The 72,089-nt window shown below is 32.4% G+C and overlaps 1 protein-coding gene and 2 long non-coding RNA genes across 4 annotated transcripts in view; 2 read left to right on the top strand and 1 right to left on the bottom strand.

Annotated features, from left to right (window-relative positions):
- The window catches only part of LOC140049604 (uncharacterized), a 1,214-nt gene extending 644 nt beyond the window's left edge, over window positions 1–570 (top strand). The window contains exons 2-3 of the long non-coding RNA XR_011845318.1: window positions 144–310; window positions 438–570. This is a non-coding gene — a long non-coding RNA (uncharacterized lncRNA). The remainder of the gene's footprint in view (window positions 1–143; window positions 311–437) is intronic.
- Window positions 571–11,433: 10,863 nt separating this feature from the next.
- LOC140050544 (uncharacterized) lies at window positions 11,434–12,499 on the bottom strand. 2 transcript variants are annotated; one of them, XR_011845404.1, is made up of 3 exons: window positions 12,406–12,499; window positions 11,926–12,049; window positions 11,434–11,767 (listed from the first exon to the last, which is right to left on the bottom strand). It is a non-coding gene; the product is annotated as an uncharacterized lncRNA (long non-coding RNA). The 2 variants fall into 2 exon arrangements; XR_011845403.1 differs by having other exon boundaries at window positions 11,452–11,735.
- A 15,489-nt stretch (window positions 12,500–27,988) lies between these two features.
- LOC140049695 (receptor-type tyrosine-protein phosphatase T-like) lies at window positions 27,989–46,193 on the top strand. The gene is made up of 28 exons (XM_072094645.1): window positions 27,989–28,205; window positions 29,336–29,470; window positions 31,066–31,212; window positions 31,731–31,853; window positions 32,003–32,149; window positions 32,327–32,635; window positions 33,636–33,703; window positions 34,025–34,253; window positions 34,564–34,833; window positions 35,357–35,565; window positions 35,835–35,925; window positions 36,137–36,218; window positions 36,528–36,604; window positions 36,750–36,970; window positions 37,176–37,263; window positions 37,463–37,539; window positions 37,940–37,976; window positions 38,112–38,209; window positions 38,737–38,859; window positions 39,038–39,201; window positions 39,905–40,040; window positions 40,525–40,674; window positions 41,724–41,823; window positions 42,307–42,380; window positions 42,659–42,919; window positions 43,282–43,433; window positions 43,711–43,846; window positions 44,534–46,193. Exons 1-28 carry the CDS (start codon window positions 27,989–27,991, stop codon window positions 44,606–44,608), a joined length of 3,996 nt encoding a protein of 1,331 aa, XP_071950746.1. The 3' UTR covers window positions 44,609–46,193.
- The last annotated feature ends 25,896 nt before the right edge of the window (window positions 46,194–72,089 follow it).

The raw sequence follows: 72,089 nt of genomic DNA, 5'->3' as shown, positions 1-72,089 counted from the left end.
TATGAGTACAGTACCTAGCTTAGGCCTACTTATTATTATTAATTAATATTTATAGGCCTAATATTTAGTTGATTTAGTGTTGTAAGGCTAGGATAGGCCTAGTAGTAGTAATATTAATACATAAATACTGTTGTTTTTTTTAGGTCAATTAGATGAATATTGATAAATGGGATCCTTCAGGCTATTACCAGCGTTACAAACTCCACCAATGACCAAGCTAGTAGTTTAAGCGGCCAGTATTATTATTGCCATGGAATTAAGAGCAATTGCTCCTCAAAAACGTGGACTGGCAATTATGAGGCTGATACAGGTTTGTATAGACTTTTTTCAAATGGGTATGTCAGTTGGTGACATACATTGGCCAGAAAAAAATGATTTGAGCAATATGCCTTACTATAGCAATTTTTTAATACTTGTTTCATTTTTTTTTTAAATAGAAAATGGAAGAGATTAAGGAGGAGTTGGACTGTAACTAGTATTTATTAAGTGGTTATAGAAGGAAAGCTGAACTGAATGTCTTTTTTTAGCAATAGAGAACACATGGAAATATATGTATATGTTTTGTTATACTCCAATACTAAAAAAATAGTAAAATTGGCTGCCAGCTAATGGAATGTTTTTCATTTTATAAGTGAAAACATAAGTTTTGTTGGGTTTTTTCTATGTAAGTGATTAACTTTGTTAAAACTACAAAATGGCCTATTCAAATTTGACTTTAATCATCTTCATTTTTCATGATTCTATGGGACAATACATCTTTAAGTTTAGTGTCATTTTTTGGAAAAGATATATTGTCTTCCTGAAAATATAATTTAAAACATTTTCGTTGTGTGTAATACAGTATAACACTTTAGGGTTAGTTATTCACTTTTAACAATAATAATATTTCTTCAATTTTCATTTTTTTTGGGATGATACATTTTAAATTTATTATTTTGATATTATTTTGCAAAAGTATTCAGGAGTAGTAAAAAAGAAAATCTGGTTGATATTTAACGATACCTTTAAAAACAATGATTCACTATTTCAATAAGTGTATTTATGTGAAAAAAAAGTCATAAGATAATAAATACAGTGTAAATATGAGTTTGAGATATTTATTACATTTAATAAAATGAGAATAAAACTGTATGTTTTTTCATGAATAATATAATATTTAATAATAATTAGAAAATAAATGTGAAAACTTTACATTAATATATAGGCATATAGTTTATATTTTTAAAGTGACAAACCCATGAAGATTCCCAGTTCGTGTTTATATGAAATGTTTTATATGGTTATAATAACCTCTGTTGAAAGATATTTGTAACACCACTAATAAATACAGTCAGCAGATCACATGTACGTGTAATCAACATGCAATAAATGCTTTAATTCTTGTAACTGTATTGATATTGGATACATCTTCTTCTGTCCTTGTTATATATACATACAATCATGCACATTTCAGGCTTTGGAAAAGGATAACATTTTCCCACCAAAACCAAACACTGTGATTGGTGTAACCAGGGAAGAGTTAAATTACATTTTAATTTAACTCTTCTCTGGTTAAACTTACATAGGAAATACTTCAGAGTCATCTTCTCTGATTATTTTAAATGTAGCATTGTATTATTGGCCAACCCACTATCTCCTAGGCCTAGCAATCGCGACGAATCAGCACATCGTGACGCGTTTAGTGGGAACCGACAAGAAAAACTAATAGACGCATGACAATTCAACTTTCAAAGCGATCCGTCAAATGACGCGTGACGCATGACGCTTCGCGGCTTCGCGTTCGGTGTGCACCGGCCTTAAACCGGCCTCTCGTCGTCGCTCGGATCGCGCGCGCCGCGTGATCATGTGACTTCTTATCTGCAAGCGCTATGCGTTAAACAGTGAGAAGCTTCAACGAGTATACTTTAAACGTCATGCGTTAATAAAATATTTTCACGGAGTAAATATAACAAAACAGGAAAAAAAGCTGAGATATTCGTAGCTCTGAAATTCATATTCATAGGTTTACCAATGTTTTTAAATCACGAAAATGAATAAGGCCTATCATAGCATAGGCCTATGTATTATTTCCCATGTAAAACTTTATTTTAAAATACAATGATCGTTATAAACACCATGGTGTTAAAATTTAACGGCACTGATAACACACCAAGTGTTAATAATATGCTATTTTAACACCTACCGTTGATAATTAAACATCACAACGTGTTAAAATACAGCGCCAGTTTTTACAGTGTACGTTTTCTGTCGGTTACCATTATTGAAAATGCTTGACATTCTTTAAACTAAACTACTTTATTTCACAGTGTTTTAGATGATTAATAACATTTTAAAGTATAGTTTTTATTGTTTGGTAGGGCCCTTTGGGGAGGCGGAGGTCATTTGAGGGAGGTGCTTATTCGAGGGATATATGTTCAATTTTTTAGTTTTAATAATATAATAATTTTATAATATAACATTTATAATCAAATGAAATCCTCTAATAGATATGAAAAGTGCTAAAAAAGAATAACAAATGCTTGGTAAATTGTAGATAACAGTGCGGTGAATTCTACTACAAATAGTATAATTGTGTTATTATAAATATGTGGATGGACGTTTATTAGATAGTTGGGTTGGGGGGGGGGGGGGTGTGGTTTATTATTCAAAGTGATGTTTTATTGGAGAGGCGTTTATTCAAATGAATACCATCCTAATAATTATTAATACATTATTTAATTTAATCATCTTTTGAAACTAACTGCCGTGACAGAGTGGGCCCAAGAAAGAAGACATTACGGCTTGCAACATGGGCAGACATCTTGGTCCTAATGGGACACAGGAAGATAGCCTACTGTTATTCCTGCAAGCTTACTCAATAAAACTCAGCTATCGGGATTTGACTCCAAAAATGTCTTATCATCAAATCTCCCTATGTAATTTTATAATACTATTCCCCACAGTATATTCTGATTCTTTATGGCGTATATTTAATTTGATCTTTATTAATTTGCAGTATAATTCCTATTATTTAACTACTGTCTTCCAAAGGGACACTGTATTGATTGATGGAAAGTGCCTGTTTCCAGTCACCTTTAGGGTCAAATCTATTATTTTAACTGCTCCCTTGTGTTTAAAAGAGAGAAAATATTTGAAACCAGGTCTTTGCAAGGTGAACTTATCTTAAACCCGGAAATTACTTTGACCGGGAAGAATTGAAATTGAGAGGAAAATCTAATGTTGAAATCATAAATGTTGCTAAAAACTCTTTATAATATCTTCTTAAGATATAAATATGGAACAATAGCGTCGGCGTGAACACTAATGTTATCAAATCGACGTTTCGCGGTACATCTCGGATAGATAAGGTAGGTATCCAAGGCGGAGATTTGTACCGAAGTTTTTGCATTGTGCTCGCCTATGTCAGAATTAACCATAATTTATATATAGAAACATACGTCGTAGTGTATCGTTACATGTACTGTACTATTTCAATCGACTACGACGGTGATAGTTTCAATAAAGTATTACATCGCAATGTTTTACTGTGTTTAGTGGTATATTATTTGTAAAACATGAAAACAATTAATATTTCGTTACAAAATAAAAAATATATTTAAAAATTGTTCCTCTTTGCACCCATCCTCTTCCCCATCCCTCAACCATAATGTTAAATACAAAACACAAATTAAGTTTGTTTAAATCTGACTTAAACAATTGGTCTCATTTTGTGACAAGTTTCTCTTTCGGAAGTAATTCCCAGGGTGCTAATTTTAGTTGAGTACATAAATCACAGTGTCTATTTATTCGTTCCTGTAAACGACATGTATTATTGTCCTGCATTATTGTACATTTGAAATCGCCATTTTTTTAACGTTGAAATTATTATGTATTCGAGAACCATCTGTGGGCACGACCTAGATGGTACGCGAGTGAAGCGAGCGTACCATCTAGCTATAATAAGTCACTGTCAAATAATCATTCGATAATGGTCAAAACTTTATTTTGGCTCTGTCAACATAAAGGGAGGTATTTATAATGACTTTCTTTTGACTGTCAATCGAGGCCAATGTTATAATAATACGCCGTCAGATATTAAATCATTGAAACAGTCCTGGTAAATTTTTTGTTGGTTATCAGATGCCGTGGGGGGGGGGGGGGGGGGTCCAATCAATTATCGTCAGAAGGTGAACAATCAGTCTAGGTAGCAGCAGCAGATTATTAGGAACGCCTGCTCCATTAATTATTCCAGAAAAAGGTTTGTACATTATCTATTTGTTTATTAGCCTTCTCCTAACACAATTAGATTTTCTTTAAAAAAAGGTTTTATAAGTGGTTTCAACATTTATGATAGTAATGTCACAGTTCTGTGTCTGGACGCAAGTTCATAGACCTACTAGTTATATTATTCATATTAACTGTTAATATGAATAATATAACTAGATAACTGATACTTACTCTTCATTTACCGTAAAGTTCAGTTTTAATGAAATATATAACATAAATTGGCTTCGTAACAATTAGTGTTGAAAAGGTTAGTTTTTTGGTGATAGGTGAAAATGACATGTAACTTCGTAATCAATTTATTTTTTTTTGTATAAAGGCCCAATTACACTATGACGATAACGACGGACGATAAATATATAGCATGCATTTTTTTTACATAAACCAAAAGAAATTAGAAAGGTTTTCGTTCTAGACCTATAGGATAATCATTTATGCTGTCTTTGATAAAAATAATGTTTTTCAAATTCCAATCAAATGACGTCATGATAAATAAAAACAATAAAATCGCTGTATTGTCACGATATTATTGGTCTTACTAATCATGACGTCATTTGATTGGACGTGTGAAAATATAATTTCATCAAAGGAATTGTTTATATTTCTTTTGGTTTATTTATTAAAAATGCACATTTGTCTATTTATCGTCGATCGTTATCGTCCTAGTGTATGGGCCTTATGCTGTAAATGTTCAATTAATTGATCATTCCGATTTTATTAGTTGGACTCTTGCACAGTTGCTGTCTAATCGTTGTTGTGTAATATCATTTCGAACCATATTAAAATAATAAAGAGATTCATATTCCTTAACATGTGGCTGTGCATGGAAGTCCGGTCTACAAAAACTCGGGCCCGGGATCATTATTGGGCCTGAAAGTGTTGGTGAATTCATAATTATACTTAATATTATATATATATATATATATATATATATATATATATATATATATATATATATATAATTATATTATTATACAATTGAAAGCAAAACCCGTTGAATCTCAAATCATTAGGAAGAGAAATTTGGCTTATCAATCAAATAAATACTTTCGTTCAAAATGAAACTCCAACCTCTCTAATCAAAAGATTGAACCCGAAAACGGACCGTTTTTTTGAATTGGGTATGTTGAAACATTTCAATATTCATTTAAAAAAGTACATTAATTGTGGTATTGATCAGTGGCTATAGAGGCGTAAAAACCCTCGGTCAATACCATGTAAAATGCACTGTGGAAGGGTCATTATTAAGACTGCAAAATTGGGCTTATCAACAAATAAATAGTTTCGTTCAAAATGTAAAATCAAGGCTAAAAAATTGGGCTTATCAACAACAAAATATTTTATTATTAGACGCGATAACATCAAGGATAATCAGTATAATAATTATTAATATAGCCACTGTTACTAGTTTTATTCTACATGCTAAAGTAAATAAAAATCCACTAGAAAACAAACAAGTCTGAGTGTTATGCTTATTAGCCATGTTATGTTTGTTACTGTAGGCCTATGATTGTTTGCAATGTCCACACATTATTTCCGTGGGCATATCCATAGTGTATCACTCACAAAAAAGACGTGTGAGGTTCTTTCTTTAAATTTTGAAGAATGATTTGTGTTACAGGTTGACACATGAGTCAAATGCTCAAGATATCGGCTAACGCCATGGGACCCTTGGCTTATCAATGAATAATAAATACAGTACTACTTTCGTTCAATTGAAATCGGAATCTGACTGTTTCATTAAATTGGGTGTGATTAGGCCTAAACATATAATAAATTATTAAAAAGGTACAATAAAAACAAATGCATCAGAGGCGTAAAGAACCCACGGTCAATATCATGTAAAATTTATATGGTATAAGCACTGTGGAAGGGTCATTATTATTAAACTGGAAATTCGGCTTATCAACAAATAAATACTTTCGTTTAAAATGTAAAATAAGACTGCAAAATTGGGCTTATCAACAAATAAAAACTTTCGTTCAAAATGTAAAATAAGACTGCACAATTGGGCTTATCAACAAATAAAATACTTTTTTTCCAAAATGTAAAATTAAGACTGGAAAATTGGGCTTATAAACAAATAAATACTTTTTTTTCAAAATGTAAGAAAACATTTTTTAAATATAATCCTTAAGCTCTGTCTATACTATCAAACTAAATATGATGTGCCCATATTATATAGACATGACGATGTCCACTACAATATTCGGGCATATCACTACCATATTTGGGCACATCACACTTTTTTTGTTAAAGTAGTTGGGACAGTGTAGACACAGAACTATGTGATCGAAACATAAGTCGGAATTGGACTGACGCGATTGATTTAATTGGGTATTTTTATTAATGTAATGATTCATTAAAAACTATAATACCGATAAGCGTTTGGTATTGATCAATGGTGCAAAAAAACCTGAGAAATAATGGTATAACGCGATTTGGTGATAGCTTAGCAATAATACAACCCATATACTATTATTATAAATACCTATTACAAATCCATTCATATAACTTTTCATCGCGAACCGAAAATGTATAAATGTTATTCTACAGACAGTAATTATATATTCAAAAGCCATATTATTATTATCAATACCTAAATGCGATAGTAATAACCACATAAACATACATTATTCCCAATACAAGTTTGTGCGTTTAATTCTAGAAATAAACGACTGTGCTGACAGGCCAATGACATAAATCAAAAGTAAAGTCCCATTTGTTCACTTGCGTTTTGATTGGCCGACCTATTATATTAAATTAATGAAGACTGTTCTTACAGCTGTCCAGTCAAAACGTTACGCGGCGTTTTTTGTAAGAAATATTTCTTGTTTAATTCTGCTATTTTATTATCAAACAATATGCATGTACTCAAATGAACTTTAAAAATGCGCGTTAAATTATGAACACATGAGATGGAAAGATTAGAACCACGAGAATAAAAAATGTATTTTTGTGTAATGTAATTGTTTAATTTTGCTGATTTATTACTCGGACTGTGTCATACCTAACAGTAACACACACGTCACACCTACACGTCACAGACTACTAGAATAGACATGGGCTTTAGAGACTAATAATTAGGCCTAATAGTATTAATAGAAACTATAATTTTAACACGTAATTAATTCTTTAGTAATACATTATATTAAAAACACTATCATAATCTAAAGGCTGATTATTTCGACAATCCACACAAAACCCCGCTATTCTTTTATGAAATCGCACGCCGCAACCACAGCGGAGATAGGCCTAGAATCGTATCGCAGTTGTGTCACTTCTTGTTGCTATACGCTTGGGTGCACACGGAAGAAGAAAATTTAACTGATGAATTATTCATGTTTGTTTTGTGACGTTTCATTAAGGGGTCCCCAACTTATGTACGAAAAAAAAATCGCGACCCGGTGTTTGTTTTAGATAGATTGCCTAGCCTAAGTGTTTCATGATAACCTAACTGTGTACACCGCTTTACTGTCGAATGGTGCTTGTAGTATAGTATTTGTTGATAAGCTAAACAATGATCAATTCAAAAAAACAAACAGAGCATATCATCACAGTACACGGAAGTTATATTGCAAAATAATCAAACATTCGTTTGTTAGGGCCTACGTTCCGAGTTTGAAGTTACAGATATGTTCGAAATTAGGTATTTTTTGTTAATATTAGGATTTCTACTAACTTTACATTCAGTTAAATGTGAAGGTAAGTAAACACCGTTTTGTATGTATTGGTAAAATTGCTATGCGGAAGGGGAGTTCGGACTTTCTATCGGCTTTTTATTTTCAATTCTTGTCCTAACCACTAATGACCTTTCAATCAACTCTACAAATTGTGCCAACTCTAGCATTAGTAGTATTCGAGATATAGGAAAACTTTAATTCCCCTTATTTGCATATTTTATTTAACTTGTACTACTACTTTGCATACTTTCGAGGTGTGTGATAAAGGTGTGATTTTGGGAATTACAAAGTGGTCCTATGCTGGCTATTAGGAACCTATATATATAACTTTATTCACAACCTCAGATGAAAAGTATACATAAATAATAATTATATTTTTGAATATTATTAAATACAAAGTAAATATAAATTTATTTTGAAGTTTGTTGAAGGGGTTAAGCTGTAGGCAAAAGTTTTAGACGCAAAGCCTATAAATTTGTAATAAATAAAGAAGGAAATAAATAAATAAAATCAGTAAAATGTACCATAATAATTGTAACGATAATAATAACAATACTAACAATAGAAATAATGCAGTGATAATAACAAATCAAATGCTGTGAGAAAAATAATTAACCAGGAACTTATAATTAAAGATAACTGGTAACACATCATGACTTTTATGTTTGGACATACCTAGACCTACAAGTTAACATTTTAATGTCATTGGGTAGTGCGTTCCACACGCCAGTGCCTCTGTATGTAATACTTTGTTGACCTAATAGGGTCCATTTAAAAGCAGTGCTTAAATTGTCCTTAGCCCTTGTCTCATAGTTATGTTAAGAACTGTTTGTAACAAATAAAAAATCAAAAGTTATTCTAAGCAACTTCTTATGATGAAACTTAAAAATAAGTTTCACAACACTTTTTTGGTACAGCTCAGATAATTGTATTGTTTGTGTGCGGGTAGCGATTTTTTTTTTTCGTACATAAGTTGGGGACCCCCTCATGAAACGTCACAAAATAAACATGAATAATTCATCAGTTAAATTTTCTTGTTCCGTGTGCACCCAAGCGTATAGCAACAAGAAGTGATTACAGTAGTTTACACAAGGGCGGTACGATTCTAGGCCTATCTCCGCTGTGGTTGCCGCGTGCGATTTCATAATAGAATAGCGGCGTTTTGTGTGGATTGTCGAAATAATCAGCCTTTAGTTTATGGTGTGTTTAATATAATTTATTACTAAAGAATTACGTGTTAAAATTATAGTTTCTATTGATACTATTAGGCCTAATTACTATTCTCTAAACCCATGTCTATTCTAGTAGTAGCTGTGTTGGTGTGTGTGACGTGTGTGTTAGAGTCAGCAAAATTAAACAATAAACATTACACAAAAATACATTTTTTATTCTCGTGGGTCTAATCTTCCCATCTCATGCGTTCATATACGCGCATTTTTAAAGTTCCTTTGATTACATGCATATTGTTTGATAATAAAATAGCAGAATTAAAAAAATACAGTACACAAATTATACACATTCTTTATTCTTGTGGGTCTAAGCTTTCTTTGGGCTATGTCCAATGAATTACTACTTAGTTTAATGTCTTGCCTAGCTGTCGATTAGCCTCGACTCGACACATTTTGCATAGTGGTGTGTGTGTGTGTGTGAAGAAGAGTGCGCGAAGGCAATCACGTGAATTGACTTAGAATCCTAGGCCTACTGTAAAAGTATCGTATCGCAGTTGTGTAATCACTTCTTGTTGCTATACGCTTGGGTGCACACGGAACAAGAAAATGTAACTGATGAATTATTCATGTTTATTTTGTGACGTTTTATGAGGGGGTCCCCAACTTATGTACGAAAAAAAAAATCGCGTCCGGGCAATGGACTATATAGCATGAAAATATAAATCGGAAGTTGAATAAAAATACCAGAAATGTAAAGTTCAAGTTATATTAACTATATGTAATCATCTGATAACATTTTACCACACCGTTTATTTTTCATAACTTGTTCAGTTCAATTATTGTCAGAATAATAGTTTATTCTTATTTGCCCAATTTTTTTTTTCAAGGACTTTTGAGTAAACAATCTAGCGCGTACGGCCGTACGTGCTAGATGATAAGATTTTTTAACCACATTGTTTACCTGTTTGGTTAGATGTAATGAAAATAAAATTGATCTGAAGGGAAATATAAAAATATGTAAAAAAAAAAAACCCACAAAAGAATTATGTTTACAGTTCAATTATTGTCAGAATAATAGTTTATTCTTATTCGCCAATGACAGAGAACTTATAATTAGTGACGCAATAAAATGTGACAACTATTCAAACTTAACGATACTACGACAGTTAAGTGAAAGAAAAGAATCATCATCAAATATGTTTAAAGATGTATTGTCCCCTTGAAAAAAAATTTTTTTTCAATATTTTTGTTGAATAGGCCATTTTAATTGCACATAAAAGTTATTCACTTTGACCTCAATTTGGATTGAAAAAAATAATTTTTTACAAGGGAAAATCGCAATTTAATGCAAAAATTAACCAACCGGAAGCTATTTGTCTGGAAGACAAATGTGTTCCGGTTTAATTTAACCCTTGACCTGAGTTAGCTCATAAATATTCATATTGTATGGATACACCATGTGGATGATGATGCTTTCCAAATCAACAGCCAACAACGATAGCAATGCATGATGCGTGCGAGAGAGTCGAGTAGTGATGCGAGACGAATCTTGAAAAAACACGAAAACTATAGCTAGCAGAATGCTAAGTTAGAATTACAGTTGGTAACTTTGATGTTGAATCTTATTCATTTAGGTGAGTTTTTGTTTCGCTAACAGGAGAGGCCTAGCTAGGCCTAGGCCCGAATTTGCTGCTACTGTACTACTAGTCTACTACTACTAGCACTGACAGTCTCGAGTAGCCTAACTGCTGCCTACTTCTGTCTCTAGAAGTAGAGTGTAGTAGGCCTAGGCAGTATACTGCTAGCTAGGGCTACAGTAGACCACCACCAGAAGGGATGTATTTTTGCTTCTATCATAATGAATTGGTTTAATTTTTAAAGATTTCAACTATCTATTCGGCAGTGAAAAAAAAAAAAAAAAAAAGAAAATCTAAATAAATATTGTTTTGGATGTTTTACTGATGCAATATTTTAAAAATATTTTCTGTATCAAATGCAATAGGTTCAAATTAACATTCCGCAAATAAACATTTTATGCAGATATTTTGACACAAATTTCTTTTTTTTTAGGTTGATTGATTGAACAATAAGAGCAAGTAGTGAGAAACATAAAATGTATCGTACAGTGGCAACATTCACAATTTATTGAAACGTTTCTTACTATTAAAATGACACTATGTAATGAATGTGAGCGATCTTAGAAGACTATAGCTGTCATAATTACTGCCACAATCAACACATTGATAATTATTAGACAAATTGACACAAAAAACAATACAGGAATTCAATAAGATATACTGTATATATATATTTTATTAACTCCTTTTGCACTGTAATATTTACAGTAAAATTATGAAGTGTAAGTAAATTTGAAGAATTTATCCTGTGTACTGTTGTAGTTTTTTTTTATTTATTGAATGTTATGTTTACAAAATAATATACTGTACATATAATACAAAAAAAATTATACAATATTTTACAAGCTGGACAAGAACATATTGGCCGAATGCAGCAGGAGAGTCGGAAATATTTTTCCTGCAATATCCAATCATATTCCAATACCGAGTCTATCATTGTTGTCTTTGGGTGACCTCTGTTCCAGTCTTCATCAGCTCAACGTCTTTAAAAAAAGTAAAAGCAAAGTATGAAAATCTGGAAAAAATAGATCATGCATATTTAGTGCAAAATTGGGCTAGTGAAATTGCTTACTTTGACATAGTCAAATAAGTATACTACCTTTCTATGGTAATTAAAACACATTACTTATAATGTTATAACTTATAAAAAGAGAAAACAAATATTTGACTTACTACAGTACAGAGAACATTTGTTTGTGTTGTAAAATGGCTAAGCTGGCTTTTCCCCTCTGTCTACTTGTACAGTGCTGCTAGCTGGAAGGTTCTCAATTTCAAGCTTGTATTGCAACCATTTTCCCTGAAAAATGTTTGTTTTATTTTTATCATAAAAATTAGTTAAACAAGCTTCAACTGTAAATATATATGGTACAGCAAGCTGGCTGTATTTTCGGAATGTAGCTAAGATTGATGGCATATAGCCTAGGCCAGTCTATGAAGAGTACAATGTATAGGGCCTAGCTGGGCATCTTCTGCAGGGACCCGATTGTCACAGTCTGCTTGCTACTAGCCTAGTAATATGCAGCAGCATGTATTAATTATTCTAGGCCTAGCCCTGAACTGAAAAAATCCCAGGCTAAGTTAATTAATTTACCTTCCTGTTATTATTGCGTTATATATATATTATATTTAAAATAACCGTCTAGGCCTACTTACCGACAAATTAACAGCTCAGCTTTACATATTTATACGATCAGGCCAGGGAAACCCACAGTCGAGTCGCGTCGATCTCTGGTGGTGTTGTTGTACATACAACGTGCATCTTCCATTGTTAGATCAGAATTCAGATCTCTGCTGTGTGGATGCTCATTAACATATCATGCATATGTATGAGTTAGCTCTACCGGCTTAATTTCTGAGCCGATGAGTTCGAAAAAATGATAAACTTATTTTGATTTTTTTATAAGCGAAATCAATATTTTTTTCGGATTTTTTTTCGGTGGAAGTGAATAACTTTATGTTAACTACAAAACGGTCTATTCAAAATTTGATTTTTTTCATCTTTATTTTTCATTTTTTGGGGGACAATACATCTTTTAAACTATATATTAATTGTTTAAATTCTTCAGCATGGTAGTATTTAGATTCATTATACATAAGATCGGGATTGTGATCTTCATCATCATCAGTTGTATTACATAAAAAAAGTAACATTATTAAAAAGAAAAAAAAAGATAGAAAAAAATAATAAGGTTAATTAAGAATATTACTACAGTATACTGTAAATAACAAGTGTTTAAATACAGTAGAGTAATAACTATCTAGGCCTATCTAGTGTATCCGTCATGTTTGGGTCAATTAGGAAATTCAAAGACATAAATAATAATAATACACAGTACGTCGGTACATTATAGTATATTATTTAAAAAAGGCCATAACAACAATACAAACATACCGGTACTATTTAAGCCATGTGCTTTAGTCGGGTGATAGTAAAGTAATTACAGACAGTCACAAATCCGCTATAGACTGGAACATCCCAATGTGTCTTAAGATTAGGTTACTTTAGAATTCATTAACCGGTTTGTTTACATACAATGGTAGTATGGTAGCTAACGCCCGTATTCTTAAACCGGACTTTAGTCGTAGTTCGAAGTTCGACTTGAAAAAGTCGTAGTTCGAGCTATTACTTCAAATTCGATTCAAAAACGAAGTAGTCGAAGTTTGCAGTTCGACTTAATGAAGTCGAGCTTTTAGTCGAGTTGCACACGTCTGGGTAACAAAGGCTATACATTGGCCAATGACAAGAGAGTATTTGAGGAGCAGACGAAATTTTGCGCATTGATATCACTTTCCATTTCTTACAACACTTTTTACGCATCAAGACTATATACATGAAAAATAATTTTAATCGTTAATTATTAGAACAATATCAGTATTAATTTAACAGTGAAGTATATTTGATTAACAACAAATAAAATCTTAAAAATATATTTAGGAACCATGGCGGTACGGTAACTTTTATATTTTCTAGGCTACAAAGTATGATCGCCACGAACCACGCACTTCATAGCGTGACAAGAAAGCGCTAGGCCCCCTAAACATTCCATCGCGTGGTGAATTGCCGCATCTCCCATTGTCGCTATGGCGTGACGTAGCTCAAGTAGGACTTGCGCGAAGAAAATAATGTAATTTGTATACAGTTGTAAATAAAGATGATTTCCATTATTATAATTTATACCAATGTATATTTAATTAAGCTAATATAAATATAGATATTTCATTCTTCAATATCTGGCCAATATAACAACTCAATGACTGTTACGTTTTTTTATAAACATCGTTTAAAAACCATTTAGTCGACCATTTAGTCTGCCCCCTCTAGGACTAAAAAAATCGATCAAAATCCGTCTCGATTTAGTCGAGGTTGGCCTGATTTACGCCCGTATTCTTAAACCGGACTTTAGTCGTAGTTCAAAGTTCGACTTGGAAAAGTCGTAGTTCGAGCTATTACTTCAAATTCGATTAAAAAACGAAGTAGTCGAAGTTTGCAGTTCGACTTAATGAAGTCGAGCTTTTAGTCGAGTTGCACACGTCTGGGTAACAAAGGCTATACATTGGCCAATGACAAGAGAGTATTTGAGGAGCAGACGAAATTTTGCGCATTGATATCACTTTCCATTTCTTACAACACTTTTTACGCATCAGGACTATATACATGAAAAATAATTTTAATCGTTAATTATTAGAACAATATCAGTAATAATTTAACAGTGAAGTATATTTGATTAACAACAAATAAAATCTTAAAAATATATTTAGGAACCATGGCGGTACGGTAACTTTTATTTTTTCTAGGCCCCCAACAAAGTATGATCGCCACGAACCACGCACTTCATAGCGTGACAAGAAAGCGCTAGGCCCCCTAAACATTCCATCGCGTGGTGAATTGCCGCATCTCCCATTGTCGCTATGGCGTGACGTAGCTCAAGTTGGACTTGCGCGAAGAAAATAATGTAATTTGTATACAGTTGTAAATAAAGATGATTTTCATTATTATAATTTATACCAATGTATATTTAATTAAGCTAATATAAATATAGATATTTCATTCTTCAATATCTGGCCAATATAACAACTCAATGACTGTTACGTTTTTTATAAACTTCGTTTAAAAACCATTTAGTCGACCATTTAGTCTGCCCTCTCCAGGACTAAAAAAATCGATCAAAATCCGTCTCGATTTAGTCGAGGTTGGCCTGATTTAGTCGGTGATTTAGTTGAAGTTCGGTTTATGAATTAAAATGACGTCATTTTTTTAGTTTTAGCTCGAACTACGACTAAAGTCCGGTTTAAGAATACGGGCGTTAGTCGGTGATTTAGTTGAAGTTCGGTTTATGAATTAAAATGACGTCATTTTTTTAGTTTTAGCTTGAACTACGACTAAAGTCCGGTTTAAGAATACGGGCGTACGTATCAATACGCGATTTACAGGGGACATCCTGTCATCTGTATGCTGCAATCTATTCCATTTGCATACAGTATGCAAATGGCATAGATTGTTACTTAATTGTGTTGTTTAATACAGCTAGTGTAGTAGGTGAGAACAACAATTACGTTTGACAGGAGACACCCTTTTATATGCAAATGAACTTCCGTACTGTACAGAATGAGAATACATCCTTCTACATCCTTTTTAAGATCAATTAATTTGTTGAACTACGCAAAGCCGGCAGTACTGTTAGTCGAGTCAAACTGTTTCATTACCCCAAAAAATTGCAAGAAAATGTTTTTTGATGAATTACAATAAAAAATGGTCTAAAAAAAAATATATCAAAAGTTTACCAAAATCGGACTACCGCAAAGGTTCAAAATTTGACGTTAAAAAAGATGGCCGCCAATTTTTGAAAATCGGTAACCGCTTGTAGTAGACAGCTGTATTTGGTGTCAAATTGTTCAAAATATATATGTTTATATTTACACTTTTGAACATTTTGTTGAAACATGACCGGAAATTCTATTTTGTGACCTTTGACATATACGGCATGACGTTTATATATCTACGTAACTGCAAATCACAGAGTCTTGATATTGGTGTCAAAATGTTCAGAACATACATATTTCTATTTACCCTTTTTAAACATTTTGTTGAAACATGACCGAAAATTCTATTTTGTGACCTTTGACCCATACAATACAAGATCAAAGGATGTATTAAAATTGGATAAACCCAAAACAGAATATAAAAAAAAAAGTTTTTCATATCATGGTGCTAGTTTATGGAATACTCTAAAAAAAACCAATGCAAAATGCCACAAATTCAAATACTTTAAAAAAATTATTGGTGTGATTTATTATTTATTTTGTACTCTTAGCATAAATGTAATTAAGGTTTCTGTTCATATATTTTTGTTTTCTAATTTTTTTTTCATCTTATGTGGGTTCATCCCACTTTTATTTCCATACAACTGTTCTCTTTACATATATTTTTCACTATACACTATACATATCATTATATTTACAATGTTTGTTTAATCATCTGTTTACATTATACTGTACTTATTTAAAGAGTTTTATTCATTTGTTTACATATTATCACATTGATTACATAACTTCCTCTTTTTATACATATTATCTGTAACACATTTTCATTAAAAAGCTTATTTTTTTCTTACATAGTTGTTTTTGTTTTTTTCATCTACCACATTTTCATTTAACAATGCATATTCTCTGTTATACTCATTACTTACTAAATGTTTACTGTTAACATAATATTGTTCTCATCCTTTAACATTAATATTAATATTTTTGTTCTTTAATGTTTAAAAAACTTTTATTTCCAGCAGATTATCCTTTTTTTGCATCTATAACTTCTTACATTTTCATTTAACTTTTTTACTTTCTTCTCTTATGTGGATTCATTCCACTTTTTTTTTACTTATTTTCTTTAAAAAACTATTTCCATATATTATTTTGTTTATACAACACATTTTCATTAACAAAGCTTATTTTTTCTTACATAGTTGTTTTTTTTTTTCATCTACATGCATATTTATTTCATACAAATATAATACGTTTATGTTTAATAAATCCATCCCATGGGTTTGTCCCATTTTATTTTTCTTTGGATTTATCTATGCAAACATATTTTCATTTAAACAATGCATATTCTCTGTTATACTAATTACTTACTAACTTTTTACTGTTAACATTATATTTTCCTCATCCTGTAACATTGATTTTTTTGATCTTTAAATGTTTACAAAATTTATTTCCAACAGATTATTCTTTTTTGCATCTACAGTATAACCCATCAAAGTTTTATTTAACTTTTTTTTTTCTTATGTGGGTTCATTCAATTTTTTACTTTTTACTTATTATTTATTCTATTATTTTTTTATACATACATTATCATTTAACAACATTTATGTTTAATGATCCATTAAAAAAATTAGAAATTTTTTTTTTCTTTTTAACAATTTTATCATTTCAAAATTCCACATGCAGTAAGAATGTGCATATTACATATATATACCTATATGAAAGCTTTGATGAATACACTTCACCACTTATACCTAAACATTCTTATCCTTCATCATTTTTTTATCATCAATCTATAAAAAGCTTTTCACATTTTGTCTTTTTGTTTTCAAATCATCAAGGTATACATATTTACAATATAGTAGCAAGAAAAAAAAACAAAAAAAACAAAAACAAAAAAAACATAATAGATTCATCATATCTAATTTATATATTCTCTTCCTTAATCTAATTTAGTTCTCTAATTTGTTATTTTTAAAATGCTTTTCCGTGTTAAAATGAAGTATTTATTATTATTATTATTATATTATATGATTTTTAAGAACAAATATAGTAACCGTGTTTACAGTGACCTTAACATTTTCATTGATAATAATAACATCTCTCGTGTAACTAGTTGTAAATTTCTTGGTGTAATAATGGACGAATGCTTAACCTGGAATCAACATACAATCCATATTGCAAACTTAGTTTCAAAATATTCTGGTATTCTTTTTAACCTAAAACCAATTTTACATGTCAATGTTCTATCGTCCTTATACAAGACTCTAGTCCTTCCTCATATTCAATACTGTAGCTTGATTTGGGCTGACCACAATAACTGTCGCCTTGAAACTGTTTATCGCAAACAAAAGCGCATAATGCGTTTATGCACAAATTCTCAATTCCTTGAGCATTGTGCTGACCTCACAAGCTTGAACCGTCAAACTCGCTATTCAGTAGATAAACCCAATCCACGACTGCAACACAATCACTTGTTGACTGACTCTTTAATACAGCAAATTCAGCCATAAACAGGGTGAACTGAAATTAAGCATACTTAAGTCCAGCTCCAAATAGTAATAATAAACATAACATAAATATAAAACTATCTGCAAAACAGATCAAACGTAGCGCCCTCTTACGGAGGTGTACATGCCTAAAGAACATAGTAAATAAAGATATCAAATAATCAACCGCGCCCTCATACGGACGTGACTACTTCTATAGGTTCGGCATACAAAATAGAACAGGCCCAAAATCATGAAACGCCAAAAAAGACAAAATATGTATTGTTCATTTCGGCCGCCAGAATCGTCAATTATTATTGTTAATAACGTATGGCACGCCTTAATTGTCAAAAAGGGTGTATACATGTGCCTATCGTCTGAATAGACGTGTGTAAATGGTGTCAGATGAAATCGATCGCGTTTGAAATCGGTTGCGATAAAATAAACATCCGGTATTTGGTATGGAGCGCCGCTAGATACGCTTTTTATCCTATTAGTTACGTTTGATATCGGTCGCGTTTTATTTTGGTCGCGCTAATTTGTATATGGCGCATTAGATACATTTTTAATGAAAACGTTCATTATGTTTTTAGTTAATTTTGAATATTGAAATTTCTAATAATACTGTTTGACATTTTTTTAAACCTCGATCGTTATTTTTTAAGTACAGTAAATATAAATATTTATCTCATTATTTATAAATAATTTGTGTTTCCATTTTATCTTACAGGTTTTAATGAATTGTAATGTGTTCTTTTAGCATGACGTTGTTTAAGGTTTTGAAAATAAATAATAATTTAATAGTTAAACAAGTAGACGTGCCTATTGCGTATTTTTTAATCACAGTTAATTACAAAACTCGTTTTATACCTGCAAGTGGATACCAGCTCAATGAGGCTTATGCAATAAAGGAATTTGATGCATGATGATGATTTTTGCATCCGATATCCGCCACTCTGACGTGAGCATGGTTTAGGATAATAATAAAATATATAGATAATATTCCGTTATAAATCAATCTACCAGCCCTACAGTAGGTCTATGATGTACAATGATAGATGTGAGAATAATGTATGGATAATAAAGGTGGGCACGATTCTCAAAGAGGTACTGATATTTAAACATTTATATTTACGAACGTCGTGTGGATGTTATGTGAGACTACTTACTTAATTATTTACATTAAATGATTATTGTAAATAAAGAAATAAAAGATATTTTTCAAATTAAAATCTATAGTATCGACGTACAGTATACGTAAATTATATACATCGTTTCACAAAAACACGTGCAGGAGGCATATAGACGTTTTAAAAGTATGGTTATTAGTAATAGACGTCATCTTTACCTGGCCATGGACTACGATCGTACGTGTTTTGTCCATGATTTGACACGCTAACAAGTGCGTGCTTTTTAAAAAGGGGAAACCCCGTCAGCAAAATAACGCATTGTTAGAGGAAACAGCTGCACGATCATAGAAAGCGCATCTCCCCCAATACGGCTTATTCGGGGGTTTATTTCAGTAACTCGCCTTTTAACCATCCGCATATAATGATCATTTTTACTAACAACTATTTTAAACATAACATTAGAAATAAAAGTATACACGTGATTTGTCTCAACAATTATTATTATACACTTAATATTATCCTACATAACGGATGTAAATAAAATAAAAAAATAAAATTAGGTGATCGAATAGTAGGTTATGTTGTTAACGACATGATATAATCTGCCACACAGTATGCATAAGTATAAACATGGATACGCTGGCTTTACGGGCTATACATTGTAACAATTATTGTTTTTATATAAATTGTTCTCTTTTACGTAATTGTTTGCATAATAAAGGACAGACGTACATTCCCTATATAATATAATAATTACAATACATATAAATAGAGGTAAATTATTATATGCCTGATATAATTATATCTAATTGGTTGGGGTTGGGCTCAGTCAAGAAGAAGCCGGCGAATGATAGTAAAATAGCGCAACTCTATACAAATCAAAAAGTATGATCGTTTTTGTTGATTGCTGCTTGCTGTTTGAATACGCACGTCTATTCAGGCGATAGGCACATGTGTATACACCATTTTTTATAATTGAGGCGTGCCATACATTAACAATATTGACGATTGTGGCGGCCGAAATGAACAATACATATTTTGTCCTTTTTGGCGTTTCATGATTTTAGGCGTTTCATAACCGGCGGCCGAAATGACTGGCGGCCGATATGCACTGTGACCTACACGGAGACTCGTGTTTATCGCCATGCTGTTCGAGCGATCGTATACGATTCATAAATCAATCTACGCAGGCATAGGCCTACGACCACAATGTAGTATAGCATTAAGGCCGGCGCACACCGAACGCGAAGCCGCGAAGCGTCATGCGTCACGCGTCATTCGACGGATCGCTTTGAAAGTTGAATTGTCATGCGTCTATTAGTTTTTTTTGTCGGTTCCCACTAAACGCGTCACGATGTGCTGATTCGTCGCGATTGCTAAGCCTAGGAGATAGTGGGTTGGCCAATACAATGCTACATTTAAAATAATCAGAGAAGATGACTCTGAAGTATTTGCTATGCAAGTTTAACCAGAGAAGAGTTAAAATGTAATTTAACTCTTCCCTGGTTACACCAATCACAGTGTTTGGTTTTGGTGGGAAAATGTTATCCTTCTCCAAAGCCTGAAATGTACATGAATGTATGTATATATCACAAGGACAGAAGAAGATGTATCCAATATCAATACAGTTACAAGAATTAAAGCATTTATTGCATGTTGATTACATGTACATGTGATCTGCTGACTGTATTTATTAGTGGTGTTACAAATATCTAACAGAGGTTATTATAACCATATAAAACATTTATATACATATATATATATATATATATAAACACGAACTGGAAATCTTCATGGGTTTGTCACTTTCAAATATAAACTATAGGCATATATATTAATGTAAAGTTTTCACATTCATTTTCTAATTATTTATTAAATATTATATTATTCATGACAAAACATACAGTTTTTTTTCTCATTTGATTAAATGTAATAAATATCCCAAACTCATATTTACACTGTATATTATCTGTATGACTTTTTTTTTTCACATAAATACACTTATTGAAATAGTGAATCATTGTTTTTAAAGGTATCATTAAATATCAACCAGATTTTCTTTTTTACTACTCCTGAATACTTTCGCAAAATAATATCAAAATAATAAATTTAAAATGTATCATCCCAAAAAAAATTTAAATTGAAGAAATATTATTATTGTTAAAAGTGAATAACTAACCCTAAAGTGTTATACTGTATTACACACAACGAAAATGTTTTAAATTATGTTTTCAGGAAGACAATATATCTTGTCCAAAAAATGACACTAAACTTAAAGATGTATTGTCCCATAGAATCATGAAAAATGAAGATGATTAAAATAAATTTGAATAGGCCATTTTGTAGTTTTAACAAAGTTAATCACTTACATAGAAAAAAAAACCAAAAAACTTATGTTTTCACTTATAAAATAAAAAAAATTCCATTAGCTGGCAGCAAATTTGACTATTTTTTTTATTATTGGAGTAAAACAAAACATATACATAATATATTTCCATGTGTTCTCTATTGCTAAAAAAAGACATTCAGTTCAGCTTTCCTTCTACTGTATAACCACTTAATAAATACTAGTTACAGTCCAACTCCTCCTTAATCTCTTCCATTTTCTATTTAAAAAAAATGAAACAAGTATTAAAAAATTGCTATAGTAAGGCATATTGCTCAAATCATTTTTTTCTGGCCAATGTATGTCACCAACTGACATACCCATTTGAAAAAAGTCTATACAAACCTGTATCAGCCTCATAATTGCCAGTCCACGTTTTTGAGGAGCAATTGCTCTTAATTCCATGGCAATAATAATACTGGCCGCTTAAACTACTAGCTTGGTCATTGGTGGAGTTTGTAACGCTGGCAATAGCCTGAAGGATCCCATTTATCAATGTTCATCTAATTGACCTAATTAAAAGAAACAAAAACAACAGTAGGCCTATCCTAGCCTTACAACACTAAATCAACTGGCCTATAAATATTAATTAATAATAAGTAGGCTAGGCATAGACCTAGCCTAGCACATAGTAGACTAGTAGGGATTAGTAAGTATTATGTAGGCCTGTAAGTACTACTTGGCATGGCCTAGCCTACTAGGGTATATGTAGCCTAGGCTAGGTAGGCCTAGCTAGGCCCTAGTATAGCCTAAACCTAGGCATAGGTAGGCTAGAAATAGAAGGCTTGCCAACTCACTTTACAAATTGATCTCTGACGCGTTTTAGGCCTAGTTTTTCTGGCATTTTTCTACACAGATGTTTGTCTGAAATTATTATCTTCATGCATTAATCCTTATGTTTCTGTCTGTGTATGACTTACTTCCCTTATCGTAAAGACAAGAAGGGTAATGACAAAGTATTTCCATAAGACGTCGCTCGTCAGCCACCATTTTTTTGCCGTCGGTGTCTTCGCTGGATATTCCTGACTTCTGATTGGTTGACGAACGAGAACCGCGCTCGCGACGCCTCAAAAAGTTGACCAAGGTTCAACTTTTGAAAATTCACGTGCGAAGCCTTCGCTGCTGTCGTTTTCAACGCGGTGAAGTTGAAATTCGACTATCGTACACTGTTCGCTTGTATGTTCACACTGGAAGCGTCCGTCGCCTGCCGCGTGCGTCACTTTTTAACGCGAAATTCACTGCTTCGCGTTCGGTGTGCACCGGCCTTTAATAATCTAGGCCACTACTGTGGTTCATATAATTCTAATTATTGTAATATAATACTCCAACAACTTACAAACAATGTGCGGCCTACTAGTTTAGAACGTTACATACGATCTCGGCACAAATAAGACATTAGAATCCGAACTCTAGAACACATGTCTTCAAAGCGCAACTTATAACATGGATGCTATTTACATACGCCCTCTTAGTCCGGTCCCTAAGGGGAAATGATGTTACCATAGTGGATACAAGTGTGCCCTTTGGCATGTTGATAGAACATAATATGGAGATACCAAAACAAAGTTACTGGAAATCTGATTTGACCTCTGTGACCTTTGACCTCAATTTTTATATTTCTATCTTAAACAGCCATATCTCGGCAACGGGTTTGACAATTGAAATGATATTTGTGTCAAATAGATCAGAGGGTACATATTTATATTTGCTCTAATAGAACTTTTTTCAAAAAAACGACCGGAAATGTGATTTCTGAATGTTTTGACCTTTTACTTCGGTTTACTATATCTCAATAACTACTGGTCAAAATTTCTTGAAATTTGTTTCAAACTGTTAAGAGCATATTTATATATACTCTAATTAAACATGTTCTTCCAAATTCACAGGAAATGTCATTTACTGACCTTTGACCTTAAATGTTTGAATATGTCTGTATCTCTGTAACCAAATGTCATAAAAAGTTAAATTTGGTGTCAAATTGTTCAGAATGTAAACGTTTATTAGCTCTAATAGAAGATGTTATCATATTTTTACTATAAATGCCAGTTATCGCAGTTTGAGGTATGACCAGGATACACTGCGTAAGCGTGCATGTGTCATACTTATTATAATATACCTAAAATATAGATTTAATGAACCAGAGCTACATTCAATATCCTATTTAGTTTACCTTTTACAATTTTCTTTAAACTTAAATTTTCATTTAATTTCAATATATAATTCCATCGCATAGGCCTACACAGTAAGAGCAACACTTAATATCAACATAAAATTAGATAAACTTAAAGTTGATTAACATTTAAAAAGAAAAAGAAAATCAAGATCTTAAAGAAAGAAAAGAAGAATTAACCAATGCGTTTTGATACTCATAAAACATATGACCTAATTACCGATTCATTGCTTGCAGTATGCTGAAAAAAATCATCTATTCTTGTAAAGAAAGTGAAAGAGGCTTTAAGGCAAATGCAAGAAAACAAAGCTCCAACACATCCAGCTCATAACACTATACAGAACAGAATCTTTGAAACCAGAAGAAATAAAGAAAAGCAATGATATACTTTAATCCACAAAAACATGACAAAACTGACATCAACCATTACCGACCAAACGAACATTATCACATGTACAAAACTAATTTACAAAAGTAATCAACAAATAAAATCAGAGACCGACTAGAAGTAAATAAATCAAGATATAGTAGGACCATCTTATACAGTTTGTCAATCAACTAAAATAACATGAAATGAATATCACCAAATCTTTGATTTAGAAATTATCAGAAATCATTTGACTCAATAAAACAGGCATTACAATTTTAGAGGAAATTTTTATACCTCAACAAATAGTGATTACGATCGCCCAAAGAGAAGTTAAGGAAGATTAGTAAAGAAAGGAGACACTTAAGATCTTCACTGAATTAGAAGAGTGTTCAATCAAAGAGATAATCTAAAAAATAGAGTAAATATCACTTATAAAAAGACAAAATAAACAGTTAATTTAACCAAAACCACATTGATTTCTAGCCTAGTTTTTGCTTTGAATTACAGTTTTTTGGGTATGCACTATATCATTTTTTTTAAATTCAATTTTTGGTGAAATATTAAATAACTATTACGTTATATTAAAATTGCATATTCAACAAAAATATTTGCAAAAATTACTTTGTCAGGGAGACAATAATTTTAATCTTTAATAGCATGTGATATTATTAGCAAATATTTCAAATGTAGTTTTGAAACTTTCCCATTACAAACAATTGCAATAATTCTGATAACATTACAATACACCCATCCTCTGGGACTTATTTTCAAATGTAGCTAAAAACTTTCCAGTACAATTCCGGCCATTTTGATTTGTATAGATGCATGCAGTAGCATTGGAAAAGCGAGAGATGGGGAAGTTGTTGGGGTGATGGAAAGACACATATTTTTTACATGTTTGTCTACACTATCAAACTAGTTTAACAAAAAAGGTGTGATGTCCCCAAATATGGTAGTGATATGATGTCATCGTGTTTATATATAGGCGCATCACAATTTTTTGTCACATAAAGTTTTATAGTGTAGACAAATATGTGTCTCTCCATCCACCCCAACCCCCTCCCCTGCCTCTCTCGTTCTCTTTTTTTTATAGATTATTAGTTGCTAAATATATGCAAAACGATGGGTCATAGCTCAAATTGACATTTCCAATTGAATTCTGACAAAACATTATGTTAGAGCAAATATAAATGTGTATATTCTGAACAATTTGACACAAAACTGAGCTTTTTAGGACAAACAGTTACCGAGATATCGACATACTCAAACATTAGAGGTCAAGGGTCAAAAAAGCTTAATTTATGGTAATTTTTTGAAAAAGTTTCTATTAGACTAAATATTAGATTTATTTTTATAACATTTTGAGCCTATTCTCAAATCTCTGGGATTGCGCGTTATTGAGATATTTGGCAATTAAGATCAAAGGTCAAACTAAAAAATAAAGCCTTTGCGGCCATTTTTGTACAATTTTTATTGTAACGAATATGAATACATACCTTCTAAACATTTTGACAAAAAAAATTAATGTAAAATGTCCATGCGTTGTCAAGATATGGCGATTTTTAGTTATATAATAGAAAAATATAAAAATTGAGGTCAGAGGTCACAGAGGTCAAATCAGATTTCCAGGAACTTTGTTTTGGCATCTCCACACTATTCTCTACCAAACTGCTATATTGAAAAATTTGTATCCAGTCTGGTAACATCCCACCCCTTTTTTCCCCTTTAGGGACTGGACTATCTCTCGGAAAGGCACGATGCAGCTAAAATAGGAGCAACACAAGCATTCACCACCATTATTTGCTAGTCTTAACTTAACTGTGTATGATATTCATAAGTTATCAAAAGGTGTTTTCATGTACAATTACATGCTTCAATTATGTTTGTATCATGTATTAATTATTTTGCTAAGGTGGCCAAATACTGTACGAGCTTTGCTCTTTTTTGGTCATCCTTAAATTTTTTATGCATAATAATTCATTTACACTATGTTTTATATTGGTAAATAAAAACTGAAACTGCAACTGAAACTGCAAATAAAATTGATTGCTTCTTAATTTTTTTTACATACATCGTAGTATTTACGAAGACTTTGTTATTATTCTGTATAGGTTCCTGTTTTGTTTCTTTGAGACTATATTTCTTTTTCCTTATCCCCTTATTTTTCAACACATGTCCTGTTTTGGCTTGCATCAGTACTTGGTAGGGCTGTGTCTGAAACAAAGTACGTGGCTTTTCTGTACGGTGGGCGTTTTCGATTGTAATAAATGTTCGATAGCTTCAGATCGTTCTTTATGATTTCATTGATTTTCTCAATTTTAATTAGAATTTCATCTGTGTTTTCCTTAATTCCACCGAATCTCAAATTAAAAGAATTTGTACTTAAGTTTAAAGATTTAATTAAATGATTTTGAAGTAATGGGACTTTGTTCCAGTTGGCGTCCATTGATTTTTTAACCGCTTTAATCTCCATACAAAATGATACGATTTTCTTCTCCATCTCTACGATTGAATCTCTGATAAATGTGATCGATTTTTCTAGTTCCGTTTGTTTATGTTCGATCTTTTCAATTCGTTCGATCAAGGCCTCCTAATTTAAAATGATTGAGTTTATCTTACCCTTTGGAATGTTCGAAATTCCCGCCTCAGCATACCCACTTCTGTTGCTTTGGTTCCGTCTGGGTCCCGCATTCAGAGTCAAGAAGAGTGAATGATTCTGGAGCTAGTAGAACTTGATATTTTTCTCTGATATAATTATTTGTTTCGCTATTTCTTCTTTCTCGGCTCATCTTGACGTGAAGGTGTATTCACCGTCTTTACATATTCAATTGTTAATTGATTTTTAACGATGGCTGTATTTTAAGCATAATTGTTGACGTATCAGATAGTCGATGTGTGTGTCTATCTACGAGCCTATTGCTCATATAGTGCACAGAGACCTATTTACAGTATAATCGGATTAAGTAGGCTTTCTTCTTGTTTTACATTAACTTTTTATTAAGAAAAACAATATATTTTACGTTTTTAATTTTCGTCACAGATCTTATACTTGATATAGCAGGCTTTTCAGAAAGACCACAAGTTATGTCTGAAGATTCAACCGTTCGTGGTTATACCCTGAGAGGGGATAGTACAACTGACATTTCAATAGGAATACTAAACGACAAACGGGGACTAAAAAATGTAACCTGGGCCACAACATCAATAGACAACACGTATGTTTTTCCTAATGATACTAGACTCCTAAAACATTCGTCTGATGTATGGACTCGCCTTAGTGTTATTATCCACTCAACTAAAATACCAAACCAAGTTGGTGTATTTTCAATTGAGGCAAAACTAAGAGATGTATGCACAAGAACGGCAATTGTTATAATTAATAAAGAAGGTAAAGAATACATTACATTGTTAAAGTAACTGACTAATAATTATTAAAATGATAATGAAAATGAATGATATCGGAGATCCCGCCGCCGTCAAGAGTGTTAAAGAGTCGATATCAAATCGAATTTGAACAACACCATAAACACCAGTGGTCTAATGGTAAGGACATCTGCATATCAAGCAGGAGGTTCCAGGTTCAAATTTTGGTTGGGTTTTTCTCATTCTCACATATTTCCTCATCGTTATCGTTTCAAATGAATTAATTAAGTTTCAGCATATCACCACCGGGCGGTTTAGAATTTGTTCTGTGCCGGAGTATTAACACAGTATTGTCAATGAACATTGGGTACAATTATTTAACGTAAACAGTAATGTACGAAAAATACAAAAATGTAACTTGCCTTACGTTTTGCTTATTATTGTAGTACAGTTTATAATCAAATGCATTTTGTAAATGGACGAAATTAATTAACAAATATATAATTACTAAAAGCGTTTTTAAAATTGTTAATATCATTTTTAGCTAATATCAATATTTTGAGGAAAACAATGACAGTTAGCGTTGGTGATTCTGTCACCATACAGGCTGAATCATTAGCAAAAGTTGATGGTCTCAAATGGAGACGTAATTATGGTAACGTCATATGGAACAACACGCTATCAATCAACATTGAGAATATACGAGCACAAGATGGCGGCGTATACGAATGTTTTCAAGATAATGTTCCTGATGGTAATAACGGGATAATGAGACTGATTGTACGAGGTAAGAGTTAATTTAATTCGATTTAATTTATTTTCACAAGGAACTTCATAAAAACAATAAACAGTACAATAATTAGACAAAAAATGCACTTGCACTAAAGCTAATTCCACCTGGAAAATTTAAAAATCAACATTCTTATTTTTCCTTGCGTTTGTCATAAAAGTAAACTAAACTCACTGTGGGATGCTTGTATGGTCTACTACTGGAGACACGTCGACACTTGTGACGTGTGTTGTATAATTGCGTATTATTCAGCCAATATGTTATTCAATGGAGTTAGTTGAGAAACTGATTCGTATATTAAATTTTGGATACTAAACTTTTATACCTGAGAACATCCAGGATGATTTGATTGTTGCTTGGATTTGATAACACCCGATTGAATATGATTTTTTGTTTTTAAAGAAATTAAATATTAGAAAGAATAGTATTTTATGAAATTTTACTATTGATGGATTCTGCGACGTAACACCCAGTACTGTACCACTTTTGTTTTTTACCGTTGATTCAAATTAGATACTAATTCAACTTCAGTACGTATTTCCATTGAAAATGCAACAGATTTCAGCTTTATCTATTTTGGAATGTATGTTATGTACGCTGTTATTCAACTAAACAGATTTAATGTTATGTTTATAATTTTTATGTTGAATCAACGGTAAAATGTATTTACATTGAATCAACATTGATCTGTATACGTTGATTAAATGTTGAAAGTTTTACATTGAATTAATGTTAAAATTTTTACCTTGAATTTAGTTGATTATTCTACAATTACAATTACGTTGATGTAAACTTTCTTATTCAACTAAATTATTACGTTGTGTCAACTAATTCAATTTCAACTAATTTCAACATTGGATCAATGTTGATGATTTTAACGTTGAATTAACGTTGACATTTATGTTGATGCAAATCTTCCTTTTTCAATGTCCGACGTTATTTGAACAATACTTATTTTTACGTTGTTTCAACGTTGATCATTTCTATGTTGAATCAAAGTTGACATATTCGTTGATGCAAATTTTCATTTTCAACACTTTTCCGACGTCAGGTAACGTTGAATTAACGTTAATTCAACCAGTTTTATCCGACTGGGACTTAGCTATAACATAAAATAACACTTTCAGATTGCCCTTCCCCAAAGTGGAGTCCACCAGCTTGTGAAATGGATTGTCCAGTTTGTTACAATGGTGGAGTTTGTGATGACAAAACGGGGTTGTGTATTTGTACACCTGGATTTCGAGGAATACAATGTGAAACAGGTATTTGACGTTTCGATGCCTAGATAATTGAAAACAAATACCGGTAATACATTCTAGAAAATAAATTTAGTTTGCATATATACTTTCTATGTCTACAGTACCTAAGATTGACAAATCACGTCGCTTGTTATTGGTCAATACGTTCCCCAAGCATGTATTCCAGTTTTTTGACTAAAGTTAAAAATAGATTTATATAATTATGAATTCTACCTAACTGAAGTAATTTATACTACACGGGAGTCCTCATTCAAAGACAAAAAGTATATCAGCAGAAATAAACATACCAAATACAGTGAATAGGTTCATGTAACAACATATCCTGAGTGAATTATTAAAACATATTTGTATTGTTATGAATAGCTTTAACTCTGTAATTACACCATTTTAAACTAAATTGTACGAACATAGTAATCAAGAGAGCCAGAATAAGAAACAGTTAATCGCGAGACCTATAATATAGTCCTAACACTTAACTTCTTATAATGTTAAAATAGACTTAAAGATGTATTGTCCCTTTGACTAATTCCAAAAAAATAAAAAATAAAAGATTTCATAATAGTTATTAACTATCACCAAACATTTTTCGAAAAAAAAAAATTTTTAACTGAAATACAGACGTTTTTTTTGTTAAAAAAATAACTTTGACTTCCAGTCAAAGTTTTTAATCAAAACATATCCCATAATGAAACGCGCTTGTTTGGCTACTCTGTATGCATAATCATAAAACTTCCTCATGATCTGTGTGAAAATACCTTCTTAACCGTGACGAGTTGTAAACAATCCTAATTTAGCATATGCATAATGCATAACTCATGGTTTGAAATCTTTGTTTACTTTCGCTCGTGACGATTTTCCAGATGAAATGTAATCAAACTAATTTACCTGTTAATTACGTAAACTTGTTGTTTTTTGCTCAAATTTTCGACTTAAAGTGAATAACTTTAATATTACTTTGATATGGCCACTTTAAATTTAGAATATTTTGACCTTCATTTTTTTGTGTTTCAAGGGACAATACATCTTTAACCTTACACCTTCCTATCAAATTATCATACACACTGAGTGTTGTAATTAACATTATGATATTCTGCATAATCTTCTCATAACCAATGTTGACTAAATAATATCGACTGCACGTCAGGAACGGAAGGGCACTAACAGTGATAATGCGAGGCCTACTACAGCATCATTAAAGCATTACTACTATTACAAGAGCTTGCTATACAAATAAAACATTTTGTTTAGTTTCGTAACTTGCCTTCTGGCTCCATTTTTATTCCGATTAACTTGACTTTCTATAATAGAACTTATAGGCATATCAGAGAATTCAATTTTACTCATTTTCCGATTTTTATATTTTAACTTCATAAATTAATATTTCATAATTTATTTAAATAATTTTATTATGTAGGCAAATACATTTATTAATACTTCCTTAAATATAATAGGAACCCATTTGTGCTACGTATTTATGATTCATAACGTGATTTACACTATTTAAAATAAGGAAATGTTTGATAAATCAATCAATCAATCAATAAAAAAAATCATCAAAATTACAGGAAAAACTTTAAAAAAATCATTTTTGGTCATAGCATGTAACTATAACTATTGGGGTCGTGATTGTGAGACTGTGTGCTCTTCGGAAAATTCAGATGCTTGCAGAGGTAAATTGGTCTGTCCTCCTGATCCTGTTGGCTGCAGTTGTACTGCTGGATACCAAGGATTGGATTGCAAAGATAGTAAATAATGTTTAAATGTCTTACGTATTCAATATATAGCAAAAATAATATTATCATTTAAGGTCAACAATGATGAAATACATGCTTGCTGTGCATTGTCAAAATATTAATAGAAAACAAAATATCAAAATAGTGATTAAAAACAATATTATGTTTCTCTATATAGCACCGAATAAACCGTCTCTTTATTTTGTTTATTATAACCGTTATAATAATTATTTAGACGATTTCGGCTGGTCGTTGACAAACAACGTAAGGTAGTCAAACGTTGACGATAGGCCTACTATGTCAGCTGTAAATCAAATGTTCGCTATTTTTCATCGTTGTCGTTATCTTCATCGTTATCTTCTTCATCATCATCATCATCATCATCATCATCAACAACATCATCATCATCATCATCACACACATAAAACAATACAACACAGGTCTCTGTTCTCTGTGAAAATCATAAGATACTAAGTTATTTACAAATTTTCTCATTCGTATACATAACATACGTGTTTCTACATGTTAAGATTGTCCTGATGGATTGTATGGTTCCGGATGCCAAATGAAATGCAATTGTCAAAACAATTGTCACAAAGCAACAGGTTGTACATCTACTTGCTCTGATGGACACGAAGGCCCACAGTGCCAAGGTATGTTTATTTTTGTAAAATGATCGTTTGAAAGATCAGATTGAAAAATTTCTTAATTAAGTTATGTTAGTTTGTGAACAATCGAGTGTGTACTCATGGTTAACACATTTTGATGTATGATTTTTTTTTTATATATTTTTAAACCTTAGTATCAACAGGCCCATGTCCGGTGGGCAACTTTGGAGAATTGTGTAACTATCCATGTCATTGTAACAACTCTGATAATTGTAATCGGGATGATGGAAATTGTGATGATGGTTGTGATGAAGCATGGGCTGGACCCAACTGCAGTGTTGGTACGTTGTTTAGATATTTACTTAATTATAATATAAACCAATTTCTTACCGTTTCTAAACAATTGAAGTAGATCTGTTATGTTTATAGTTCAACGTTTATTGTGTGTGGTGTTACGTAGGTAATAACATTATAGAGTATTATAGGCAATTTAACCTCTTTGATATATTATTATTAAGCTTTGCCTTACATGAGAGAACCGCCAAGAGTCATTAAACAGATGGCAACATCTATTTCTTTTGACGTAAACTGGATCTATGGTGAAGATTATGGAACAGGAACCATCACAGAACATCAACTTTGGTATAGGTTGAGTACAGATACCAAATGGTCATTTGTGAAAAGCAGACATACTAATATTGTGAATGTAACCGGACTTGAACTTAAAGACAATATTGTATTTTACGCTCGACATTCAAGGAACGTTTATGATACAGACTCTACTGGTCCACCGAGTCCACAAGGGGAAACACAAACAATTTGCTCAGGTAAATATACAACGTATCTATTGTTACTTTATTATAGTTTTTGTGCCCTTATTATCACCATAAATAAATGATCAACATTATAATAAAAAAACAAGAGGATTAGGTGATTATAGTTTGTTTCATTTGCCTTTTTAGTCGCGTGGAAGCAACTCTATAGTTCAGTCGGTCTGTCGGTCTGTCGGTCTGTCTGTCGGTCCGGTATCACTATGCGTTTTATCGCTTTCTGACCTTATCTTGATATCAGTTTAATCTAGCTACGTCAATTTTTCACAGTATATTCCTTATGGCCAGGAATCGATGTGGTTATGTTTTCACGGTGCGCAATAAAAAATTACGCGGTCTACGCACGATTTAACGAAATCACGTTTGTAAACATATCTTCACAACCATGAATCACAATTAAATAAAATTTGGTACTCATACATTTCAGGGCATAACTCATCATATGGCAATACAATTACGTGCGTAGCGCATGTAACGCATGCGTACGCGCGCTTACAATTTTCAAAATTTATTTTCGATGAAATAAGAGTACGTTTCATGTGATTTTAAGCGTTTACAAAATTGCCATGAGTGCGCAGATTTTTGCGCGCGCACTGCACGTTAAATGTTATTGCGCATTTTTTTTGCCCGATTTTTGTTTTCTTGACTTACTTTTCAACTCGAAATTACGTTATACGAGCACGTCAAAAGTGACAGGCTACGCACGTGTAAATTAAAAAAATATAACTGTTTTTAAACATTTCAACATTTTTAAACATGTTCAGTAATTTTGGTCAGTCGGTAGGTTGGTCGGTCGGTCGGTAAACACTAAGCACGTGACTGCAGCCATCTATATGGCCTTGTACTGTTACTAAGAATATTTACAATATTTATTTTAACCTGATAACAAATTTATATCTATATAATAGAACGGCTTATATAATGCCTCGTACATATCAACCTATGTTTTTGTATTAATACGGTACAATTTGTTCAATGCCTGTATTTATATGTATAGAACCTATGGTTTCGCCGAATGTGTTATTCACGTCTGTTTCTGGAAAGGAAATTGGCATCAACATTCAGGTAAAAGTAATTTAAAGAAAACTGTTTATTTTTATTGTAATAGCAAATAAAAACAGAAACAAAAGGAATAAAAACATATTTATAACATCATCAGTTAAAATATTTATTAAAGGCGTTCATCAATCTCTCCCCAACACAATTCATCCCTCAAATGTCAGTAGAGTAAAGTACAAAAACAAATTTGCAATTTTCGTCTTTTTGACTATCTACTAGTAGTTCTGCAGGAAATCATTGTATTACAAGTTTTGTAATGAATATTACCCGTCTCAAAATGTTACGTAAACTCAAATTATTCGATGGACTGTTTGATTAATATTGCAGGTGGCTGATGACAGTACTTACAGCATTCAATGTGACGACATTATACTTTATCAAGTTCAAGTTGTATTACCCAATGGAGAAATAAACACTGCCAATGATAGCGACAATGCTTTGAATTTTCAAAATCTATCGGAATGCATTGAATATAGTTTTAAAGCAAGATTTGTTAATAATGAACATTTTATTGGACCATGGAGTGACGATTATAATCAACTAACAGCACCGTCAGGTATTTTACTTTTGCTGGCAATTTTTGTTTGCCGTATAAGTAATACACGTAGGCCTACATAAATTGAATTGAATTGTGTTGAAGTTTGTCTTTCTTGCTTGGTGTCAATCATATTTTGCTTTGTTTTTTCCACTAAAGAATGCTTTTTTCCAATATCCCAAAACTTATCACGACGCAATAGATTATTCAGAATTAATTAATTAACTATCTTTACTAACTCTACTGATTTTTTTTTCTATTATCATTTTGATGTTCGATTGACTTTGAAATAGAATAGAACAATAATACTATATGACATTGTATTATTTAGATACAACGTTACAAAAACACACAGCCGAGGAACGATCAATAGTTATATCATGGAATAAATCAACATGTAGCAAAGAAGTGGAAAGTAAGATAATGTATCATTACTCACTCAGCACAGAAATTAACAATCAAGTAGGAACTACGGAAAAAACGCAGCTTCTATTTGACAACGATATACAACCATGTACTACGTATACATTTGAAGTATCTGCATCATTTCAAAACGTCACCGGTCCTGCCGACAAAATGATAATGACAACACTGACCGCATGTAAGTTAAACATTAAAAAAAACAAACAAACAAAACAAAGCAATTGAGGGGTGTATAGCAATTATAATATATTTAGTTAGTAATTAATGATGTAGTAATCAGTAGAGATAGCAGCGATGTTTGTTGTAACAATGAATTATTAGTCTTTTTTATTGGGATGGTTGAATTTGTGAAAAGTTCTCTTTTTATGCGACTAACAAATTAGGCTAAACACATAAATGAAAGCTTAAGCTTGGAATGAATTGTAGCCTATTGACATTTGTCATCACCAAAGCGAAAAAACAGAAACGTACTTTTAATATAATGAAAACGATAACGATTTATGTAACTAAATAAAATATAATATATAAAAATATAGTAAACAAATCAACAATAATGTCTAATTTGCATAAATTGAAATATTTAAATATCAAGTTGGTCTATTATTCTATTATGAAAATATTTGGTTTTGGGAATTAATTTAAAGATTTCAGGAATTAACATTTTAAAAAACAATCACATTTGATTAATTCTTGTGTTACAGTTCCGGGAATTCCAAATATAACCGAAACCTCATCTACTCAGACGTCTATTTCTTTAGAATGGTCTCCATCTTTTATAAATTCATGTAAAGTAGAAATTTACAACATCTCTATCACCTCGGATAACACCGAGGAGATGTTTAAGACAACTACAGAACAGAACATAGAAATAGAAGACGGCATTTTCCCAAATAAAATTTACCTTGTGAAAGTAAGTACAGATTTTAGCCTAGCACACGACAATAAATCATCCATTGTCCACTATTGGTATTATAATTAACAATCTAAATAATTATTTAACTTTTTTATCTGCTAGAGTGAATGAACAAATATTTTCTGATTCTGTATTTTGAATGAGACCAATAAAAATGAATTGAATTAAAATATAAATTTGGAACCATATAAAAATTGTTTGGCATTAGTAATGTTGAAACATTTTTATTTTTATAATAGTTTCAACAAATTCTTCACCTTTGTTAGGTAGCAGCAATGACATTAAAAGGGTATGGCCAATTTTCAAAGGAATCTAGTATAACAACATTAGCTCAAGAAGAAGAAGCATCAAACACAGGTATGTGACGAACTTGTCAGAACAATGTTTTGTATGCCTTACTACCGTATAGTTGGAAATGTTAGTTTTAGAACATTAAAGCTAAGTATCCAATACAGTGTAATTATAAGATAGTAGGCCTATCTTACTAATATCTGTAATCTGGATGTGTAGTTAAACAATGCAGACTCATCTTAATATACAGAATAATATTTTTTTTCTCTTGTTGTAGGTCTTATTATAGGATCAATTACCGGATCTGCAGCTGTTGTGATTACACTAATTATCATTATTTATTTAATAATGATAAAAAGGTACATAAACATGATGTTGTTTTAGTGATTAATCATTTATACACATGCAGTGCAGGCTGAAACAGTGCACCAAACAGAGCAGTATTTGTAAAATCCTCACTAATTGAGTTTTTTGACAGTAAAGTGTTATTTCTTTGTGCTAAATTACCGGAACTTGTTAACATTTGCAATATAAATATAATTCATGTTTCTATATTTTCGTTCCTTAAATCGTAACACTTCACAATTATAATAGCCTTGATAATGTAGCCATAACAAAATGTTACAGTTAACTACAAATGAATTAGGTATTTCTTATCTTATCTACAGACGACATCAGATATCAAAACACTCTGATCAAAGACCATCTGAAGACTTTGTACCTGTTTTGCCAGAAGATAAAACAGGTTAAAATTGTTTACTTAAAAGTGTAATTACAGTACTTACATGTCTACTATTTTAACAATATCAATGATCTTAACATGATAAACCGATTATAATTTCTACGAATAAATTCTTCTAAATGTACATTTGCGTATACTACTATATCAGGAAAAATTCAGGCCGACAGACCAGTCGATAATTATGCCGACAATGACACCAGCATGAATGATGAAAGAGGCATCTCTAACAATGAGATTGACTTAGAACCAATCTATACCAACACCAGTACACATGAAGTTACACATCAACCAATTGCTATTCAAGATCTTCAATCGTACGTCTTTTCAAAGAATATTGATCCAGTGAAAAACTTTGAAAAGGAGTTCGAGGTATGTTCAATCTGAAATTTATTTTCTAAAGCTAATGTTATAAATATAAACCCTAAAGCAAAATCATACTAATGTTGGCTTCATGGGTTCAATGCTTTTGAAATTATAACTTCAAAACATTTGTCTGCGTTTAATTAGTAGGGAAAACATTTACATTACTGTATTGATTGAATAAGTAAAATATGAATATTTTTGTTTTCTAAAGGACATTGGTAATCGACCACTGCATCCATGGAAAGCAGCAAAAAGCTCGGTAAACAAGACTAAGAACAGATATGCAAATGTTATTCCATGTGAGTTCAGTTGAGTTTTTCATTAAACAATAATAATAATAATTGTTATTGCTCATTATATTCGTTTGTTTATATTATTTTGTATTAATTTTGTAATCAGTCCAATTCTTTAAATGGAATTTCTGTAACCATTACACGTGTTTTATTTCCAAATTTACTCGAAGTATTTTATTGAAGTGATATATAATACTTATTTCAGATGATCTTTCCAGAGTGGTTTTGCAATCTGAAGAAAATATTGCTGGATCTGACTATATAAACGCTTCTTATATAGATGTATGTATTTTATTATTTTATTTATCATCTTTGGTGATTTCGTATATTCGTTGAGACTGATGCAGTATATTCACTTTTTCTAAATCATAAGAAGCCATGCATCTGTATATTAAATATATATACAGTATATATAATATATATAATTACTAGCTTTAGAAATAGTAATTTATACTTTTGGGAAGTATGGCAAACCTCTCTTATATTTTCTTAAAGCTGACTGAGTATTATAATTCTTTCGTGGTTTGATACAACTTTATTGCCTTTACTGTAAGTTAAGTTATATAGAATTAAGAAACGAAGGTTAGGAATAAATATCCATCGGTTTTGATATATTTGATATAGAGTTAAACACTGTTTAACTAGTCATTTTATTTACAATTTTTCTAAATGTCAATTTTAGGGATTTGAACAATCACAGGAATTCATTGCATGTCAAGGTAATGATTGTTTTAAGTTGCGTCATTTATAAGATTTACATTACATTTTTCTCTACATTGAATTTATGCTGCTATACTTTTTTTTTCTCACAACTGAAATTCATGGTAATAATAATTATATCATTGTTCTTACAGGGCCAAATGTAGCATCTACAAATGATATGTGGAGGATGGTTTTGCAAGAGAAGTCTACGGTTGTCGTCATGGTTACAACTGTATCAGAAGGAAAAAAGGTATTTAATTAGTACAGTATATGGCAATAATCTAACAACAGCATGATACGCCCACCTTGCCATGATAGGACTTTGTAACAGTCCTTTGATCTTATGATTGGCTTCGACAAATTCTAGTTGCGGTCACCAGTTGCATTTTGTAGAAACCAATTGTCCAAGCAAAAATCAGTCAAACTTTTTGGGAGCGTGGATGTCGCAATCTTTGATGACATTGAGCTCAGCATCTTGTTGTTAGATTACCTTGAGTAGTATAATAATTGTAACATGCGGTAAATAATAATTACATGATCGTGCAAGTGTGAGGTCTATTTCTTTAATTCTGTGCCATTCATAGGCTTCTAAGAGGTGCCACATTTAAACATGTGCTCACCTCAGCCCACCAATGGTCAAGCGTGTATGACAATATAGTTTGCTCCTGTATTGTTTTAATTACCGAATATGCCTAATTAGGTATATTTTAATTATATTTTTTGTATGAATAATACACTTTCATTAAATAAAAATGTAAACAATTATTTAATTTTAAGAAAAAGTCTGAAAAATATTGGCCGGATTTGAAGAATGCCAGCCTTTACGGAGATATCATGGTCACAAATGCTGAGGAACAGGACAACATAAATTACATCATTCGAAAATTCCAACTTCAAATGGTAATATTTAAAATAATATTAATAATTTATACATGACATAAACTGGCATTAACATTAGTACAATACGAATGTAACTTATTAATTGTCTTGAAAAAACCCAAAACCCAGGCAACAAACCCAATAAATTTAGTCAAATATATTACAAAGTGGAATAATATATTAGAAATTGAATGTATAGGAAGGGTCTGAGGAGATCCATTTTGTATGGCATTATCACTTCATATCATGGCCAGACAAGAGTGTACCGAGTGAGGTGACGCATCTCGTGGATTTCATTCACAAATTCAAAGATGAAAAGAAAAAAGCGTCACCAGACACTGGGCCTATCATCGTTCATTGCAGGTAATTTAACGTTTAAAAATGTAATGTTAAAGTTAACACAAACATATTTAACTAGAAAGAAAGGCACTCCGAGAGAGCATACTTCCGCCTAAGAAGATTTTTTTTTATAGTGCGATTAGGCTAATTATACTACAAAGTTGTGAATGTGAGTTTGGTGTAATGGTTATTATATCCAGCCTTTACACAGTTGAGTTGGTTCAATTTCGCTGAGGGTCTTTTTTTCATCATCTTTGTTTTAATATGTTATTACTTGGTAAAATAAAATGTTGCCAAGTATACCGTAGTATTAGCTTTGTTTGTTGGTTGCTGAGTGCTTTCATTAGTATATATTAGTAATTTAATATTCTCAAATAACAATTTATATTTTATTTTTTATGTTTTACTATGAACCTAACTTAACAGATCACCGGCTTTAGAAAATTGTTTCCTATCTTTTAACACTAGCATGTCTGGAAATACTAATACAAATTGGTCCATAATGTTTTACTGTATAGTGAGGTTAAGGTTAGGTATATGGCATATGATACAGGAATCGCATGTGCTACATATGGGACACTGAAATTCAAAATGTGCTGAAGAAATAGGCCTAATGGATACATTTTACAATCGGTTATAAAATCAAAGCTCTAAACTTAGACATACTCTAGTAAATGAAGATGGATCAGATTTTACATTCATTGTTTTTTTATCTTATTTTTCATAGTGCTGGAGCTGGAAGAACAGGTACCGTAATTGCAATATCTGCAATGCTAGATATGCTGAAACAGAAACAAAGCGTTGATGTGTTCAACTTTGTGAAAAGAATGAGAGATAAGCGCATACAGATGGTTCAAACACAAGTAACTATGTTAAAAAATACTAGATTTATTTAGATCTACAATACTTTACTAAAATTAAGTACCTTTTTTAATGATTGTAAGTTGGGCTTAGGACATTTTTAGCCATTCGGTACGTGATATAAAATGGTCTCATTCAAAATAATAAAATAAATATTTTAAGTAATTGTGCTATAAAACAACTTATAAATGGTTTGTTGTTATTGTTGTTGAATGATGATTTGTCAAATAACAAGACAATTTCAATAGTCCTGCATGCTCCAAACCATTATAAACACTTTCCTACAAACCATTTCCCTTGTCCTGTCCTGTTTTTTTTTTTTTTTTTATTAATTTTTTTTTATTATTTTATTTTATAACACTGGTCATTCAAGGAACTTTTATTCCAATAAACTAAATTGTAAAACAAAAGTATCCAAATTGTTTCGAACCTGATAAAAACCCTCAAATGACGTGTTCCCTGCAATATTGGTTTTATTGATTATAGGAGCAGTATATTTTTATATACGAGTTGCTACTTGAAGTGTTGTTTTGTGGACAGACGTCTATTCCAGTGCTGAACTTGAGACATGTGTTACATAGTCTTACAACTACACAGAATGAGGAAGACACTGCTTTAATGTCTCATCAACTAATGGTAACATATTATACGTTGGTCTTTGTGTAAGAATTGAATAAATGTAAACAAACCCTCAAGTTATTAAAAGAAAAAAGGTGTTTGGATACGAAATAAACGAGTGCAATAAAAGTTGATGGGTTGTAATATAAAAAACGTATTATACTTACACGCATAGTACTTTCTTTGCACAACCTGCGAGGTTCTTAAAGTATACCTAGCCGATACTCGTACTCTACTATGTATAGAGAATAAACTGTGGGCATCTGCAGTTTCTTCACTGTAACTTTACTCCCTTTATACTTCCGTAGGCCTAATATTTATGTCTTTTTTACTTTAAACATTTCTGGGCCTGTTCTCGTCTAGAGACAATAACTGTGGGGATATGTATATAGTACCGTGTGAGAATGTCCTGCTAAGTTTCATATGTCATGGATTCAGTAATCAGTAATCATTTTATTTTCTACACACTCGTAAAATACATGAATTATGAGGGAAAAGAAAATTGCATTGTGTGGAAGGAGACTATATAAGTACAAATAATAACTTTGGGTCATACCCACCTTTAACTGAGTAGGAAGAAATTTACGAAGCATGAAAGAAAGAATATTTTAAAAACAATCTAAATCATAATTCTTAAGTAAAAATACCAAGTATAAATTACAACATACACACAAAGTAAGTGAATAAAAAGATTGCAGAAACTTAAGTGCTGTATTCAGAGACCAGATATTTCTTTACGCAGTGTTTAAAGCTATTTAAAGAGAATTTGTTTTTCAAGTTATCGAAGAGTTTATTCCCTATAATTGGACCATAATAAAGAATAGAACGACGTTTAATACTTGGTACATAATTTTTAAAAGAAAATCTAGTATTATAATGGTGAGGTTCAGAAGCTCTGTTAAAAAGATTAATAATGTGAGAAGGTAAAGTATTATTAGATAATCTGAATAATAAAAGCAGCAGTTTGTAGTTTGTTTATATCAAACACATTAAGAGTTTTATTAATAACTCATCGGACGGATACGGTACATTCCTAGTTTACTATCATAACCGTTTTATTTTTACAGACCCTCAAAAGCTTGTCACCAAATCCAGTGGAAGAATTGGTATCGTCTGGAAAAGAAGCACAAAATATAACACAAAACAGATTCCATGATGTTATACCACGTAAGCCTTCACTGAATAATTATAAATACATATATTTATAATACATTAAAATGTGGTTTACATTAAGACAAATATGTGAAAACTACATTACAAGCTTGGTTCCCACTAGGACGTAACGCAAGGACGTAATGCAACGCAAGTTGACAGTTATTCGGAATAATCTATCACGTCGTTATTGTTCAAATTGCTTGAGGTGCTCTTACGTCCTTGTGTTACGTCCAAATGTGAAGCCTAATGTTAGTGTTCACTACTGTAATATAAGACGCAAACACAAGGATTTAAGAGCAACGCAAGTGATTTGACCAATGGCACATGGTAGTTCGAATAATCTATCGCTTGTCATTGGTCAAATTACTTACGTTGCTCATTGCCTTACGTCCAAATAAACCAAACTCTTGCGTATGCTCATTAATTCATAGTTAATACACATTGAAGAAAACAAATATGATATTAAAGTAAGTTTTTAATGTCTTTTTTTGTTAGTAAACAGGACCCGTCTTCATCTATTGACACCATCGACAAATGGAGGCTATTACATCAACGCTTCTTTCTGTCCAGTATGTAGGCCTATTTACTTTTTTTTATTTCTAAAAACAATAATGATAATTGTCTTAAAAATGCATCATCAATGTGTCGATTGCACACACTTGCTATACAGTTAGTCTAGAGCTTAGACAATTAATTGAAGAAACTGAATATTATTCGTATGGATGTGATTTAGAATTATGAGAAAAAATATTTACCATATTCTATATCTTTTCTGTAATTCAAATTATATGAATTGTTATCACCAGGGATCTCATTTGTTAAACATTTCTTCTATTAATTTCTATAGCAATACAAGAAAGCAAACGCCTTTATTACAACTCAGTCACCGCTCTCGGTACCAGTAAATACATGCACTGACTTTTGGAGCATGGTATTTGATTATGATTCCCACATAATAGTGACGTTGAATGAGTTAGAAGACAAATCGTACGCAAGGTACATACCTGAACAAGTGAATGAACAACTGGATTATGGAGATTACATTATCAAACTTGAATCGTCTGAACGAAAACATTCCATCGTTAAACAGACGCTTACATTGCAGAAGGTAAATGTGAATAAATAATTAACATAAATCAACTAAATAAAATATAAAACAGACAATAATATATACCAGCTAACTCTGTTAATTTCCGAACAATTATTTTTTTTTCAAACATAAATTAGGTCTATTATGAACATTTTCAATAGTTGGTAAACATTTGTTCAATATTAGAATTTCATTTGGATTGCAGTTGGTAGATTTCTCGTAATAAGTTTTCACAGATTTTCAGCACTTATTTTTACCTTTGCTTTCCTTTTTACTGTTTTTTTGTTTTCTATTTTTGCAAAAAAAAAACCAAAAAAAAAACACGTAAACTTGTAAACAAACTAAAGAAAGTTCAGGCATACATGTATTTTTTATTTTAGGGAAAAGAAAAGCGAGACATATATCATTTTATATGCACACAATGGCCGATGGGAGCCTCAGTACCAGACTTGGACTCATTTCTAACCCTGATATCAAGCGTGGAAAGACGACAACAGTCTTGTAAAGGATATCCTGCAATCATTGTTTGCCAGTACGTCTTTAAATATTATATTAATAAAACTAATATTAGTAAAAACAATTATGTCAGAATAATTACGATAATTAAGAATACAATTAATAAAGGAGGAAAATGAAATAGCAGTTAATAATGGATAATTACAATAATAATCATTATTTTAATAATTATGCGTTTTTAAGACAAGTGCAGTCTTATAAAGGCGGGACTTCTAGTTTTTAAATCTCTAACAATGTGACATAACAGTTGAGCCCTTATTTTTATACATTTTACTTAATGTTTCCATCATAAGGGATGGTGCAAGACGCTGTGGACTTTACTGTGCAGTGTCATCGATTATTCAGAAGATCAAAGAGGAGACTCTAGTAGATGTATACCATACAGTGAAAAAATTACGTAAATCATGTCCATATATGGTTGACAACATGGTTAGTAATATAGTCTTGTCTGTCTTATCTGTCAATATTGATAAAGTGATTGTTACAAAACTGATAGATAACTTACTTAGTTGACGCTAGGTAAGCAATGCAAAATTAATTATTTATTAGTTATAACTGCTACCTTATTGCATTAGGGTGTAAGAATTGACCAGAGTACATTTCGCTAATGCAAAAAATAAAAGCACCAGGGAAATACATGCGTATACGATTAGATTTCCCTTAAATTTCTGTCCGCCATTGTTATAGCAAGTTCTTCTTTGGGAATGCCGGTATCCGTCTCATGTTAGTGTTGGTCTTCCTGGTAATGCATGAGATTTGAACATGGAGATTAGCCATTTTTTTGTCGTGGAAACAGTGGTCTCATAGATCACGACTGTACTTTCGCACTTTGTAATAATTGTCGCACTTTGTAATACCTTTCGCACTTTTTAACAAAACTGTCACACATTGTACAAAATGCTCTCACACTTTGTAATAATTGAACTTTCGCACTTTGTAAACAGTAGGCCTACTGCCTGACAGTAGTTATTAAAAAGTGTAACAGTTTTGTTGTATGTTATGCTGTGTAATACTAATATTAAGTGTACTACTTAATCTTTTAGGAGCAGTACCAGTTTTGTTGTATGTTATGTTGTGTAATAATACTAATACTAAGTGTACTACTTAATCTTTTAGGAGCAGTACCAGTTTTGCTACGATGCAGCAGTTCGCATATTGGATGGTTCTCAGAGTTATGAAAATGTAAACTAGATAGACAGCATTTAAAGTTTTATTACTTTGCGAAATGTTTACAATGTTATACAGTAGTTTTAAAAATATTTCTTTTATAATTAATGTATGTAGAATATAAAGACTATGATAGAGGCACTAGTTATATTGAACTTATGTAGGTTTTTAACAGTTATTTTGTAAAACAAAATAGGCCTATACACATCCAGTAAACCAGTGTAAAAAAAACTACTGAGGATTTGCTTTGCGCCAGGGAGATGAGTAATTGGTCGGATGTTTTGCCCTACTCTGACGTGATTTGTACTTCTTACTAAGTAAATTTGAGAAGATCACCAGCCTGAATCACTAGCCATCAGCGCAAGCTCGGTGGCTAAGAGGTATAAACGCCAGACTAGTTATCTGGAGGTTGTGGGTTCGAGTATCACCCGAGAACTACATGCGAATTTTTTCGCCAGTATTCACAAATGTACTTAGTATGAAGTACACATTACGTCAAGGTAGGGCAAAACATTAGTTAGGAACTATTATTAATATATTGTTTAACGTTCTAGCATAGTAGTAACTTTCGTTTGGTATGCATGCACATTTACTAATGATTGTAGAAACTTCAGGTCTAAAAGAGACAGCTTTTAATATTGATGACTTATAACTTATAATAACAAGAACATTAGTATACTAATACTATAATAATGATATGTAATGTAAACATAATTAAATAGTTGTTATTATACCAATGTTTTAAGGCAGTGTCCTGTATATTCGTATGTTTGTACATAGATTAAGGAATAGCCTAATCCATGGTTTGTATGAAAGATTAACAGTGAAATAGAATGCTGTAGCAACCATGATAAAGAACTAGTAGCTTAATTACGGTTTTATTAAAACATCATTTATATCACTCATAATAAACTCTGTCTGCACTATCAAACTAGTTTTACAGGACAATTATAATGTGCCTCAAATATGGTATGACGTAATCGTTTCTAAATATGGGCACAGCACAATTTTTTTTACATAAATGTTATCAAGGATAATAAATTAAATTTATTTTTTACCTCCATGATTTCATAGTGTAGCCAGATCTTAAGAAGCTTGTACCCACCTGGCGGTTTTCAAATGTAGTTTAAATTTTAATTTAATTAATTAATTTTATTTAGTGTATTGTACTATTCCGTTGTTTGGATTCGTGCTAGAGCAAACGTATCTGAATCTCTACATTAATGTGATAAGCTCCATAGGTTGGATAGGAAGACGTCGTATAATGAACAAAGATGGTACATGCGATATGTCTTATACAGTATTTGATAATAACAATCAAAGATCCAAAAACGAAATATTAATCAACCTTTAGCCAAACAGCGAATATATATATTATTTTTATATATGATAATTATTATGATCTAGCTATTTTCATTTTTCAATAAAGTTTTCATTTAATAAGCTAGTGGAAGGAATCATACACCTTTCTATAAGAATATATTACGATATAAAAATGTAAGTAAAATAAAAATGTTTGATGGTTGTAATCTTTGAAATAATACATACGTACAAGGTGTTGAATCGTGCAATTAAATAAAAATGGAATCAACTCTCAGAAATAACAGTAATAACGTAAAAACCCATCTAGTAGGTCATGGCCAGCCCGACAATAATATTTTGGATCCGTGCCTGATCGGGAGAACTAAACAGCTTTAACGATCTCCCGAAGAGATTATTCATCGCACGACGCTGCATGAGTTGGCCTAACTCGTGCCGACTAATCACCATTTTTATACACATCGAGTTTTATTGTCTAGTAATAGAAAGCTATGGATTGCTTTTATTGAAATAGTTGAAACATCTTCTGGACGATGGACGTTTTTCACATTGGGTAATTATATCACTATTATTATTGTTATTATTATATATTTATATTATTATTCCTTTACGGGAGACAAAATCAATGTAGACATAAAATATCTTTTGATAAACGAAAGGGTCTCCGTCGTCAATAGGATGCTTTAGATTTTGCGATTGACCTAAGCTTATGACGTCATAGCGGTACCTATGGATCATTGTTACGTATACGGGTTCTTTCAAAACATAGGATTTGATTTGGTCGATTACAGTTTCTTGGTGGTGATAAACTAGGATTACAGGCATGCACATTTTAACCCTTTTATAAAGTTTAGGGTTTAGGGTATACGCGAAAAAAAAAATGGACAAATGACGTCATGTTTTGCCAGGTACTAGATAGAAAAATTGAAGGTTCCTTCTATCTATATTTGTTTGGGCACGTATGTCTATTTTAATAGCAAGCTTTCGAAACAGGCGACATGGAAGTGTGCGATGCGTAACCGAGTGTCAAATTAACATTGCGTATGCGGATACAAGAAAACGTGCACGGACTGTACAGGAAAGTGGGTTTGGACGACTTTGAGGGACAGTCCACGTCTCAACTACCAGCGTCGCCATTTCGAAAGCTCCTCTGCTTTCTCCGATCGATTTGTTTGATTCTATCGATATGTTCACGTAAGTATCAAAAGTCTGATCCGTCTCTTAGGTAGTTATGTATTTTTCTAAAATTATGTCAGTCTTTCAATAATATTATGTCAGTCCACTAATAGGCCTATGTTAATTTTGTTAGTGGTCTTTCACAATCTTCTTCCGTGTTTTTTCTTGTTTGCAGTATGTAGGTCTAGTTTTAACTACTTATCGTTATTCCAATTACAATACCCAAAATGACACAATACAGTATATAGTAAACTTCATTTAATTTATTGACATAGCATTGTGTTAGGTTTGACAGGATCAAGAAACAAATGAATTGTAATTAGTATTATAATAATATAGGCCTACATTTAAATAAAAAATATACCTTCCAAATTCTACTGTTGTGTTTATATACACTTGAACAATTATTCAACAATATTCAAATAATTATTAATGTCAACAAAATCAGATACCAGTACCCAGAATATAAAACGAATTTTTTGAAATATATTATGGAATCAATATCTATCTCTTTATCATAATTTTTTCAACATTAGGTTCTTTTTCTTGTTCAAATTAACATTTATAATGACTACATGTATTTTTTTGCTATTATTTACCTTATAACATCAAATATAATAACTAATTGAAAAAATAAAGTAACATCTTTTATTTGTTTGTGTTCATATTATTTTCCTCCACCACCGCCTCCACCAAATCCAAATCCACCTCCACCACCACCTCCTCCGCCACCGCCTCCACCACCTCCGCCTCCACCTCCTCCTCCCCCACCTCCTCCACCACCGCCTCCTCCTCCACCTCTTCCTCCACCGCCACTACCACCACCACCACCACCACCTCCTCCTCCTCCACCACCTCCACCACCTCCTCCACCTACACCACCTCCACCACCTCCTCCTCCTCCACCCCCACCGCCGCCTCCGCCTTCTCCACCGCCAAATCCGAATCCACCTCCACCACCTTTCTTAATTTCCTTATCTCCGCCTCCACCACCGAATCCAAATCCACCACCTCCTCCGCCTCCTCCTCCACCACCACCTCCTCCACCACCGCCTCCTCCACCACCACCACCACCACCACCACCACCAAAACCGAATCCTCCACCACCTACCCCACCCCCTCCACCTCCTCCGCCGCCTCCTCCTCCTCCTCCACCACCTCCACCTCCTCCATTGCCTCCATTATCTCCTTTATTATTTCCTCTACCTCCTCCTCCACCACCGCCACCTCCGCTGCCTCCTTTGTTTCCTCCACCTCCTCCGCCACCACCACCACCACCACCACCTCCATTTCCTCCATTATCTCCTTTATTGTTTCCACCACCTCCTCCTCCTCCGCCACCACCTCCGTTGCCTCCTTTGTTTCCTCCTCCTCCACCGCCACCACCTCCACCTCCTCCATTGCCTCCATTATCTCCTTTATTATTTCCTCCTCCTCCTCCTCCACCACCACCACCACCTCCGCTGCCTCCTTTGTTTCCTCCACCTCCTCCGCCACCACCACCACCTCCATTTCCTGCATTATCTCCTTTATTGTTTCCACCTCCTCCTCCTCCACCACCACCTCCGTTGCCTCCTTTGTTTCCTCCTCCTCCACCACCACCACCTCCACCTCCTCCATTGCCTCCATTATCTCCTTTATTATTTCCTCCACCTCCTCCTCCACCACCGCCACCTCCGCTGCCTCCTTTGCTTCCTCCACCTCCTCCGCCACCACCACCACCACCTCCATTTCCTCCATTATCTCCTTTATTGTTTCCACCACCTCCTCCTCCTCCGCCACCACCTCCGCTGCCTCCTTTATTTCCTCCTCCCCCGCCGCCACCACCTCCACCGCCTCCCCCATTGCCTCCATTATCTCCTTTATTGTTTCCTCCTCCTCCTCCACCACCGCCGCCACCTCCTCCTTTACCTCCTTTGTTTCCTCCTCCTCCACCACCACCACCACCACCACCACCACCTCCTCCTCCTCCATTTTCTCCTTTATTGTTTCCTCCTCCTCCGCCACCGCCGCCACCTCCACCACCACCTCCTTTGTTTCCTCCTCCTCCGCCACCACCTCCCCCGCCACCCCCATTGCCTCCATTATCTCCTTTATTGTTTCCTCCACCTCCTCCTCCTCCGCCGCCACCACCTCCGTTGCCTCCTTTGTTTCCTCCACCTCCTCCTCCTCCACCACCACCACCACCTCCTTTATTTCCTCCTTTATTGTTTCCTCCACCTCCTCCTCCTCCGCCACCACCTCCGTTGCCACCTTTGTTTCCTCCTCCTCCTCCTCCTCCTCCTCCTCCTCCTCCTCCTCCTCCTCCTCCTCCTCCTCCTCCTCCACCGCCACCACCTCCATTGTTTCCTCCTCCTCCGCCACCGCCGCCACCTCCTCCTTTACCTCCTTTGTTTCCTCCTCCACCACCACCTCCACCTCCTCCTCCATTGTCTCCTTTATTGTTTCCTCCCCCACCTCCACCACCACCTCCTCCTCCACCACCACCTCCTCCACCTCCTCCTCCTCCTCCTCTTTTCTCTTCCAAGTATCGATCAATTTCTTGAATTAAACTGCTTTCAATTTCGTCCTGTGGAATGAAATATATTAATGAAGACGTTAAAAAATACATAAGTTTATAGTGTTAACACAATAGCATTTAACATTAACAATATTTGATAGGACAAAATCAATTCTAAGTTATCAAGGCCGTAAAGAAATGTGTTCCACTAAATCGGTTAATGAAAACAGAATCATTTTTGTGTGTGCAGGACAGAATGAATGGTTTGGTTCAGCTCCCACAATAAAAAAAAATGGATTCTTGGATGTAGTAACGTATGTTTTACCATAATAATTATTGGATGTACACTAAGAAAACCAGAGTTTCTGCATAGTCGAGGTTGTAAGTTAAACTGTATTGCTTACCATTACTATATACATATGTACATACAGACATACAAGTATGACAATGGAACTCTATAGCAAAGACTTAACTCCTTTTCCCGTCGAAAAATAATGTGTATATCTCATGGTTATTTTTATTATTATTTCTTTATTGACAATTGGGGATAACATTGTCAAACATGGCACACAAATAGTACGGTACAACTAACCATGAAAATAGCAATAATAAACAATATTGTCACAAACTTTAAGAACTTCGAAAACAAATGTTGACAGTACTGAAGGTTCAATAGAAAATAAAATCACAATGTATATTACAAGTTTGGTGTATGTGTGTAGTAAATGGGCATTTACACAATGCGTGACGATCTGTCTGCACTTGGGCTTGCGCTTGGTTCTTACTAGGACGTAACGCAAGGACGTAAACGCAACGCAAATGTATTGACCAATGGCAAGCGGTTGTTCGAATAATCCATCGCTTGTGATTGGTTAACTCACTTACGTTGCTGTACGTCCTTATGTTGCGTCTCAAGTGGGAACCAAGCATTACAAAGACGTTCACGGGGTGGCGTGCAAGATTATATTCTAAGAATCTGCTATGCAATATAAGTCGTAAACATGAGAAAGCTCATGCGCAAGTGTATATTATGATCAAAATACATTGGATGAATATCAAAAGAAGGATTTAAAGTGAGACGATATGTACTATTAAGTTTAGTACGCGTGAATTCTAACACACTATTACAAATTGCTATATCATTATTGTGATGATCAGGAATCTCTAAAATACTACAAGCATAACGATAAAATTAAGTTTGAGCTAAACGAGATATTGTGCCAACACGAACGGGTCGTCACTCATATTCTACCTTTCAGTTAATATTTTATTTAAAAACTTACATTGAACCTGCTTTACCATGCCGCCAATTGACGGATAACCTAGTTCAACCAAACAATATTAATAGCTATGGATGATCTAACTCCTTAGAGCGCCTTTATCGCTGAAATATATAATTCCTGAAAAGATTTAAATAAATTTGACATCCGTGATTCACAACTATATAAGATACTGGACATTAAAGCAGCATCGAGGAATTTTTTTTTTTAATATTAAATGGGTATAGTTACAATTTTTACGAACAAATGCTACACTTTAAATAGGTGGCTCCGCTTAATATAAGAATGATTCCAACCGGCCATCTTATATAACTGTTGCACCCAGTTATACATACAATGTTCATTTAATTTATCATTTTTATTAACCATCAACTTGGTTTTCGTTTCATTAATAATCATACCCGAGTTGGTACATAATTGCATTAAATGATCTAACTTAGCCAGACATTTATCTCGAGATGTAGCTAATATAACGGTATCATCCATTAACATTAAATAATAGTGTAGTGTATAATGATTTAAGAAAACCATCTGGTGCAAATTTGCCTGCAAACCCACGGATAAGGTTTACTGTAAGTAATAACAAGGCCATATATGCAGTCGCGTGCTCAAGTTAGTGTTTATCGACCAACCGACCGATATAGTAAGCTGTAGAGTCGCGTTGTGACTTAAAAGCATGACCTATGAGCTCCTTGACGGAGACCACTACGTGTATATGGAATTATTGATGATCCTAATACAAGCTTAGTAACATGCAAAGCAATACATTTAAGGCAATTAGGGATTTGATGTCTGGACAGCAAAACTAAGACAGACTGAAGATAAAGATTTAAAAGAACGATGATTGAAACGCAAATACCAACATTTATAATAGTCTAAAAATTAAGACTCTTGTCTAAAGATTAAAATAATTGACAGACAGACAAATGTAAAAAAAAAACAGAATCGAAAACCAATTTCTGTAAAACGGTTAAAAAGAGGAGACAAACAGACAAAACATGATAATCGAGTCCTGGATTTCCAAGTACCACATAAAAAAAATACAAGCTTACTTTAAAAAATGGTTAAACTTCGTAAAAACTGTTTACGTAGGTTATAATTATTGATTTTAAGTTAGTGATTGAATTGTGTCTGGTTAATGGGATTGTTATGTTAGTTGTAGATTTTCTTACGTTTGTGTGTTCGTTATTTGAGAGTTCATACTCACGTATATACGCATCTACGTATCGGTGTCACAACACGTAACAGATAAGTTTGAATTTATAGTTTTCTAAATTTAGGAAAAATGGTATTACGAATGATTATATACGTATTTTATTTTTACGTATGGTATATACTAGGTGGTTGACCTAAAATATGACTTCAAGAAGGTAAAGGCATAACAGACAATCATTAGGATCGCTGTCTATGTGCGTGTTACTGCATCTCAAAATTAGTTCTATTTGCACAAACAAGATTATTAAAACAGGCATAATTATCATCTATTGACAGATAGATTAGCCACCCTCATAATCATTAGAATAATAACAAATTTAAATTGAGAGACACCATTGTTGGGTTTTATATTTCACAGTACAAATAAATGACATTTAAAGCGTATTTATCATGAAATAGTGGGTGGTAAAACTACAATTCACCACTGTAAAGTAGTTAAGCACTGATTATCAGGTTTAGTGTAGGCAGGCAGTTACAGATAAATGTATTTACTTACAAAGAAGCAGGGCAAGTGTGTATAATAAAAACAAATTTGATTGGTCAATATCATTTAAATACTGATAAGTAAAGTGGAACGTTTTAGTGAAATTAGTGTGGGATAATAATATGATCGACCAAAGAGTTCATGGCAATAATAATAATAATAATATGATTTTAAAGAAAAGAAAGAAAATCTATAGTACAGTAGGCCTAATATGTAAAATAAAAAGAACTTAAAGATATATTGTCCACCTGAAAAATATTGTTTTTAATTGTTTTGTTGAATATGTTATTTTAATGTCACATAATAGTTATTCACTTTCACAAAAAAATGGGTCTGAAAAAAAATTATTTACCTAAGAAAACTGTAATTTAAAGCAAATGAATGGTCAAATTGGCTGGAAGACAATGAGTTTTGGGGTAATTTAACTGTTTAACTGTTTTGTCTTTCTATAGGTGAAATCATTTTTTTTTCTCGTTTTTTTTTCTTATGGAAACAACTTCATTAAAACTGCAAAATGGCCTATTCAAAGTCAGATTTAAAAAATCTGCATTCTTCATGATTTTGGGGGACAATACATCTTTAAAATAAAATGTGTTTGTAAAGTATGAGATCAAACGCATGCCATAGACTGTTATATAGCAGTACCAACGATAATACAATTCCAATTTATGCACCCGATTCTCTCGGTAATTTATCTAGATGTCTTCAGTATATTATACATAGGAACATTCAGTAGTATTCTTGATCCATCGCTCCGGATTCGGAGTCCAAATCAGGTACGAATTCAAATCGTACGATTCTATTATAATTTACCACTGAAACCATTTTCCACGAGATATATATATATATATTATATATTAGGGCGGCGGAACGAATCAGCTTAAAGCAGTTTAAATGTCTCAGTTTTGTACAAGAGTCGTATGATAGGGATAGGTACATGAGAGGAGCTAATGAATTCTAGCCTTTGTTGGTAGAGTTGTTTCACAAGATGGTACAAATAAGAATAGGAAACCTATATTTTGCATTTTCATTTTTTTGGTACGTCAACTACAAAGGAAGATTTTATGATTAACATGAATTTGAAGCATGCATCAGCTGGCTGACAGTGAGCCAAGAACATTCACTAGCTGTTTTATGCTCTGTATGGAATGTAAAAACTAATTCTACTGTAATAAGAAACATACCCATACGCCTACATTTTATGAAAATTGTATTGCGGGATAATACTATTATCAGGTAATAACGGTTACGTATAATGATTTTACTGCTACTCATAATATCGGAATAGGCTATTTTTTATCTTTTTGAGCATCAACGCGATCACATAGCATTCATTTCGCCAATTTCATAAGCCTACAATGCTTACGAAGGATTTTGTTAAATTTATTTGCAGTCCAGGAGACAGCTATCTTTTTGTTTTATTCATTATTATTAATTAGCAAAAATGATAAAGTCAAAGTTAGTTTAAGTGGGTAAATGTTTGACAACATTTTGAAGTTAGTTCCAAATAGATATTTGAACGAAAGAAAAGGTACGTTCATATGAGGTCATAGTACGGACACATGAACTGATAGCAACGATCTGTCAGTGGAACAAAGTCGACGAGATCGAATATGTCGAGGAAAGGTTGGCTGATATAAAGATGGACAGGAGGAAAAAAATAATGCTTCAAACGTTAACATAATAATTGGAAGAGCCAATGGAGGTTCATGATAATTTAAAGTGATACAACGATTCCGAATCATAAGCCTACGCACACTCAGGCAACAGAACTATTGTTTGGAGCGGCCGGTAAAGAAGAAGAAGAGGACGGTTGATAAAAGGAAAATTCTTGTAATCAAGTTTTGTTGAAATAAAAACATGAACAAGAATTGTTATCAAGATATGTTTTAAGACTACGTTTAAAGCTTAGGTACTCACTTATCACAGTGTCGTAATGAACACTGTAAAGTTAAGCCTTGTTTTTAGGCAATCGTGGGAAAATTAAAGTTAGTACGTGAATACATAAATACATTCTCTTACCTCCTTACTCTTTTTCACTGGAAAACCTGAAGTATACACTAGAACCATTGCCAGGCCTAACGCCACCAATATTAACCGTCTCATTTTTCCGGCTCCTTGCACACCCAAACGGGTGCAATACAGCTAACTTTCTCTAAATGTATAAAGCCCAAGTTTAGCTTGTCTAGGCCCTTCGATTTACAAACTGATCTACCAAAAACGTGTTCCGAGATTCTTTTTATATCATGAATATTGATTTTGATTATCTAGATAGACGATGTCGGCAAAGTGAATTATTTATTTGTTTAATTTCCCCCATTTATTAGTTCTTAGATACATTGTATAAATATAACCATCTTTCCCATCTGATATTCAGGTAAGAACAAATACAATTGTGGGTTTATCTATGACTGTGGGTTGCACAGACGTAAGCAACTAATATCTTTGATAAAACTAATTATATAGCACCGATAACTTTTGACTTGATCTAGTCCAAGTTTTTGTTTACATTATTAGGCCTACATGTTATACAAGATAATAGGATTATATTTAATGAAAGTGTGTGTTTATTCCGCCTGTATTGCGGTAATTCCTATGAAAACTTCGAAAATGACTTCGAAACTTAAAAAAAAAAGGTTTTATTTTGTCCTGGTGGTTGGGTGAAATTTAGAAATATTGAAACTGAACAAATATTATAAATATTAAATATTATTTATTGATTAGACACTATGCATTGTATTTAATTCGTTCCAATTCAATTGGAACTTACTGTCACATCACCTTTAAATTTAAAATAAAATATTTTTCTTCTATTATTACTCTTTATATTATCTTATTTTCGTTTTTTTCTACTCTTAAGAGTGTATATGCTACACAGCTTAGGAATAAATGAGTACAAATTAACATTAAAGACCCCTTCCCTGCAATTTTGGACGTTTTTTGGAAAATAATACATATATATCACTTTAAAAACATTAAACCATGTCATTCCTTGTCTTAAATGTACGTTTTATGGTAAATTATGATAAAAAGTGAGAAACAATGCACTACCTAAGTAGCTCGCGGCGATTGACCTCTCGTGGACGGTCTCAGGCCTAGCCTAGCTAGGCTTAGTTTTGTAGGCCTAGCTGGTAAACATCGGTAACGTACGAACATCGTACGCTAGCTATATACCTAGCCTGACGTTGTATAGTTGCTGCATTAATTGTCTTTCTATTTTTGCCAGACTCCGTTGATACAAATTGGGGAAAACCCGGTATTTTCGCTGAAAAGTTAGGAGTCTTCCATTTGTTTTGGCTTCACGATCGATCGAAAAGTGGGCGAATTACAGGTGAAAAACAACAATATCAATCCGCGCGCAATGCATTTTGGGATTTATAGCGGGCCGCTATAATTATTAAAATCGATTTATTTTTCACATTTTTAACCGTTTAAAGACGAAAAAAGTTATCGCAATAGGACCATATAGTATTATTTTTACATTAAATATAGTTTGTGATCTTAAATTAGATCTAAAAAACGTAGGGAATGGGGCTTTAACAACTTGAAAAGATACAGGGAAGTTCATGTATATAAAATTATGCGGACTGTGTGATTCCTACAAAATTAACACATACAGGCTAAAAGTCAAATGAAGTTTATCGTATCAGATATTATTAAATCAATACATGGTAGAATTATCAATGGCTTGGTTAGATAAATAAATACACCCACATACACCCACAAACCACTCTAATCAGGACATGAGAAAAATGTGTCGCCTTGAAGGTGATATCTAATTGATGGTAAATACAATATGGGAAGTATTTTATAAACCTATCAATCAATCAATAATTTAAGATTGAAATAATTTTTGCTTGAAAATTAAAATATTATGAGATAAAATATGTTGTATATAACTGTGTGTATTAAAAAAAAATTTAGAATTAATAAGAAAATTCTTATCTTTGCAAATTGCTCACGTTGGGTTGTTTTGTGTCATATGTAATAGGTTACCCTCGTCGAGTGAACCGGTCGACCGAAGGATATTACTTTGGAATCCCATCGATCTGTGATGTATGCTATTACACATTGCTTAAAAAATATAAGTATACAAAAAAAAAATACACTGAGACCTAGACAAGTACAAACGATTTATAATTTGCATAGTTAAATTTGACTTTTTCGAATATCTGTAGGTGTTTAAAAACAGAATATTGTTTCTTTTTCTGACATTATTAGTAAACTGTATACGAAAAGTAGTGAGATTAAATATTGTATAGCATCTATTGCAAGAAATTCATTCATCATCATCATCAAGTTTTAAAAAAAATGTTGAAAAATTATCCATTAAAAATTAGTCCTTGACTTGCATTTCTTCCCACAATCGCGGGAAAATATAAATTACTGATCGATGCAGGCAGTAAGTCCGTACATACAAGTGTCTGAAACTTTAAAGCAGCTGTCTATAAATATCGACTTTTAGGTGGCCAAAACAATATTTTCTTTAAAAATTGCGCAATGAAAGAGGTTTGGTTCAAACATGCACCGATAAAATCATTTTGGATATTATGTATCTTATTGCCATAGTAACGGCCATTTTTAAAATTTGAGCATTTTCTTGTAATTTTTTTCTATTATTTCACTGTCAAATAAGTTAAACGTTGATTTCAATACACGGATTGTTGAAATCGAATTTAATTGTTAATACAGACAAGATGACGAAAGACTTATAAACAAACTGAAAGCAAAAAAAAATTGTTGGTCGGGCATGGCAATGGACCGTACCATTTATTTTCAATAGGGTTGTTTTTACTTGTGGTAAAAAATCAAATTTTTGCCAAAATTTGGAGCTTCACAACGTCTATTTTTGTTTTACTGATGTTGTCACAAAAGTTTGTATTTTTTTCTGATTTCAGGATATGTTATTTGTAAAGTAATGGCAAAAAATTTGAACTGAATGCAAATTGAATCAAATATTAAAACCGACAGGTAGAGCAGACAGTACTCTATACATTGATATAAAGAAATAAATGTTTGAGCAAGAAAAAACTGTACTTATGGCTATTTTTTATTAAACATACCCAAAATTGTTTAAAAATCTATAACTCAGAGTTTTGTTAACGTTTGTACGTACATATTCATACCTATAAACATATATGCGTACGATGCTTAAATGAATTAGAGTATAGGGAGGCCTATCATATATTATGATATATATGAGAATTTTAGATATATTACAAAAATAATATTTACATGTTTTAGATATGGAAATGTTCATTATTTAAAGATGTATTATCCCCCTGAAAAATATATATATTTTAAATTTTGTTGTTGAATATGCCATCATAAAATAGTTATGCACTTAGACCTAAACTTGGATCGAACAAAATAATTATTTACCTGAAAAAATTCTAATTTAAAGCAAAAAATAGTCAAATTGGCTGCCAGGTTGAATTTAACGATTTTTTTGTTGTAATTTTAGTGAAAATATAATTTTGTTTTCGGTTTTTTTTCTACGCAATTAACTTCTTAAATCTGATGTAATTATTCTTCATTTTGAATGTTTTTGGGGGACAATACATCTTTAAAAAAGCATAACCTTATGTCCTTATGTGACGTCATTAATTATCTACTTACAATCAACTTAGGGGCCTACATCAAAATAAACAGACATTGTTTTATACATTGATACCAACAATTATTAGAAAGGAAAACTTCACTTACAGATGTTTTTGTTCCCTACCCCCAAATCCGCCAAAACTGTGGAACTGATTGGTATAAATAGAGATGCGTTAAAATCCCACCTTAGGGATGAGAATATTTAATTTCAACATCGGTGTTTGTGTTCACTGGATACATATAAGGATACCAACAAATGTACGTAGTGTAGACCTCTCATATCCCATGTACTGTATTTTGTTCCTTGTAACCTGTTTTTCCCTTCACTACTTCAATCCTCAAACTTGTGGCCGTGTCAATGTTGAGGTGTCTCCTGATTTTGTTAATCTTCCCCTGGCCAACAGATTAGACCATTGGATTAGTCTAGTGAGCAAGGCTATCAAACAATTTGATAGCCTTGGTCTGTGTCCCTTCTAGGTGAAGTTGTCTTTTCTATAATATATCGGGTTTGATCGAACAACTTGGTCACTATGTACTTCATTGGAGTGAAACACTAAATTCTTGAACTATGATCTAATCGTATACTATAAATGATATTACGTTTATAATTTACAGTCCCTTTCTTTTATGCAAAAAAATACAGAATACTAAAATCAGATATTGAACCGACCGACCAACCGACCGAAATTGCTGAACATGTTTAAAAATGTTGAAAATGTTTTAAATTTACACGTGCGTAGCCTGTCACGTTTGACGTTCTCATATAACGTAATTTCGAGCTGGAAAGTGAATCAAATATGATGACATTATTAAAGAAAGGTTGTAAAACAGAAATCGGGCAAAAAAGAGTGAGTATTAATGTTTTAACGTGCAGTGCGCGTGAAAAATCTGCGCACTAATTGCAATTTTTAAACGCTTAAAATTGCCTAAAACGTAGACCTACTCTAATTTTATCGAAAATAAATTTAACAATTTTGAAAATGTTAAGCGCTCGTACGCATGCGTTATATGCGCTACGCACGTAATTGTATTGCCATTTGATGAAATATGAACTGAAATTTATGAGTACCAAATTTTATTTAATTGTGATACATGCTTGTGAAGATATGATTACAAACGTGATTTTGTTAAATCGTGCGTAGACCGCGTAATTTTTTTATTACGCACCGTAAAAAACATAACCACATCGAGTCCTGACCATAAGGAATATACTTGAAAATTGACTTTAGATGAAACTGATATCAAGACAAGGCCATATACAAGTTAGTGTTTACCGACCGACTGACCAACCAACCGACCAACCGACCGGCATAGTGAGCTGTAGAGTCGCGTTGCACGCGACTAAACATCAAAAAACAATCATTCAAATACAAACTCATTGAATTTCAGACAATGATTTACTGCTCTTTTTTTAAATTATGATCTTATTAGGTTAAATAATTTTTCGTTTCAATAATTTTTTTTTAAAGTAAATAACTATTGTGACATTAAAATGGCTTATTAATAATAATAATAAAAATGTGTAGGGTCATTTAAGCATTTGACCTTTAACCTTGTGTCTCTAGAAGAAAGCACAGATTAAATGTTATTTTAAAGCTTTAAGGCCACATTTATATTTTGACCTACATTCTTATTCAAAATAATCAAGTTTAAGATAAAAAATAATTTAATATAGTATAATAAATTGACCTTTTACCTAGACTCCAAAGGCAAAATTAAATTAGTTATTCTAGTCCAAGAGCATTTGGGTTTGACCCGGAAATTTCTGGTAACAAGCTAATTTTTTCAGGAAAGGTCGAGAACTATGATTGGAACATCATACTAAAAGTCCCGAAAAATCCTCCTTGTGCTCTCCGAGAAATCCAAGATGGCGTCCAAAATGGCTGCCATTTTAAATTGGTCTATAACTTTGTAACCGCTTGTCGTAGGGTATCGATTTTGGTGTCAAATAGTTCACAATATATACATTCCTATTTGCTCTAAAAGAAAATTTTGTCAAAAAATGGCCACTACTACAGTTTCTGGCAGTTTGACCTTTGACCTGGTCTTATCATATCTCGGTAATGGCTTGTCATAGAGAATTAAGATTAGGCCCAAATTGTTCAGACCATGCATATTTTTATTTGCTGTAATGAAATATTTTATCCCAAAATGACCGGAAGTGAGGTTATTGACCTCTTATTGACCTATTCATATCTCTTTACCGTATCTCAAGAAATATTTGTCGTAGAGCATTACTTTTGGTGTCAAATTGTTTGGAACATATACATTTCTATTTAGTCTAATACAACAGTCTTGGATTTCTCGGAGAGCACAAGGAGGATTTTTCGGGACTTTTAGTATGATGTTCCAATCATAGTTCTCGACCTTTCCTGAAAAAATTAGCTTGTTACCAGAAATTTCCGGGTCTGCCTATACTTATGAACTAATGCTCTTGGACTATTCTGAATCTTAAGGATAATGTTTATATGTGTTTAAAACATTCTTTACAAAAAAACTTAGTGGTTAAAGAGATAATTAGGAAGTGTTCAAATGGTAGCCATTTTGAACTTATGGAAAATAGGTAATTACTAATAAACAAACCAGGGTAGATTTTAGATACTAATATCTATATAGGCATATGTTTTAGTATGTTTTAACGAAAAAAAAATCATTTTTGGACTGAAGAAGCTATACCACCTATATTACAAATAACATGAGAAAATTCAAATTTCAACCATGCTAGAAACACTACACAGAAATTACATAATTCCCAACGATAATGTTAATGGAAACAGCAAAGCAACCATTCAACCAACCGTGCCTGCACCATGGTTGCATTTGAAGCGTTACTATCGGAGTTATAGCCTTTTAAAAAGCATAAAAAAAACTCCCATGTATGAACTTCCTGAAAAAAACCCCTAAGAAAAATAATGGTATCTCCTAAATTCAATAATTTATTTACGTAAATTTTTGTTTTACATTAGAGCAAGATTTCTACAAAAAGATTTCTCAAAAACAATTCACAAATTCGTTTTCATTTTTCATATGTGCCATATCTAAATAAGGGCAAAATTCGCATGCCAAAATTAGTCCAGATCCCTATGTATTTTCGTGTGAAGATCATGGGAAATGTGTAAACATTGTGTTTTATGAATAATAGACACGTTTCTCGCTCGCGACCAATCAGAAATAGTGGGTATAGATTTGTAAACAAACCGAACACCTCTCGCCTAGTGCGTGTTGAAGCATAGCGAAATGGCGACTGCCGAGTGCTTTTGTTGCAAGGTGCATCATAAATGTTGTATATGTTGGATAAATCGTGAGTTTAACTACACAAAATCACTGAATAATATTCCTGTTTTTAATTTTCAAACACTTGCTGAGTGGTTTGCGTCGGCTCCGAAGGATAGTGGCGCAAAATCTTGGAAATTGTTCAAGGAAAGGTACGTCCACAATGTGCTCGTGTCTCTCCGCCCGCCCGGATGCGGTACTTCGTCTACTAGGCCTAGGAGGCTTGGGTGTCTGTTTAAGCGCCGAAGAACATCACATAATACATGATTTAGAGGGCAGCAGTCATGGTGTAAAGACGTGTTTCGAAATAGCTCCGAGTACGTATACTAGAACCAGTTGAAAAATTCAAATATTTTCAAAAAATACGAATGAATCAAGCGGTGAGTTAACTCGAAAGCAGCTTTTAAAATAAACTATCTTCTTTAAAAATGGAAAAATCGAAAGCAGATAAAGAAAAAATTACCTATCATTTGAGGTCAACACAGCCAGGCCCAGAAAATTCAAATGACGGGGACGGAAACTCAACTGCCGAGCAGCCATCAAACTCAATCCTAAATAGTAAGTTAGATCTTATTCTAAATAAATTTGAATCAATGGAAAAAAGAATATCGAAGATAGAGTCAAGGATGGAAAAAACAGAAAAGAGTACAAAAACTAACCAACAGGCGATAGGCCTACAAGAACTAAAGAGATCCGTGGAATTTATGAACGTAACAGTGGAAGAAAATGCCAAGAAGCATAGAGACTCACATGAAGCGGTAAGCAATATTAACTTTTTACAAAACAAAATAGAAGATCTTGAAAATAGATCCAGAAGAAATAATATTGTTATACACAATGTACCAGAAGGGCTGGAAGAAGAAAAGAGCATGACTTGCGAGGAGCTAGCTAAATTTATTTTTGTAGAGCATATGAAACTAGAAGACGGGGACGATATCGAAGTAGAAAGGGCTCATCGTTCACCAACATATAGAGCGACACAAAGCAAGAATGCGAGCAAGCAATTAACACGGCCGATTCACTGCAAACTATTACGTTACATGGATCGCAAGTTTATACTCGGAAACGCAGGCAAAACATTAAAGAACAATCCATTTGGTAAGAACTATATATATATAAGTGACGATGTATCAAAAAATGCTAGGAGGCTAAGACAGGATCTGAAACGGAACCATTTAGAAAAAATTAGGCAAAGACAAGATGTACGTTTAGCCTACCGCCTATGATACGATTTAAGACACAAGAGGGTAAATACAAATCATTTATACCAAATAAATGAAAGCAAGTTTAAATAATTGTAAGTAAGTAAGTAAGTAATATTTATTGCTTTCCAAATACAGTACAAATAAATAAAACAGTATAATGTAAATGAAATAAAAAGAGAAACAATTAAATATAAAAATACAAGACTAGACAAGAAAATAAGCATGGAAAGCAGGGGATGGCCCTTTAAGCCCAGAGGCTTGTTTCCAAAGGGGTCCCCAACATAATAAAATAATATTACAATAATTATACAAAAATATGGATCTATTATTATTTTATACAGTATTACAAATTAATTTAATTACATGTTAGATTTATGCTGAATTCTGATAATCATTATTATTACAAAAATATCTACTATTATTTACAAGAAAAGTCAATCATAATTTTAGGTCTATATAATTTGCATATTTGTTAATAAAAATTTCTTAAGAGTCCTTTTAAAACTATTGTGTGTAAAAATATTTTTTATTTCTATTGGTAATTTGTTCCACAGTGTGATTGCATTAAAAAAAAAGGTCTTACTAACAGTATAGTTATTCATTGGAACAATAAAATTACAATCTTTACCTCTAGTACCATGGTTATGATTTATCCTATTAAAATTATTTAACATAAAGTCTGGACAACTTTTTGTATATATTGTCTGTACGTGTTGTAGTGTCATTTGTTCGGCCCTGGTTTTAACATCTAATAAACCAAGAAAAGTATAATCGTCTTTGGTGATATGGTATCTACTATGTTTCCCTAAGATGAATCTAATTACTTTATTTTGTGTTCTTTGAAGTTTAGTACGGGAATCCGCGGTTGTACCCCAGTACCAGGATGATATAGCATAATTTATATGGCTTAGAGCCAGGGCTTCCATTCCAGGGCTTCCATGTACTCGGAGCTAACCAGTTTAACTAATAACAGTTCAGGGCGTACTGTGAGTGTAGTATATACGTGTTATTAGTAGGCCTACAACTGTTATTGGTAAAAAAAAATCAACCATTACGCCTGTTGTGTTTTGTGTTGTTCGTGTTTTGACGTTTCTTTATTGTGATTTTAAACTTTATGTATCCATCATATGCAAAAACGTAAATTGTTGTTGTACGGAAGGTATGCAAACTGTTGAAAAGAAATGTTCAGCGTTTACTCTCAATACAATGCTAACTATAGTTACAAACGTAATGTATAACACGCTTAAAAGTGTTATTGTACCTATATTGGTGGAATTCACCATACACCTGCAGTTAATAATGAGGTCTCTATTGTTTATCTACATTGTCAATTTGAACTATGTGTATGTCATTACTCTATTCAGAATATGCAACAAATGTAATGTGTTGTTGTACAGAAAGTTAGTGATCAACAGAAAACAACGGCACAGCAGGCACTCTCATTTACATATAATTACCTTGGCATCTTTAGTTACGAACGTGATCCTGGTTTTTCATTGGCTATCGGATAACAAAAGATTTGATAGAGGGATACGGCCTACACCTATTGGTTGGTCTATTTTATAATCTACGTAATGCTGGTTTTTAATTGGATGTTGGGTAACAAAAGAACTTACAGCATTCATTTGTCGCAATTGATAGAGCGATACCTCCTACACTTGGTATGTGTGTTTATACAGTGCGTAAAGCCGGCTTTTGATTGGCTGGTTGGTACCAAAAGAACTTACCGAGATCCTGTGTTGCAATTGATAGAGCGATGTGTTTATCGTCGCAGTACTGTAAAACTAATTAATAACTAATGATGCTAAGGGATATTAATATTATGTCTATGAATTGCCGAGGCCTTGGTAATAAAAAGAAACGGGTAGATGTACTTAACTACTTGAAAGCTAAAAAACCAGATATTTTGTGTTTACAGGATGTTTATTTTACAAAACAAGTAGAAGCACATGTTAAATCAATTTGGGGAGATAAATGTTATTTTTGTAATGGTACTTCCAATTCAAGGGGAGTAGCAATTCTTTTTAATGATTTATTTGATAGTATAGTGTATAATACAAAGAGTGAAATTACTTGGCGTTAGATTTTACATTTGATTCTAAACGATCAACACTGATTAATATATATGGTCCTAACACGGACAGCCCAGATTTTTATACGGAAATTATTCAAGTCATGAATACGTTTGAAAACGCTCATAACATTTTGTGTGGCGATTGGAACTTAACATTAAATCCTGATATAGATAACAAGAACTATGTTAATACAAATAACCCAAAAGCAAGAAAAATGGTACTTAAACTTATGTCAGAAAATGATTTAATAGACGCATGGAGAACAATACACCCTGACATAAAAAGGTTTACATGGCGACAACACAAACCACTAAAACAAGCACGGCTCGACTTCTTTTTGATATCAGAGGAATTACTCTCAATAATAGACACATGTAAAATAGACCCAGGATATCGTACAGATCACTCTTTGGTTAGCTTAAAGGTATTAACACAAACGAAAAAAGATAGAATCACCTATTGGAAGTTCAATAATAGCTTGTTAAGAAATGAGGAATATGTTAAAATAGTTAAAAAAGAAATCCATACAATTACAGAACTATATGCTGCGTCGCCATACAAAAGAGACACAATTAAGGATATCCCAGTCTCAGATTTGTCCCTTTCTATTAATGATGCATTATTTTTTGAAATGTTGCTCTTAGGAATAAGAGGCAAAACAATTTCGTTCTCCTCAAGGTTAAAAAAAGAAAATGAAAAGCGAGAAAAAGAATTAGAAGATAAAATTAATGTAATTGAAAGAAAGATGGATGAACTTCAAATTGGTCCAGAAATGGACAACAATATTGAAGAGCTAAATTCCATAAAGATTGAATTACAACAATTACGTATGGTTAAAATTGAAGGGATCATGCTGAGATCGCGAGCTCAGTTGGTGGAACAAGGGGAAAAACCATCTTCTTTCTTCCTTAATTTGGAGAAAAAAAAGATTGTAAATAAAAGTTTGAATAAAATTAGGAGGGAAATGGGTCAGGATATAACTGATAATAAACAAATTATAAAGAATGTAGAAAGTTATTATAACAAATTGTACAAAAACAAAGACGTTAAAATTGATCTTGTAACTATGAAAACAATATTTGAAAAAAATAGTATGACAAAATTATCACAAAAACAAAAGGAGGAAATTGAAGGGCCATTAACAATTGATGAAATATTACAAGTTCTTAAAAATATGAAAAACAATAAAAGTCCCGGACAAGATGGTTTCTCCGCCGAATTCTTTAAATTTTTCTGGATTAATATTAGTGGTTATTTAGTTAGAATGCTCGATTGGGTGTATAAGAACGGAAAACTATCTCAATCTCAACAAATTGGAATCATAACGCTTATACCTAAACCGAATAAACCAAGGGACCTTCTAAAAAATTGGCGACCTATATCACTATTAAGCATCACCTATAAGTTAGCGTCTGGGTGTATAGCTAATCGAATAAAGAATGTATTAAGTCATATTATAAGTAGAGAGCAAAACGGTTTTATGCCAGATAGATTTATTGGCGAAAATATTAGACTAATGAATGACATTATATGTCTTAGTGAACAGTTAAAGATTCCCGGTATGCTATTACTAATTGACTTCGAAAAAGCCTTCGACTCTGTTTCACATATATTCATTGATAGAGCCATGGAAATGTTTAACTTTGGCGAGTCTATTAGAAGGTGGATTACAATTTTTTATTCGGAAATGTATTCCTCAGTTAATGTTAACGGTGCTATGTCAAATCGTTTTAAAATTGAAAGAGGCTGTAGACAAGGAGACCCTCTTTCTCCATATATTTTTATAATTTGTGCAGAAATATTGAATAATTTAATAAAGCAAAACAAACTAATTAAGGGAGTTAAAATTAGAGATGAGGAATATACAATATCTCAATATGCAGACGACACTACCATTATACTTGATGGGTCTGAAGCATCACTGCATGCAACACTCGATACACTGGATACATACGAGAGTATTTCCGGTTTAAGAATAAATGAAGAAAAAACAAAAGTTGTATGGATAGGTAGTAAGAGAGGTAGCAATGTAAGGTTAAAAACAAGAAAAAAGATAAACTGGATAGGCAATGCCATATTTTCAATTTTAGGTATTGACTTTTCATTAGATGCAGTTCAAATGATTAATGTAAACTATGAAAGAGTGTTTTTAACGATAGAGCGTATGATAAACCAATGGTCTAAAAGAAACTTGACAGTAATTGGTAAAATAACTATTATTAAATCACTCTTGTTACCAAAACTCATTCATATGATCAAGTCCTTACCGAACCCATCAAATGAATACGTAGTACGTCTTAATAATTTATTTTTTCGTTTTATTGGGCAAAACAAACCTGATAAAATAAACCGGCATCAGATGAAAAGTGATTACTTACATGGTGGATTAAGAATGGTAGATTTGAACTTTTTTTTTATGTCATTAAAAATAACTTGGTTGCGTAGAATTTTCAACAATAAATCCGAAGACAACCCAATATTTAAGCTATTTAAGTACATAACAAATTTGTCTAACTCTATGCAACTTGAAACGAATTGTAAACGTCTGTCCAGCATTAGAGATAATGTTAAAATTCTCTTCTGGAAAGAGGTAATAGATGCATGGAGTAATTTTATTTCTATTCATTATCCAAAGTCTGTTGACGAGCTATTACGAATGCAAATTTGGAATAATGAAGTAATAAGAATAGGCAACGAATGTATAAGATATGGAAATTGGGAAAAAGCAGGTATTTTGTATGGGCAATTTATGAATAAAAAAGAAGTCGAAGATACCTATGGTATTAAGATAAATTATATAAAATTAATAGGATTAAAAAGGCTTCTTAGGGAAAAATTTAACAATTTAATGATATGTGAAATTAAAAAAACAGTTTTGCCAGATATTCCATTTCACATAAAAGTACTCTTTCAACAAAGAAAGGGATGTCGTATTTTTTATGATGTTTTAAATAACTCAATGTTTAAAGCATGGAAAGCACAAAAGAAATGGGCAGAAAATAAATTTGTATTCAATAACGAACAATGGAAAACAATCTACCTAGCTCCACATACGTGTACAATGAATATTGCTTTAATATATTTTCAATATAAAATTGTAAATAGAATAATTGCAACAAATGAACAATTATTTAAAATGAATATAAAAGAAACTTCAATGTGCTCATTTGGAGATGGTAAAATTGAAACCATTCAGCATTTGTTCTGTAATTGTCCAATAGTAAAAAGGATATGGAACCTCCTCCAGGAAAAAATTTCAGAAAAAACTGGAGTGCAATTTATTTTTAGTAAAGAGAGCATAATTTTCGGATACCAAGAGGCGCATCAGTTTTTTAATTTAAAAGCCATTAATGCAATTATTCTAATTGTAAAATCATTTATTTATAAATGTAAACTAGTTAAATGTAAGCCAACTATCAAAATGGTTATGAACGAGTTAAAAAGGTTTTATGAAACAGAACAATTTATTTATCATCAGAATTTTGAGTACAGTATTTTTAATAGAAAATGGATAAAATTAGAAGAATTTATAAATAAAATATAAAATGGTTTATAGAGTAGAATAATTTTTATGAACCTTTATTTAATTTGTTTGATGGATATCTTTGTTGTTTTTGTTAGTTGCTTTTTATTTTAATTTTTTATTTGATTATGTTTTTCCTTTGTAATGTATTATATGATGAAATAAAAAAAAAAAAAAAAAATATATTTACGCAACATTTGTAAATAAAATCAACAGTTAACATGTATCAAATGCACCGTAATATATATGTGTCAAACCAAAAATGACAATACTTAAATAAAGTCGATGATTCCGAACCAAATAATTCTACAGTGAATATAAAACATAAGTTTAGAAAATAAATAACATCCTTACCATGCCATTCCATCAAAAGGCTAGTTTTGACGATTGCTTTTTAAGATGATCATCTCTCAGTTCTCCCATGCTTTAACATACCTCTCGCTGTGTTTTTTTACCATTGTATACCCACTAAAAGGTCAAACTGACGGTGACCTCGCGAGCGCGAAACGTGTCTATTAAATCATGCTGGTTATAAAAACCCATGTTGTCAAATTTCTAAAATTCATCTTTGACCTCTGACCTCAATTTGAATGTTTTGACCCATTGAAAAAAAAATGGTCATATCTTTGCAACGCTTAGATTAGATAAAATAATTTTAGTTTCAAATTATTTGGGAGATGCATATTTATATTCGTTCTAATGGAAAAGTTTGTCAAAAAATGGCTGGAAGTATGATTTTTGGCATATTTGACCTTTAACCTACATATCATATAACTCCGTAATTAATACCTACCAGGATTGGCGGTGTTGGTTGTAGGGACTTGAAATGCTGCTGGATGCCATTGTTTTCAAAATGTTGTACTAGATATTAATAATGGATGAATAGTAAATGAAAGTGTGGGTCCATCAAAATGCGTGATATTTTAGACTAAAGCCTGAGAAAAGCTTTGAAAGCGTAAGATTAGTACTATAGTTAGGAATGTTATGTTCTTATACACTCACACTCAAGTTTACACAAAGCATTATTGACGTTTTCGATAACCATTGTTATTGTAGTTTTGGCAAATAGTAGTAACACTGATTGTTAAAAACAAACGCAGCGTATACACGGAAGTTATGTGCAAATAATATTTACAAGCCGCTTTATCAACGAGAAGTCAACATGTTCGCCATTATGTTTTTTTTGTTAATTGTGAGCTTACTAAAACTACCTTTTGTAAAGTGTGAAGGTAAGTAAAGACATTTTTCTGTACCTTTAGCTGTAACTGAATAAATGCAGATATTCTAGTAAAACTTCCATGTAAACTAACCCTAACTCCCTACCTACATAGGACAACTAGCACAGGCCTCTTATGGCAACAACTAAATATAGCTTAGTTGAGTTTACCTGACCTGAACATAGTTGTATGGTAGTTGGTATGTGGTTAATTTAGTAATTTATTTATCTCCTACATGCATGTGGAACAGTTTTGAATGTCTATTTTTGATGAGTTGTCTGAATGCTTTCCCCCAGGCCAAATGAGCTGGAACCTGTTTTGGTTAATAATAAACCAAAAAATGACATACATCATCAAATACTATTATGAATAATCAAATAGACCTACATTTCTAAGATAATTATTCAATATAAATATATGTTTATTGATTCATTTATTAGTTCTAGTTAAATTTATTCAATTCAATTCAATTCAATTCACATTTATTTACTCATCGTTTATAAATACAGTTTCATAGCATAAATGATGGCAAGGATCCTGCATAGAGAAGTTTACACTTCTGTTTTCGCAGGACCCTTTTACATAAAAAACATAAAACAATAAACACATCATAATAGATACAAAATTTAAAAAAAAAACATTTCCTATATACATTTTAGAGTTGTTCATCATCAAAAAGCATTTGTGTTTTTATAATATCATTATTTATACATTTTTTCTTAAAAAAGAAGATATTCAGTTTATTACTTCCAGTACATGTGGATTCTTTCTTTATATATTATAGCAAAAGTATGAATACATATAATATAAAACAGGCTATGTGTGTATACTCGCACACACCAACACAACGCATAATATATGCATATATATTTTATGAGTGAAGCATTTTAAGTTCTGTAATTCGATAGAATGTCTCTTTTTACATATTTTTGTAGTATTTTATAATTTTTTTTAACAATATCTAAGTGATTTCTACAGAGCTCGTTCCATAGTTTCGGTCCGTGTATACTGATAAAATGTTGACCTAGAGTATGGTTTTACGCTACAAATATTTCGAAGATTATGGGTAGTATTTTCGTTTCTTTTGAATATCATTTGGATTTTAAATAAAATAATTCTAGCAGCCTTTTTCTGGAGTTTAAGAAGGGATTCTAGTGTACTATCATGTACTGCCCCAAATAATGTTTCCATACTGAAGGTGCGGTAGAATTAATGTATTATACAAATTTTTTAAAATATAATTAGGAAAAAAATGTCTAGTTTTTATCAATATTCCAATAGACCTAGCGGTTTTTTTGCTAATAAGCCTTATATGATTTTTCCAGCAAAGGTTCTCATTTATTACAACCCCAAGAAATGTTACATTTTGTTGTTGTTCTAAAGTAATGTTATTCATTTTCAATTCAATGTTGGTTGTAATAATACGCCTTTGGGCAGTTTTAAAGATTACGTAATTTGTTTTGCTGGTGTTTAATAAAAGTTTATTAGCTTTGAACCACATATTAATTCTATCTAGTTCCACATTCATAGTGTTTGCCAATGCGTTCAGGTTATTTCCACACTTGAATCCTGTTGTATCATCGGCAAAGCTAATTAATTCAATTTGTGTACTTGAGTTACATATATCGTTTACATATACAAGAAACAACAAAGGTCCCAAAACGGACCCTTGTGGAACACCAATACTAGTCTCCTTAATATTAGACGAAGTACCATTTATAAAAACATATTGCTTTCGTGATTTTAAGTAGTTACTGAACCATTTTAGTGTAACACCTCTTATACCATAGTGGAATAGCTTGTTCAGTAATATACTGTGGTCAATAATATCAAATGCCTTTGACAAATCCATAAATGTGGCAATTACGAACTCTTTGTTTTCAAATGCCTTTAGTATTTTGTGGATCAGATCAATTATAGCGTGGGAGTTTGAATGATTGTTTCGGAAGCCGTATTGCCAATCATTTAGTATATTGTAAGTTTTAAAGTAATTATACAATCTGGAATGGACTATCTTTTCAAAGATTTTAGAGAAAATTGGTAGTAGTGATATCGGGCGATAATTTGAGGCTAAATGACGGTCCCCTTTTTTGTATATGGGAATTACTTTTGCAATTTTTATCTGTTCCGGTATTGAGCCGGAGTGAAGAGATACGTTAAATATATAAGTCAAGGGCTTTACAATAGCATCACCAACTGCCTTGACTACCTTTGGTGAAATATCATCAAAACCCAGGTGTTTTGTTTGCATCAAGTGATTGAATCACTTTTAACACTTCCTCCTCATTTACATGGTAGAAAAACATAGAGTTACTTTGCCTGTTTAGCAGGTAATCAGAGTATTGTGCCGTTGATGGCTCAATACTGTCTCGTACCTTGAGACCAACATAAATAAAATAATCGTTAATGTGGTTTGCAATAGGCTCACAACCCTCTATGAGTTTGTCACCAGATGTAAAAGTGGATGGAACATTATTTTTGCCTCCACCTGGATTTATAATATCATTTATAATATTCCATGTTTTTTTTTTATTTCCTTTAGTATTGTTAAAAACATTTTCATAATATGATTTCTTTGCCTTTTTGCATGTACGCATAAATGACTTATTAAACTGTTTATAAATATCCTTATTTTT

This window comes from Antedon mediterranea, chromosome 5, assembly GCF_964355755.1.
Source record: "Antedon mediterranea chromosome 5, ecAntMedi1.1, whole genome shotgun sequence".
In the NCBI taxonomy this organism is placed as follows: Eukaryota; Metazoa; Echinodermata; class Crinoidea; order Comatulida; family Antedonidae; genus Antedon; species Antedon mediterranea.
The sequence above is the reverse complement of the archived record's forward strand: the minus strand, read 5'-3'. Positions and strand labels throughout refer to the sequence as shown.

Excerpts from the sequence above, each read along its gene's own strand:
- LOC140049695 (XM_072094645.1), top strand. The coding sequence starts at position 27,989 with ATGACAGTTAGCGTTGGTGATTCTGTCACCATACAGGCTGAATCATTA. Across the intron at positions 32,636-33,635 it reads AACACAAACAATTTGCTCAG|AACCTATGGTTTCGCCGAAT; the intron begins GTAAATATACAA and ends TTATATGTATAG. Across the intron at positions 33,704-34,024 it reads AAATTGGCATCAACATTCAG|GTGGCTGATGACAGTACTTA; the intron begins GTAAAAGTAATT and ends TTAATATTGCAG.